Source organism: Podarcis melisellensis (genome assembly GCF_964234715.1).
Source record: "Podarcis melisellensis genome assembly, chromosome: 8".
Lineage (NCBI taxonomy): Eukaryota > Metazoa > Chordata > Lepidosauria > Squamata > Lacertidae > Podarcis > Podarcis melisellensis.
Genome location: NC_138540.1, coordinates 39,408,755 through 39,479,897, shown reverse-complemented (window position 1 = coordinate 39,479,897; position 71,143 = coordinate 39,408,755). Strand labels below are relative to the sequence as shown.

General features: G+C 46.3%; 2 protein-coding genes across 3 annotated transcripts in view; one reads left to right on the top strand and one right to left on the bottom strand.

Moving 5' to 3' along the window:
- Nucleotides 1-10,668, top strand: part of MEAK7 (MTOR associated protein, eak-7 homolog) — a 14,691-nt gene extending 4,023 nt beyond the window's left edge. For both annotated transcript variants that reach the window (XM_081924082.1, XM_081924083.1), the window contains exons 3-8: nt 538-768; nt 1,127-1,271; nt 1,573-2,013; nt 4,110-4,228; nt 5,320-5,499; nt 7,002-10,668. In XM_081924082.1, coding sequence (XP_081780208.1) covers nt 538-768; nt 1,127-1,271; nt 1,573-2,013; nt 4,110-4,228; nt 5,320-5,499; nt 7,002-7,127 — 1,242 coding nt within the window. In that variant the 3' untranslated portion in view covers nt 7,128-10,668. The remainder of the gene's footprint in view (nt 1-537; nt 769-1,126; nt 1,272-1,572; nt 2,014-4,109; nt 4,229-5,319; nt 5,500-7,001) is intronic.
- A 2,158-nt stretch (nt 10,669-12,826) lies between these two features.
- ATP2C2 (ATPase secretory pathway Ca2+ transporting 2) lies at nt 12,827-50,754 on the bottom strand. Its single transcript, XM_081924021.1, has 27 exons — nt 50,553-50,754; nt 41,417-41,527; nt 40,261-40,377; nt 38,993-39,082; nt 38,522-38,557; nt 38,213-38,274; nt 36,069-36,177; nt 35,233-35,382; nt 34,360-34,428; nt 34,171-34,246; nt 33,222-33,288; nt 30,273-30,397; nt 29,566-29,663; nt 28,687-28,788; nt 27,568-27,657; nt 25,392-25,493; nt 23,454-23,610; nt 21,937-22,107; nt 20,647-20,744; nt 20,491-20,541; nt 19,005-19,171; nt 18,002-18,070; nt 17,459-17,575; nt 16,678-16,825; nt 15,388-15,483; nt 14,081-14,222; nt 12,827-13,300 (listed from the first exon to the last, which is right to left on the bottom strand). The coding sequence occupies exons 1-27, from the start codon at nt 50,655-50,657 to the stop codon at nt 13,176-13,178; spliced, it is 2,850 nt and encodes a 949-aa protein (XP_081780147.1). The 5' UTR covers nt 50,658-50,754; the 3' UTR covers nt 12,827-13,175.
- Between the last annotated feature and the right edge of the window lie 20,389 nt (nt 50,755-71,143).

Sequence of the window (71,143 nt, the reverse complement as noted above, 5' to 3'; positions counted from 1 at the left end):
AGTGCTATAGAAATTTAACACGCAAATAATTAAAAAGTATAGTTGCTGCAGCCTGATAATAATAGAATTGTAGAGTTGGAAGGGACCTGGAAGATACCTAATCCGACCCCTTGCAATTCAGGAATATGCAGCTGTCCCATATGGGGATCAAACCTTCGACTTCGGGACACCATGCTTGAACCAACCGAGCTATCCAGAAAGGAGCCTGGGAAACTGCCTTATACCAGATCAAACTGTGGCTCAGAGTGGTGGGTGGGAAGCCTTTTCCCAAGCCAGTTAAGAGCCGATTTCCAGAGGTAGAAATCCGAAATGTGAAAGTATCCCTGGCCTGCTGAATGTGTAACGAGCGGCTGGCTTGTTCTTTTTGCCTGTTGGCCCAACAAAGAGACAAACAGTGAGGGGAGCCAGAGGAGAGGTGGCCCTTCCTTGGCATCAGGATGCATTGCCTTTGATGCAGAGTGAGCTCCTGCCACTTTGGAGACAGCTTGTTCCTTCTGGATGGCTGAACTTCCCTATTGCGTTTCCGTCTATCTCTAGGCCCACGTCAAGGAGGCCCTCCCTGAATCAATGGTCGTCCGGCTGTACAATGGGATGAAGAGCATCCCTTTGTCCGAGAAGTCTCCTGGGTCCAACGGGCAGGTGGGGAAGGAGCAGTTTGTCATTTTCATGTCGGCACTCTTCAAAGGCAACGCCGAGGAAAAGAAAGGCATCGTCATGAAAATGATATCGAACACGGACAGCACCGTGAAGGGAAGTCAGATCATCGAGGTAAGAAGAGAAAAAACCCAGTGTGTTCCATTTGCCTATAAGAGAGAGGAAGAGGGACTGGAGCAGAAATGGGGCAAGGTGATGGATCTGGGAACCAAGACTGGGAAGCCAGGAATCAATACCTAGAAGCCAGGAATTGTCCACAAATTTAGCAAAAGGAAAGGAAGACAGATGCTCAGCCACTGCTGTCTTTCTCCAGTGCCAGATACGGAAGCTGTAGTTATTCGTATCGTACTAGCCCCTGTTAGTATCCTTTTCTAAGTATTAATTTCTGCCCTTGTTAGGAGGTCTGTCCTTTTGTTGTGTACATCTGCCATTTAAGCACTCCACGTAGGAAAAAAAAATTAAACTCTTGAAGTTTGCAGAGGATCTGGTTGGCTCTGTGGTTCACGTCCTGAGCTACAGGAAGATGCTGAAGGGCTGGAACTTGAAGAATGTGCAGAATTCAACCACAGGAATAAAAGCTTTGGCATCTCAGTTAGTGTCGGAGTTGAAATCGGCAGGTGAGTGGCGGAATGTCTGTTTTCGCTTTGGTTTAGCCGTAGGCCCTGGCAGTGGTTGGTGGCCATTGTGAGCTCCATAGGGTTTGTGGCTTGGGAGACAGAGAGGCTCCGAGGGCTGCATTTGGCTCTTGGGCATGAGGTTTCCTGCCTCACAGCTACTAATAGACCTTTCCTCCTCTGTCCGTTAGTCCTAATCCATTTAAAAGCCCTTGGATCTAGTGGTCAGGTTTGGCAGTGGCTCCTTTGGACCCGACCAGGTTTCCTGGTGCTACTTACCTCTAACTTTTGTTTCTTGCTGCAGATGGGAAGAGGCTTGAGGGTGGTCAGGCGCTGGACGCTGTCTGTGACGAAAGCAGCATTGAGGATTGGGTCTTCCGGGTTCCACAGGTCTCCGCTTTCCTCACTGTGGTCGTCCAGCAGGGGCTGCTCATCCTGCACTCCCTCCCGGACCAAGAGCAGGAGACCTTCCCTTTGCTTCCGGAGTGCCAGGGGGTCAGAGGCAGCCGCTTCGTCAGCCTCCTCAACATCCCGTCCATCACCTACATCAACTCTCACCTGCCTTCCGAGCTCCAGCACAAATGGAGGCTCCTCTTTGCCTCCCAGGTTCACGGCGAGAGCTTTACGCAGCTGTGCGGGCACATTGTCAACCAGGGGCCCTGCGTGCTGGTTCTGAAGGACACCGATGGCTACGTCTTTGGTGGTTTTTCGTCGTGTTCCTGGGTGGTTAAACCACAGTTTCAAGGTAAGAATGGCTGTTGACCCAATGTCTTCCAGCCTATAGCTCACATTTCACAAAATCTCAACCCTGCTCCTCTGGCAGGTGCTATGGGGCAAGGCTCTGTGCACATCCTGTTTAAAAACTATTGTCTAAAAAATTCTGTATCTAGACAACCCAAATTCTTTGCCCACAAAAGCAGGATCGTTTGTATAAATTGGGCAAAGTGTGCAATTTACCATATTTCCACGGCTCCTGGAAATCTCATTCTCCCACTATTCTTCAAAGATTTTAGCTGGCTTTCCCTTCGCTGGGCAGGAGGGTTGGTGGTGGTTCCTGCCAGGAGGCTGCCTTCCCTGCTGAGGTTGCCTATCAGGGGCCGTGTTCCAGGGGCAAAACAATGCAAGTAAATTTTACTTTTGCACAGTAGGATGATTCCTCCACAACCATACATGCAAGCAAGAAGCTTTGTTAGACTTCAAGCACACGTTTTTGCTTAGCAGGGCCAGTGAGGGGCATGGCCCATGGAGAGTGGGTGTGGCCTGTTAAGAGTCCCAAGGGCCAGAGAGAGGGACCTGGAGGGCCATATGTTCTCTCTGTGCCTGATGCTCCTCTCCCCTGACTCTCACTCTTTCAAGCCTGTCTTCACTAACAAGAGTCACATGAACTTCTGGGGAAGATGAAACTTTGCACCCAACACCACATTTGCTCAGGGTCTTCTCACTGACTCTCCCAATTTAAGTCCCTATTGGTTTTAGTGAGTTGGAGACCCAAGCAAGTGTGCACAGAATTGCAGACTTCGCAGATTTTTTTTTTTATGTGCATGCTGTCAAAATGACTTGCTACTGTTTCCCCACTAGATGGCGACCCTGCCGTTGCATTTGATTCTGCTGTGATTAGAACTAACTCTCTTTAAGGTGGAGAGTATTCTCAGGACAGATCAAAACGCCTAGGACGTAGAGCAAATGTGTTCTTCCAGGAAAGAGCTGTAGCTTTGCATGTAGGAGGTCAAGGGTTCATTTCCTGACATCTCCAGGCAGGACTGGGAGAGACCCCTGTCAGAAAAACGCAGGCCTCTGGATGCCAGCTGCTGGCAACCACAGATTGGGAGAGTGCTCTTGCTCAGATGGCCTCCTTGTGAGCTTCCCAGAGGCATCTGCTGACCGCTGTTAGGAGAAGATGCTGGACCAGATGGGCCTCTGGCCTGATCTAACAGGTTCTTGTCAGTAAACCTTGGAGAGCCACCAGGGCTGTCTTAAGCATATGTGACGGGGTGCAAAGATCTGTCCGGCGCCCCCCTCAGTTGCCCATTCCTAGGTGCGCAGGAGGGCGGAGCTGGCTGTCCACCTCAGCGTCTCACTGGCTCGGTCACCCCCAAACTCGCGGCGCAGAGCCGCCTGCAGCAGAAGAGCCCACTGCAGCGCTCCAACCAATGTGCAGACTCTTCCCTGAACTCAGCCCTTGGGCCCTGGACTCTTGGCCTGGCACCCCTGAGAGCCTGGCGCCCAGGTGTCCCGCACCCCTAGCACCTATGGGTAAGACGGCCCTGAAAGCCACTGCCACTTAGTGCAGAGGATACTGTGCTAGATGTACTGATAGTCTGACTTGACGTAAGGCAGGCTCTTTTGTTCCAGTGCGTCTCTCCTGCCTCTGCCTCACCAGACCTCCATGCAGGGTGTAAAGAGGGTTATTTAATACTGGCTGCCCTACAGGCGACAGGCAAAAATTAGCAGTAGAAGCGGTGGGGTTACGAGGTGCCTCATCTAATGCAGGGGCCATTAGAATGCCCTCGTCTGCTTCAAATACTTTGGTTCCATGCCAATTGGGGCTTTATGTGTCAGTTTAAGCACCATAATTTGGGCCAGGAAGACAACTGGCAACGAGTGCTGGCATTTCAAAATTTCTTTGTGCATTTAAATAAAAGATCTCAGGTTCAGTCCCTGGTATCTCCAGGCAGGACTGGGAGTATTCTCTGTCTGGAACTCTGGAGAGCTGCTGCTGCCAGTCAGTGTCAACGATACTGAGCTAGATGGACCAAGTGTCTGACTCGGTGTAAGGCAGGTTCCTTGCTGTTCCTTGCTATTTGGTCTGTGCTCCTTCTTCCTTCCACTGTCATTTTACAGGCAACAACGGATGCTTTCTGTTCTCTGTTTCCCCCTCGCTTGAGGTCTTCACTTACACCGGCTACAATGACCACTACATGTACCTGAATCATGGGCAGCAGACAATGCCAAATGGCCTTGTAAGTACAAAACAGTTGCAGGATAAAACCTTGTCTTGTAATACGGCACTTTCAGTCACCCTGGGGAATCTAGTCCTCTTCTGCAGTGTGACTGTGAGGGTCAGTTTTTGCTGGATCACACCACTTGAAGATTGTGGGTTGGGCAGATTGTGTGCTTGATCTGCTTGTCCAGATTTTGTGTGTGTGTGTGTGTGTGTGTGTGCATGTGCGTGGTTGGCCAGATGGCCTTTGCTGAGCATCTGACCAAAAGCCTATATTTATTTAGCTGAGCTTTTATTTTATTTTTTTACAAGGCAGAATACAGAGAACAAGGGAAGCCAGATGATTCCAGAATTACATATTCTTAATATAAAAAATGATGAAATGTAGGCAACCATTAAAAAAAAAAAGCAAGGGATGCATACATTGAAAGGATATAAATACAAAAAAGGTTATTGTAAAAAATAAAAGTTCAGCAGAGGAGAGCCTGTTGGGAGTTTTCTCCCCAAATCCTATTGAATAGGAAGATGTGTTCTTCATTGCTTCTTCAGTATTTTCTTCTTAGGTATTCCCCTTCAGTGTGTAGTTTGACTTTAAAATGGTGTGGTGCTTGATGTAAGGGAAACTGATTTGTACTTGTATTCTGTCTTGCTGTTTCTGTATCAAGTAGCCTATGGCTTTTTCACAGGTGTGATGATGGCTGTTAGCTTAGATCATTTTGGAAGGGGGTTAGATAAATTAATGGAGAAAGCAAAACCTGTAAAGTCATGGTTGCTATCCAGGACCTCCCTGTTCAGAGGTAATGTGCCACCAGTTCTTGAGGACTAGTAGCATGGATGTGCCTTCGTGCCCTGCTTGTGGGATTCTCTGAGGCACCTGATGATTGAGCACTGCAAGAAGCAGGATGTGTGAGCTGCGTAGCGCTTTGGCCTGACCCAGCAAGGCCCATTTTAGATGGGTCGGGTGTGGTTGGGGCCGGCACACCTGCCTCTGGGTGGATTGCCATAGCGTGTCCTTCCAGCCCCACCCAATGCTGATAGGGTCATTCAATTAAGGAGCAGACTCTGCATGCTGCAGTGCGTCGGCCAAACCCCTTTGTTATTCTTTCCTAGGGCATGGGTGGACAACATGAATACTTCGGCCTGTGGATCGACAGCAACTATGGGAGGGGCCACAGCAAAGCCAAGCCCAGATGCACCACGTACAACAGCCCTCAGCTGTCGGCCAAGGAGAACTTCACGTTGGACGCCATGGAGGTTTGGGCGGTGGGAGACCTCCCAGAAAGTGCAGCCGTAAGTGACTGCCGTGACTGTCTCTCTAGCTAAACAATAACCTGTGGGTTAAACCACAGAGCCTAGGACTTGCTGATCAGAAGGTCGGCGGTTCGAATCCCCGTGACGGGGTGAGCTCCCGTTGCTCGGTCCCTGCTCCTGCCAACCTAGCAGTTCGAAAGCACGTCAAAGTGCAAGTAGATAAATAGGCACCGCTCCGGAGGGAAGGTAAACGGCGTTTCTGTGTGCTGCTCTGGTTTGCCAGAAGCAGCTTAGTCATGCTGGCCACATGACCCGGAAGATGTACGACAGCTCCCTCGGCCAATAAAGCGAGATGAGTGCCGCAACCCCAGAGTCGGCCACGACTGGACCTAATGGTCAGGGGTCCCTTTACTTTTACTTTAGCTGAGCAGTGGGTCTGGCCCCCTGAAACTCACACATGAATTCTCTAAGTCAAAACAGCTTGCAAATTTCCATCTCTATCAACACTAAGCGATGTTGCACTGGAGGGTGGGAACCTTCAGGAAGCACCCACTGTCCAGGCACGGCATTGTGCTGTGTAAATGGCACCCAACAGGCTATCAGTGCTAGTCTCCTGTTTGAGGAAAGGAGGTTGAGTGGACAGGCAGCTGTGATGTCTGCAGCCCCCCAACTCCTTTGAGTCACTCAGTCCGCAGACGGGTGATCGGTATTGTGAGGGGATGTGTCATGTCTTCTTGTTTGTGTCATGTCCTCTTGGATAACAAAAGCAGATTTATTGAGGCCACAGTGGGCTGCTGTGCATGGTTGTATTATTTCTTTTTGGCTGGTGGACCAAAAGATGTGTTTCCCCTTAAGGGGGGGGGGATAGCTTCTGGATGCCAGCCCTTTTCTGTGATAGCACCATGCATGTATGAAAAGGCTAAAGGCAAAAGAAAACTTCTGTTCAGTGCTAACACCAGTGACAAGTCTAATCGCCAAACAACAATCAATACAGCAGCAAGAGCCATTGCAGAGACAGGTACACCCACTTCCAAATCAAGACTAGAGTTAATCGTCCGTTAAAAGTTTCGGAGAGGAAAACGGCATTTTCATACTGCTCTCCTGGCACAGAAAAGCTGCTAAGTTTCTTGGCAGCAATACCATGGTGGGTGTGGGTGCATGTGCTGTTTTTTGTGTTTCTTCCCTTCCTTCCCCCAGCAGTGCCCCAAGGGTTCCTCTTAGCGATCAGAGATCACGCTCTGACATGGGTCCCCTTCTGCAGTCATTTCAGGAAGCTCTGTGACCTTACCCAACCTGTTTGACTGGACCTACAAAGTAGGCTGGCAAGTGGGCGGGGGCCGCAGAACCTGTCCTGCTGTTTGCAGAGGGATGGCCGGGGGGCGGGGGGGGGGAGCTGCACAGGGAAGCAATAACAACTTCCTTCTAACACAGACGTGACGTGAAAATGAAAGGGCCCCAGGATGGGTTGACCGTGACCTGTTCCCTTTCTTGAATTCCTATTTTGTTTGGTGTTCCAACCTGCCTTCTGGGTTTTGATTTAGGGCACGGGGCAGAAGAGCATCCTGGACGCAGACCCCGAGGCCCAGGCTTTGCTGGAGATGATCGGGAAGGACCGAAAGAGCGATGGGTTGCGGGATCCGGCCAATGGCGACGGGGGCGACAACTGAGAACAAGGCCTGGAAGCTCTTGCCTGATGCTTTGTGCAGAGCCGTCTCTGATCTCTCTCCAACACCACATGTGAAAACTCGATAACACAAACCGCTCAAGTGTAATGTGTTTTCCTAGAGCTGCATGTTGTCTGGTTAGGAGACAAATCCTTTGCGTAGCGGGATGGTTTGTCTGTGACAGGCAGATGGGGTGATTGCATGCGTTAGGTAGTTCTTAATAATCAAAGGTATTGCTGAATACAAATGAAGACAGGTCCATGCCCCTCACCCTCCTTTGGATCAGTGTTAGCATCCACTATTTAGTCACACATTTCGTCTGTGAGCAGCTCAAGGGAGCTTTCGAGAATCCTGTTGGGAAACAGCTTCCTGAACGAATTTCAGCTTGTTTGCTCAAGAGGGCCTTTGCTAATCATGTTGAAGCATGTTTTGTTGGGGACAGTTGGTTCAACCCAGAGTTGAACATTCACAGACCCTGCTTTAGGAAACTCACATTTTGAATGTTGTAAAGGCAGTAGCCAGAGAACTGAGCACTTGATCGATGCTGCTTTTAGTCTCAGACTGCTGTCCCAGACACCATTCACATAAGTGTATAGGACTGAGAACCAAGTCACATTTCTAGGGTGGTGCAGGCACAGGCCAGTGTTGGGAGTGCAAGCGAAAGACCGCCTCCCTGGTGAATTTCTGGGTGCGTATGACATCACTACACCAGACCCTTTAAGATGCATGAGATTGGGCTGATCCTTGAGCTGCTGGCGGCAAGTTGCAGGTTAACCGGATCAGCACGAATCAATGCTAAATCATGTGGTGAAGCAGTGGGTGCAGCCTGTCAGTTGGGGAACCACTCTGAAGGATGAAACATTGGTTGCAGCCAAACTTAGCAATCTCTGAAACCCAAAGACCCAGTTTTCTTTGCTTTGTATTGTTGAGAAATGATCTCAAGTCCTCAATTTAAGGCCTACTTCAGGATTCAGTCTAGGGAATTATGAAGGGGTGTGAAGACGGGGCTCTACCTTGGATTTTCATGCGACTGTCCGCTTTGCAAATCTGCACCTCTATGCAACACAAACCACACAGCAAATAAGATGATATCATCTGAAACATAAGCTGCAAACTTTAGAGCTACTCAGGACTTCTTATCATGCTCCGAAAAGTAAGTGTGTGTGTGAAAAGGTTGCTTGTCGAGGCTTGGTATTCAAAACAGTTTCCTTAGCTCCCCCCCTCTTTTTTTTTAAGTCTTAAGGTAGTGAACTTTTAAGTAGAAAATTAAGTATGCAAAGCAAGGAATCTAAAACTGACATTCCCTTTGCAAGTGTGAAAAACAAGTATTAGCTTTCACTATAGTTCCACTTGAGCCTCACAGATTACTGAAAGGTGGGGAATAACAATAAAATAAAAGTGGTCTATAGAGGTAAACAGTATGTTGGAAATTGACATATTTGTTGACATATTTGATCACGTTGCAAAGGCATAATTTCCACAATAGCTGGATCTGTTCTGGTCTTCTGAGTGAACAGATCCGGCTTCTGAGTGCATCTTTTATGTATACTATTCTGACTTGGTGACATCATGTTTAAGGTCTGTAACCTTAGAAGGAACTATTTTGTTCCACCAGCTTTGTTGCAATAAATCTACAAGATACATAGGGGTCTTTCTTGTTTGGCAGCTATACTTTGATAGCAAATCCTTCCATGTTGCCTTATAGCCATATAGCCTCAAATCTTGCTACACCCTTACTTGGGAGTCTTGTCTGATTGAATTCAGTGGGGCTTCTACCTAAAAATGCTTAGGGACAGGCCGCAGGTCAGAAATTAAATCATGTTCACAGTCATGTTTCTTTCTGTAGAATAGTGTTTATGAGACAAGGCAATAGAAGCTTGAAATGGAAAATCTGCATGTTAATCTGAAAGAGCTACTTCTGTCCTGATTGATGGTTTATCTGTGTAGATGGATGCTGTGTCTCACTGTTTATCCAACCTATGGTGGCTAGCTATTTATATCCTAGTCTCTTTTTCATAGGGGCGATAGGAAGCTGCCTTATACAGTGTCAAGCTCTGTTCATCCTTCCTGTCCCAGAGCTGCAATTCTCAGAGTCGATAACACTCAGTCTCTCTTCACAGGGAATTCTGCCAATTGTAGACCTGTGAGGGGAATGGGGTGTGTGTCTCCTAAACAACTCTTTGTTTAAGGTGGTATTGCAGGATTAAAAAATGTATGGTGTTTATGTAGCCCAGGTGCCTCTCCTGCTGCTGGAACCAGCCTCCCCTCAAAAGTAGAGAGAAGGAAGATCAGAAGAGAGGCCTGCCGGAGGATGATTTTCACTTGATCCCCTCCTCTGGGAGAGATGGACTTTAGCTGAGAGGTAGAATATGTGTTTTGTAGGCAGAAAGGCTGAAGTATGATCCTAGGCAGCTCCAGCTAGCAGGATCATGTAGGTGCTGATAGAAAACACCCGTCCTCAAGAGAGACCTTTAAAGACCCTGCTCAGTCACAGCTGGCAGTGCCAGGCTAGATGGATCAATTTGTCTGTCTCTGCACACGACAGCTTAATATGTAAGGTTTTTCTAGCAGATATTGAGCAGTGTAAGGCACCAGAGACTAACCTGTGGCCTTCCAGATGTTGAGCTCCCATTAGCACCAGCCAGGATGGTCCAGCCGTCAGGGGGAATCACCAATGCCAACTGGGAGGCCACAGGTTAGCCACCCCTGGGGAAGCAAGCGTGCTGAAGGAGGTCACCAACCTGATCACATTTCCTGGGGTGGGAACATAAAAAGCCTGCTGAATCAGGCCAAGGGCCCATCTAGTTGAGCATCCTGTTCTCCCAAGCAGCTGCCTGTGGGAAACCCTCAAGCAGGGCAGGAGTGCAAGATTCTCTGTCCGCTGCAATTCGCAGCAGCTGGTATTCAGAGACATAGACTGACAGCGAAGGTAGTTACGCCCTTGTCCCTGTGGACCAGGAAGCTGGATGGAGGAGAATCAAGCAAAGCACTGCTCAGCACAAGGGAACTGGACCATAGCAGATGTTTTATAACCCTTTGCAACTCCGTCAGGCATAGAAAACCATGGACAAAGGTGGGTGTGGCCCTGGTTTTTCCTTTTGATCTTGTTCCAGCCAATTGGAAGAATTGTAGATTTTCCATCTTCTTTAGCTGGGATTTTTTTCTTCAGGGTGATGGCTGTGAGCTTGCTTAGAGCACATCCTTTGGTCTTTCCTCTTTTAAAAATATAATGGCGGGTATATATTCACGGAGGGCAAAATTGTGGCGTAGATCAAGCAATAGATAGATGTGTTGCCCAGCTGCATTTCCTACACGTGCTAACACTTGGAATACAGCTTCAAGCAAAGGGAGATGTTCCATGCTGGAAGAAGAGAAACTATCCAGGCCAGAGACCAGCACAGAAGAGTTTGTCCTGTTCATGATGCTATTTCTTTCCCCTTTGTTTTCTTTTTAACACCTTTTGAGTGGTTTTATAATAATGCACGTCCAGTTGCATGTACCAAATTAACTGCAACAAATAAATTGTTCCAGGTCTTTTCTATAACTTTGCAGCTTCTTCGGGTAAGGTTTTTATTTGAGTCTATGTCAGCCACTGGGACTGAGGTTTGTCATCTTTGAATATGGCCCTCAGAACCCTCTGTGAACCAACACCCCTCATTTACCTTGCCATGCCCCCTCTTTGAGTGCTTTTGCCTGTCTGGAATATGTCCTTGAGCTGCCATAATGCCTCTTGCTTGCCTTGGCTGGCTAGAGAGGGGTGAGTGTGTGTCTGTAGAAACCACTGACTCCTGCATCACTGGAATGTCCAAAGGCAAGACTCAGCTAGCTTACTGTGCAAAGTGCTCCACCTACTTTTGCCTCTGACCCCTCCCACCCCGGCATATAGCCCTTGGATGGTTCCCCCACAAGAAGAATGGGCAGGATCCTTGGGAGGAAATGGTCTCACCCACCTATTTCTTGTTCTTAGCCGTTGCCTAGTACCAGGGACCGTTCTTAATGTAGGACAATGTTTGTTGTTTTTAAGCTTTATTGGGTTTCTTTTTCTAAAAGAAACGTTGTGGGGCGTTGGATCAGTCCCCTTTGTGAAAGAGCCACAGGGACATCTTGCTGCATTTTGGAATTGGGGTGGAAATAAATGGCTGAGCATGGTGTGTGTGTGTGTGTGTGTGTGTGTGTTGGGGACCATCCCTATCTGTCTTATCCTGCTTCCCCTTACAGATATCCACCTGCCAGTTGCCTCCCACAATGATCTACTCTAGCAAAAGGTGATTGTGTGGGGAGGAATCAGATGTGCCTTTCAAAGCATCAGATGCTTTCCAGCTATTTAGTTCTTCTGTCTAGGGCCGGTGACCACCTGGGCTGTTGGAATGAGAGAGGGGCCTCTGTCACAGGATAGCCATTCAACTCAACAGCTGAAACAGTACTAACAGTCCATCTTCGCTGGCGTGTCTGTAACATGAACCTGTGTGGCTGGCGTTGACATTTGGGTGGTGCTGTTGTAACGAACAGCAAATGTCTTAATGCTATGGGTTGTTTGGCCATGGAATACAGAGTGCCTAGAGATGGAGCAGACTTTCCTTTGATGGAGGTGTTTAAGCAGAGGCTGGGTGTCTTGTCAGGGATGCTGCATTTGCACGTGGCTAGACATCAGGTGTGGAGAACCTTTGGCTTTCCAGATGTTGCTGAACTACAACTCCCATCAGCCCTAGCAGGCATGGCCAGTGGCCAGGTAGGATAGGTGGTGTATTTCAGCAACATCTGGTGGGCCAAAGAATCCCCACACTTGGGGCGCACTGAGATATGGGTAATATAGCATCAATTTCCCTGATCATTATGCTGTCACCTCTGCCCAATTTTCTTACATTCTCTTAACTCTGTTGTGTTATGAAACTGGCTTTTTGACTGATATAATGGCATGGCATGCTAAAATTCACACCAGTCAGCATGGTGTGGCAGAACAATGAATGCCCCTGGACAGTACTGCAAGTCCCGTATCCTTTAGCACATGCATGCTCCTCTTCCCCCATTATTCCTCCCATGAAGGTAGCAGGAAAAAGTTGCATGCTAGAATACTAACCCAAATTTATTCACTTCCAAGATTTTCTGGGGTTTTGCTTCCAAGATTTCTGGGGGTGTAAACAGTCCCCTCCCCCACCCAAGAATCAAATAACGTGGAAATGAATGGTAAATATGTGCTATGTTCCATTAGTTTCCTGGAAGTGGCTTTTATATCATGCAAAAGCTCAGATATAATGCAGAAATTAACAGTTAGGGAATCATCAGGGAAATGGAATAAGCTGCCATGTCAGTGCAGCGTTGCACTACATAATCTCCCAAGGTATCTTCCAAACTGATTCCTGGGATAGATGTCTCATATGGAACCTTCTTCCCTAGCAGCGAGATTGGAGAAAAAACGAACCCTGGTGTGACTGCAGCCTTCCATCTCAACAAGATTTACCTGATATTATTTGTTTTTCTTCTTATCTACCTCTCCCTCCAAGGAGCTCAGGATTGCAAACATAGGTCCTCTATGCCCCCTCCTCATTTTATCCTCACAACAACCCTGTGAGGTAGGCTAGGCTGGACATGGTGATTGGGCCAAAGCTGCTTGGTGACCTCAAAGGAAATTTGAACCTATGTCTCCCTGCACACACCCACCCAGCTTTCAATCCTAGTCCAACGCTCTCAACGACTACGCCATATTAGCCCCTATAAGGCACATTTTATTAACAAAAGAAGTAATCACAACTTAAATAAATAAAGATGGTGCTGTTCATTTGGTTCTCCTGCTCCATTCTCTGACCCTGCAGAAGACACTCTTGTAAGCTGAGAGATAGCTGGGAGCAACACAAGCTGCCTTTCAAAACTATAACAATGGACTGGATGGTGACATGGAAGAAATCTGATCAGTGGGTGTCAAGGCTGGGATGTAGAGATGGTTGGGAATTTTGAGAGGTGTATAAAAAGATCCACTTGTCCCCTGTGAATTGTCCTAGATTACAGTTCCATTCCAACAGCATTCCACAACAAGGGAAGTCCGAGTTATTTTGGTCACACAGCTTCTAGTTGGATGTCGCTGTCCGTCTTTGATGGGGTGCAGCAATATTTCTCACACACTTTGATCAGTTCAGAGAGGAAGAAAACCGAAGAAGCCAGGGCCGTGAGGAACAGCAAATCTACCAAGGATAGAAAGGGGAAGAAAAAAAGATTCAATCTGTTGGTGATATACAGGCAAGGACCACATTCACATTATACATTTAAACAGTCATAGCTTTCCCCCAAAGAATTCTGGGAGCTGTCATTTATTAAGGTGCTGAGGATTTTTAAGAGGCTCGTATTCCCTTCCCAGAGCTACAATTCCCAAAATTCCCTGGGAGGAAGGGTTGGCTATAGCCGATGCAGGGTCCTCCAGCTGTTAATGGACTCCAACTCCCATCAGCCTCAGCCAGCATTGCCAATGGTCAGGAATGATGGGAGTTGCAGTCCGATAATATGGAGGGCATTACAAGGCTGTTTGGAGTCGGGGCTGGGGGTATCATAGTGCTCCCACTAATGTCTTTTTTTGGTGGTGTGGGTCTAATCGGGGATCAATTGGGCTTGTATTCAGAAGAAACTAGGTTGTTCTGGGAGTTTGGAGGGGTGGGGATAATTTGGTTTCCCAAGCCTCAGAGGGGAGAATTCTGCTCATCATCATGCCATCAAATGAGGTCAGGTGTGAGACATGAAACCTTAGAGTCTGCTACTGGTGGCTCCTTGGCAAGTACAGCTTCAGCTTGTTCCCCCTCAAACCGCCCCCTGCAACTGCCCCCTAACCAGACCTATATATTCCTACTGCTACTGTGTCAACCTTCCAAGCTCCTGAAAAAGATGGGATAATTGTCGGCCACAGCTACGCACTTAAATCTTTTGGAAGAAAAAATCCATTCCTCTTTCAGAGCTTCAGCCATCAGACTTACCTAGTGCTCCTAAATTCTCCGTCTGGAAGATCTTCTGTAGTGGAGGGATGTAAATAACAGCCATTTGACCCAAAATAGACCCCAAGACAGAATACAGGAACATGCGGTTTCGGAAAAGACCAATTTCTAGTATCAGTTTGGTCTGGAGGAGGGAAAAAATGATAATTGGGGTGGGGAAATAGATCCAACTTTACACATCTCTCCTCCATGAATCTAGCCTGTTATTCTCAAAGCAGCTTTTGGGCAAATTCATATGATAGAATCATAGAGTTTGGAAAAAATCTTGAGGGTCAGCTAGCCTAATCTTCTGTCCCAGAGAAGGATCTGCAAATTGGGATGTAACTACAATAACCCTGACAGATGACCATCCAGTTTCTGCTTAAATACTTTCAGCGAGGGAGAACATCCATTGCCCCAATTCAATCCAATGTGATAGGTAGATGTTGATTACAGTAATTGTAATTTGCTGGTTTTACATTGCAGTTTTACATCCCTGTGAATTTTCTTTGTCTCAGTATGGCCACTTTGGGGTTAACTATAGGCTGTCCATTGACAAAACAACAGTTGTATTGATAACACAGACAACCTAGTGTTTATAAGCCAATTCTGCTAGATAGATTAACCTTTGATGTATGGTAATTATACTTCGTCAGTTGCATGAAAGATAAAGTGGATGTAGTCCATGCAAGCTATGCTATAACATTTGGAGGTTTCCCCATCCCAGCTGTAATAAATTGGTTAGTCATTAAGGTTCTACAAGCCTCTTTGTCATTGATATGAAATTAGTACCACCCACTTAAGATGTTGTCTGTGCCCCCACCCCACCCCCAGGGAAGAATGGCAAACCAAGTTGATGGACTATGCTGAAATGGCAAAATTAACTGGAAAGCTCAGGAACCAAGAAGGCAAGAACTTTAAAAAAGAATGGGGGAAATTTATAATTTATTTAGGAGACCACTGTAAGCAGATGAAAACATTAGCAGGATTTTAATCTCACTTGTAAGGTAACAAAGACTATGGACAATTTAGATGGATAAAAAAAAATGTTGATAATGGACTGATATGCAGATGTAAATATTGACATTAGGAGGATGGAGGGGAGTCATGAGAGTCAGAGTAATCTCATTATGTGGATATTTAATTGATTTTGTTATAAGTTTATATCCTTTAAAATCAAATAAAAATCATTTTTTAAGAAAGATGTTGTCTGTCCCTTGGGTTGAGAGGGGGAGTTCCCTTTATTAACACTTTAAGCATAAATAATAGGGCATCTTCTATTTGGGCTTAGCGACCAACACCTCTCTCACCTGGGAACGACATGTCAGGGCGTTGAAGAGGTCAAAGAACACAAAGCAAGTGAAAGTCATTGTTGTGGTCCGTGGCGTTATGCCACTTTCCGGGATCTGAAAAAACGCAAGTGAGAAAACTCAGTCGTAAGAGAGACGAGGGAGGGAGTGTGGCTGTTTGGAGAATGCGCAAAGTCAGCCCTCCCATCTCACAATGAGCCCTTTGTTTGTAAAGTCACAGTCACCTTGAAAGCTGGCCTTTCTTCTTTTTTCGAGGGAAGATTAGAAGGCCCTGCAGTGCCAAGCAGCCTTAAATCTATGTGCGATGATTGATGGGCTACAGGGAAATAATTAGAAGCCAGGCAAAAAAAGAAGAGGAGTGTTCTGTAGCCCAGTCTTACTGCAACCTTATGATTTTGATTTGCAGTGTGTGCTGTTTTCTTACAAGGGTGAAAGACATATGATTGGAAGAGATATCTATAACAGAAGAAAAACCCTGCTGGGTCAGGCCAAAGACCCATCTAGTTTAGCATCCTGTTCTCACAGTGGCCAGCCAGGTAGCTAAGGGAAGCCCCAAAGCATGGTGTGAGCACAACTGCACTCCACCCACCTGTGATTCCCAGCCAGTGGCGTAGCCTGGGTTGTCTGCACCCGGGGCAATGCAAGTAATTTGCGCCCCCTAACCCGTGGATTTGCACCCCCTAACCCCCAGATGTTGCGCCCGGTGCGGCCGGCCCCCCTGCACCCCCCACGCTACGCCACTGTTCCCAGCCACTGGTATTTGGAGGAATCACTGCCTCTGATATTGGAGGTCCTTCAGCCATCATGACTAGTAACCCTTGATAGCCTTGTCTTATCCTCTTTTAAAGGTGGTGAAAACCTTTTCTACTAGTGGCAACTTTTAAAAATGCTTCTTTTGTTATAACCAAATTTATGCACCGCTTGTTTGTAATAAAGTGGCTTACACTAAAGCCGCATGCTGAAATTATCAATTAAAAGCACTTTTTAAAAGAGGTATTTAAACACTTTCAAAAGATAATTAAAATCAACAGTACTCTGCAAAGAGATTTATTCCTAGAGTGGGTTAAAAAGTCCCTCTAACAAAGGGAGCCCTGGGAGGGGAATAGGGAGTGTCCTAACGCTCAACACCTTAAACACTTTAAACAAATTCAGCTCCCAAAATTTGGGGGGGGATGGGGGAACTGTGACTGTTGAAAGTGTTACCATAGTGCTTTAAATGTATGGTGTGAATGTGCCCTTAGTTACTGCTTGTTTGGAGCACAGGTGCAAGTGCCACATCCTCTTTCTCACCTCTTTCCAAAAGACAAACATGGTTCCACTGATTATAACGGTGGCTGACAGGAAGATCTTCAGAATCAGAGACCTGCTGAGAATAGTATCAGTGATGCTCCTTGGAGGTTGCTTGATGGCATCTTTGTCCACCGGTTCAACACCCAAACTGTTTGCCAGGCCCAGAAAAGAAAAAACACAAAAAAACCAAGCCATTGTTTTATTAGCACAGATTCATTAGTTATTTTATTTTTCTGGGAATAAATTTGCAACTTGCACAAGGAAACCACAATGTAAAGTATTCAGTAAACGGCTTGTACTAACCATTCTGTTTCCTCTGGAATCTCAGAGTTCTGTGACTCAAGGACATCAGTTGGGCTACAGCACTGTCAGCCCAGACAGCAAGCTGATTCCCAAAAGCCAGTCCTTACCCACCAAGTCCAAATGTCCACCTCAGAACCCACTCACTGGTCCAAACGGTTTGTCTCTGGTCCAACAACATTGCCTGATCTCCAGCATCCTTTTCCTGATTGGAACCAAGCTACTTTCTAACACACAGACACAAACCAAATTTTGGCCCTACCACTAGACCTCCAAGGTTTCTTGGTCCAGGGCAGCAGAGAAGCCAGTGCTATCAGAGACAGAGTCTCCAATGTTGGATCTCCTTCTCCTGATGTCAGAGCTGTCAGAGAGGTAAATCTGCAGTGAGGTGCTCTCCCAAGAACCTTAAGTATTTTAGAAGAGAATTGCAAAGGCTTCCAGTGTGAATCCTGCCCCCCCCCCAATCTTCCTGTGTCCTCACCTTTGTGCTGGGGGCCCATCCATTATGATATTGATCCACAGGATTTGCATAGCGTTGAGCGGGTTTGGCAAATTGAAGACTGTTGACAGAGCGATCAAACTCAGTGCTGAGATACTCCTGCCGTGAACACAAAGAGTGAGTGAGTTAAGTCTTCATGGATATTCTGTGGCCCCGATGGTGGTTGATTCTTATGTGGTTTAAGCAGTGGCGGAGGAAGCCACTTGGGCACCCAGGGCGGTGTGTGGTGCCCATAGGGGCAGGACGCTCTGTGGGGCCTCCAAGGAGTCTGCCTGCCTCCTCCCACTCACCCGCCCTACAGCTGAGGGGGAGGCGGCGGGCGGACCATTTGGGGCAGCATGGAGCCTGCGGGCTCCCAAGCCACCATGTCACTCCAGGAGGGACACGTGGCTCGGACATGCTACAGGCTCTGCAGTGAGTGCCACCTGGCATTTTGTCACCCTCCTCAGTGATGACACCTGGGGCGGTCCGCACCCACTGAATCCCCCTTCCTCTACTCCTGGGTTTAAGTTAAGAACGACTTACGTGCTGAGCTGAAACCGAACAAAATTTTTAATGTTGTAAAAGATGCCCTTCCCTTCCTCGATTGCACTCCTGTTGAGGAAAAAGGAATGGTGTGTAAACTGATATCCATTTATGGGACAACCAAGCTCTGGATTTTGGGGGAAGCAGGAACTGCCAGTGCTGCTGAAAGTGCTCATCCACACTTTGTTTCTAAGCACAGCCAGGTCCATGGTTTCAAGCTCTATGTCTCAGCAACTTTTTCTCCTTGCTGCTTTCCCCAGGAAAACCTGCTCTTTAACACTGAATTGGAAGAAACAGCAATTTGGGGTTTCTATGGACTGCCATTTGTTCTGATTCAGAGGTAAAGAGAAAGTGCCAGAGGGTCGTGGTGGTAGTGCTTGGACAGGGAGCTTTAAAGTGTTGACCTGTGCCTGTGTTGACACAGCACAAAAGGGAGTCTGGATTAGCCCTAAGTGCAGAACAACCAGTGAGGCAAAGATGAATTGGCACCACGTATTTCACAGCAGGGGCAATGACGTCATTTCCTGAAATGCTGGTGGGAAGATAAAGAGGAGGGAGCCAAGCTAACCTCTCTTGAGAAAGAAACCCACAATATGGGAGCAGCCACAGAAAAGACTCTCACTCTTTGAACCACCAACCATGCTTTTGATATTGATGGTCATTCTAGGGGTCCTACCAGCATGTGCGCATAGCCCTCATCTTGCCACCACCCAGCCCCTCCATCCAGCCAAATGACAACAATAGCAGGTCCAGGACGGAGGCTGATTGTGCTCTGTGCTGTATGTCATGTTTTATCATGCTGATTCTGTTTTCAGGTTAGAATGCTGTTGCTTGTGGTTTTGTTGCTAATGGTTTGCGCTCTTCTTCCAGAGAACTTATTTTAGGAGGTGTCTCATAAATATAGTGAATGAATAAATCAGCTTCCCCTGCTAAAACGAATATAGAAGCCAGAGCAAGATGAGAGATGCCAGGATGTCCGATGTGCCTCTTAAGAGCCACCTACATGATGGTTGAGAAGTCGTCATCGACAAGGATCATGTTTGCTGCCTCCTTGCTGACATCTGTGCCCGCCTGCCCCATTGCAACCCCAATATCAGCAGATTTCAGAGCCACTGCATCATTCACTCCATCTCCCGTCATCCCCACGATGGCGCCGGTCTGTTGCAAAGCCTGTGAGAGTGGCAAATGGATACAAAATTCAGCACATATCTATGTGGTATGATCTTGGCCTCTCCAGAATATAAAATGTCAAACGCAGTATTTTTCTAACTTTCAATAAAGAAAAAAAAGTAAATTGAAAACAAAAACAAAATGCAATACACAGGAAGACAATCTGGAGAGATTAGCCATTTAAAATTTGGGCTTTCAGCAGCAGTGGGAATTAACAATTCTAGCTGAAAGGATAAATGGGGATTGGTTAAGAAACAAGCTTTTATTAGGTATTATTTTGCTCATGCAATCAGCTTTAATTTAAGGATGCATCTTCATGCAAATGTGATCAGCAGGATCAAACGCAACCAATAATATGAAGAAGTGTTGAATGTTGCCAGGAAAAATTCCAGACCAGCCAATCAGGGCACACATATTTTTTTTATGCTGCCTGTAATAGTCCCAGGCCAGCCAATCAGGGTACTTACAGAGGCTCACTTAAATGAAGACATGCCTACACCTGATTACCACTTTCATGATCTTTACAATACATGACCAAAGTGACAAATCAGCAAATCACCCAACCCTCGAAGATTACAGCAAGTGGGAAGTGACTGTGCTTGGCTAGACAATTGTACCACGGTCAACCAACAGGAGCAGCAACCACAAAAACAGACAGAAAGGCAGGGCTCATTTCTCCCCTTTGTGAGACAAAGGGATGTGGAAGAGTAGGGGGAAATGCACAGATAGTTTCAGGAAACATTGAATGCATTTCCACTGGCTATTTTTTTTTTTAAGCAACTAATAAGTTTAATAAATAATAATGATGTACTTCACTGCCTAGTGCAGCCTTTTCCCTGCCAGTTGTTCTTCCGGTGTTACTGGGCTACATCTCCCCTTAGCTCCAGCCAGTGTGGCCGTTGTCGGGGATGATGGGGATTGTAGTCCAAAGCATCCAGAGGGCGCTGGATTGGGGGAAGCCTGGCCTAAACCAATGGATCCAGAAACTGGACTTTTCCGGCTGTATTTTGTGGTGGTTATTGCTAGAAGATGTAGCTCTGAGCACTGAAAGGCAAGGAAGATACACCTTGATTTGCAATTGCTGCTTCAGTTCCCCTTTATAGAAATTGATTCCCCGACTCCCTTATCTACGGCAAAGAACCAGCAGAGAATGATTCCCAGAATGAGTTGCAGGAAAAGAGAAGCTGTAGAAGGAAAATGGTAATTTGAACAGAAGTGGGCAAATCAGAAGCAAAGTAGTGACCACCATGGTGCAGAAATCAGAACTAGCTTCTCCGGTAAAGGGACAGACTTGTGGCTTGTTTGGGGTCAGCAGATACCTTTATGATTTTAAGTTTGTGTTTTGGACTTGTTCGGAAGAAGATGGAAACCTGGATGATGAAGAGAGAGAGAGAAAGCAGATCTATGTGAGACGGCTGGGGTTTTAAGAATGAGCACACACCATGTGTTTTGGAACCCCTTCAAAGCGTCATTACATTTCTGACGGTTGATGATAGTGCTGATTCTGTGGTGTTCTCCAGTTCCTCCCCAGACATAGCTTTCATTTTCCCATTGCAGAGGCCGATATTTCGTCCTATGAAGGAAAGGGAAAGGATATGGCTGACCATCCCAATTGAGGCAGATACAGCATTTGACAAGGGATTTCTGGTAACACTGACAGAAACATTCCACCAAAGTCTATTTCTAGGTCACCAAGTTGTCACCTAGCCTTGCCCCTGGAGCATCTTGAACAGCCAAAGGCAAATCCAGCCTCGTGGGAGCATAGGCAGATATCTGAGATACAAAAAAAAGTGTACAGCAAGAAGGGAAATGGGAAATAGAGATAATCAGCTGCGATGTTCAGTGCGATACAATGAATTGTGCTTCAGTGTAAGCAGAACATAAGAAAAGGCCTGCTGGGTCAATAGCCCATTGGGTCCAGTACCCTGTTCTCACAGTGGATGACAAGATGCCTTTTGAAGTCTGCAAACAGAACCTGAGTGTAACAGCATCCACAATACTTGAGCTCACCAGCGACTGGTATTTAGAAGCTCATTGCCTCTGACAGTGGAGGAAGAACATAGCCATTGAGACTAGCTGGCACTGGTAGTGTTATCCTCCATGAATTCTCCTTTAAAGCCATCTCAGTTGGTGGCTACCACTACTTTCTGCAGGAGCAATTTCGATCAATTAACTACATGCTGTCTAGATAAGGCCTTCCTTTTGCCTTCGGCTTCATTGAATGGCCCTGGGTTCTGGTATTATAAAAGTAAAGGGACCCCTGACCGTTAGGTCCAGTCGCGGACAACTCCGGGGTTGTGGTGCTCATCTCACTTTATTGGCTGAGGGAGCTGGTGTACAGCTTCCGGGTCATGTGGCCAGCATGACTAAGCCGCTTCTGGTGAACCAGAGCAGTGCATGGAAACGCTGTTTACCTTCCCACCAGAACGCTACCTATTTATCTACTTGCACTTTGACATGCTTTCAAATTGCTAGGTTGGCAGGAGCAGGGACCGAGCAACAGGAGCTCACCCCATTGTGGGGATTTGAACTGCCGACCTTCTGATCGGCAAGCCCAAGGCTCAGCGGTTTAGATCACAGCACCACCCGGGTCCCTGCTGGTATTATAAGAGAGGGCAAAAGAAAACAACCAACTCCCCACTAGCTGCTTTCTCTCCTTTGTGCACAATTTTATACACTTCTTTCACGTCTCCCTCCTTTACTTGTCCTTTCTCTAAAGCCCAAAGCCTTAGTTGCAAGAAGTTGGCATGGTTTATCTTGCTCACCAATAGCGAGGGCTGTTTCCAAGGCATCTCCAGTTATCATTTTCACCGAAACACCCGACTCAATGAGGACTCGAACAGCTTCCTTCACTCCATGCCTTGGAGGGTCGATGATTCCCACAAGACCTAAAAATGTCAGCCTGCCCAGTTCTGGACCAGAAGCCAGGGCAAGCACTAGGAGGGAGCGGAGAAAGTGACAACAGACCAGGTTATTTCACGCTGCCATTCAGAAAGGGAAAGGGGCATAGCTCAGAGGTAGAGAAACTGCAGAAGGTCCAAGGTTCTCTCCCCAACATCCCCAGGTAGGGCTTAGAGTGACTCATGACGGACAGCGCCAGTCTGTGTAGAAGATGATACTGAGCTAGATGGACCAATGGTCTGACTCTGTATATGAAAGCTCCAGATGTGGTTGGACTACAACATGCGTCAGCCTCAGCCAAAATGGTCAATGGCCATGGATGATGAGCATGCAGGCCAACAATATCTGGAAGGCATCAGGTTGGATACGCCTAAGCTAAAAGAACACAAGCATGAAAATACCCCAAGTCAAGAAGTGCTTGGTTCTTATAAGCCCAAGTGAGAGGGGTTTGTGTGTTCCCCCAGTGTTTCTGGAATGGGCAGAAGCTACACAGCAGCATAAGGTAGGAAGGCATAGTGTAGCAGTACAGGCTCCAGGTGGCAATGTGGTTGGGCTGTGGCAGAAAATGGTCCAACCTCCAGCAACTCTGTGTGAGGCTGCAAATGTCCCAGATGGCTTAGGTCCAGACTATCTGAAGAAGAAGGGGACAACAGAGGACGAGATGGTTGGACAGTATTCTCGAAGCTACAAACATGAGTCTGACCAAACTATGGGAGGCAGTGGAAGACAGGACTGCCTGGCGTGCTCTGGTCCATGGGGTCACGAAGAGTCGGACATCACTAAACGACTAAACAACAACAATCTGAAGGACAGAATTCTCCCATACAGACCTGCCTGGACTCTGAGATCTTAAGCAGAGGCCCTTCTCTCAGTCCTGCCACCCTCACAGGCATGGGAACGTGGGAGAGGGCCTTCTCAGTGGCTGGTCTCAGGCTTGGAATGCCGTTCCTAAAGAAGCTTGGCCAGGTCCCACCTTGTCCTTCTGCCTTTGGGGAACTGACTGCTTTTAAGGAAATAGCTCCTAGTACTATGGTTCCACCCACATTGTTCAATTGCTTTTTAACCATGACATGTTCTTAGCTATGTGTGTTTTATCTGTATTTAATTTTTGTGATCTGCCTTGAGACCCAGAAGAATTTAAGGATGATACTGATGGCTCTTGAAGACGCACGGTTGGTCAGTGTCAACCGTTCTGAGCCAGAGGGGCCAAGGGTCTGACATGGCATATGGCAGCTTCCTCTGTCCTTCAGCATTCAGGTGCCTGGTGTTTGTGTGTGTGGAATAACAAGCTGAAAGGGATGCAGTCCAGATGCCCAGCTTGTCAACCCACACAAGACTCAAGCAAGCATAGGGGTGGGATGAGGTACAGCCATGAACTGACCCCTCAGGCCAAGTGATCCCATGTGCTTCTCTTCCTGAACATAGACGGACTTCTGCTGCGGTGTCATTGGGAGGGAGATGCCACCACTGTTATACATGGTGCAATGCTGCATCACTTCTTCAAAGGCCCCCTTCATGAAGTAGACTTCTTCTTGCCCCTATGAAACGAGGAAAAGAACAATTGAGGAAGGGCCATAGCCTAGTGGTAGAGCATCTTCTTTGCATGCAGAAAGTCCTGAGATCTGTCCTCAACACCCTCAGGTTGGGACAGAGAGAGAGAGAGAGAGAGAGAGAGAGAGAGAGAGAGAGAGCGAGTGCACAACATCTCTCATCACAACAAATATCCGTGTGTTGTGTTTTGCCTAGTTCTACCACAGTGGTAGGGATGCGGGTGGCGCTGTTGGGTTAAACCACAGAGCCTAGGACTTGCTGATCAGAAGGTCGGCGGTTCGAATCCCCATGATGGGGTGAGCTCCCGTTGCTCGGTCCCTGCTCCTGCCAACCTAGCAGTTCGAATGCACGTCAAAGTGCAAGTAGATAAATAGGTACCTCTCCAATGGGAAGGTAAACGGCGTTTCCGTGTGCTGCTCTGGCTCACCAGAAGCAGCTTAGTCCTGCTGGCCACATGACCCAGAAGCTGTACGCCAACTCTCTTGGCCAATAAAGCGAGATCAGCGCCGCAACCCCAGAGTCGGTCACGACTGGACCTAATGGTCAGGGGTCCCTTTACTTTTATCACAGTAGAACCTCTGGTTACGTACTTAATTCATTCATTCCAGAGGTCCGTTCTTAGCCTGAAACTGTTCTTAACCTGAAGCACCACTTTAGCTAATGGGGCCGCCCACTGCTGCCGCACTACCGCTGCACGATTTCTGTTCTCATCCTGAAGCAAAGTTCTTAACCCAAGGTACTATTTCTGGGTTAGCGGAGTCTGTAACCTGAAGTGTATGTAACCCGAGGTACCACTGCATTTTCTAGATCTACATATTCCCCTTTCAGAGCTACAATCTGCCGAGTGGTTTAACAATCAATCCCTTTTAACAAGGAACTCTGGCAATCTTAGCTCTGTGAGGGGTATTTTAACAGCTCTCAGCACCCTTAATGTGCTACAACTCCCAGAATTCTTTGTATCATAGTGCTTTAAATGCCTGGTGTGAATCTGGTCTGTTGCACCTATTGTAAAAATGTCTATGGAGTTTTTTAGAGTGACATAACACACAGAAAAATGGGACACAGGTGGCGCTGTGGGTTAAAGCCTCAGCGCCTAGGACTTGCTGATCGAAAGGTCGGCGGTTCGAATCCCTGCTGCGGGGTGCGCTCCCGCTGCTCGGTCCCAGCGCCTGCCAACCTAGCAGTTCGAAAGCACCTCCGGGTGCAAGTAGATAAATAGGGACCGCTTACCAGCGGGAAGGTAAACGGCGTTTCCGTGTGCAGCTCTGGCTCGCCAGAGCAGCGATGTCACACTGGCCATGTAACCCGGAAGTGTCTCCGGACAACGCTGGCCCCTGGCCTCTTAAGTGAGATGGGCGCACAACCCCAGAGTCTGTCAAGACTGGCCCGTACGGGCAGGGGTACCTTTACCTTTACCTTTAACACACAGAAAAACAGACAGGTTGATGATTTCCAACCATCAACACCACACCATGTGTAATTAGAATGCTGGACTTGGATGGAAGAGACACGCAGGTTCAAATGCACTCTCAGCCTTATGATGTTCATAGGGTAATCCTGGGACAGGTACTCCAATTTCTCTGAGTCTAAGCACCTTCACAGGCTTCTTGTGAGAGTAAAACTGGGATGAGTGAATGAGGGAGAGAGAGTGGGATAAAAATGTAATGTGTACTGACTGATTGCAACTTGATTCCAGTGGCATATCATTATTCTTTTTCTTTTTAAAAAAATAATCACAGATAATGAAAAACAAGTTGCTTGCTTTTACCTGGGTTTTCAGAGCACATTTGACTGCCATCCATTTCTGCTCTGAGCTAAATGGGATCTCCTTCTTCCTTATATAGATGTCTTTTATATCACTCAGTTCCATCTAAAAAGGGGTGGGGAGAGAGAGAGGACCAGGGCTTTAGCACTTAATAATTCTATACATACATGAGCGGTAGAGCTCAAAAGGGATGACTACCATTCAATTTGAAATCTGACAGGTTTTCATATGCTGAATGTTAATGACAAAATGCTTGTTGAAACCCTGAAGGGCTGGCTGCTGCCAGTCAGTGCAGACAATACTGAGCTAGATGGGTGCAATGGTTTTACTTGGTTTAAGGCAGTATCTTGGGCTTCCAAGTTCTGATGATATTGCTCAGGCAATATTTAAATACAGCTGCATGCTTCCCATTTGCCACATGGTAAGAAGTTCTCAGGACATTATGACCTGTTTTACCACTTTCCTTTCCAGAGAGGGGTCAGTGGAAGCTTTTGGTGATCTTGCAATATTTGCTTTATTACAAATGAACAGGGGATGGCAAACATTTGACCCTCAACAACAGCTGTGTTCTACTTCCACTGTTGGAGGCATCAACCCCAGGTTCTGGGAGTCATAAGTGGAGAAAGCTGCTGTTGAGCTCAGTCCCTGCTTGCAGGATTCCCATACAAATCTGGTTGGCCCAGACTGAGCCAAGGGCCAGATAGAGGGGCTTGGGGCAACCTCCCCCATGGGACGGAGGTATCCTCTCCATCTGTTCCCTTCAAAACACTCTAGAGGGATCTCCAGCTTACAAGAGACCATTTCCTAACCCATTGATTGAACCATCACTCAGAGGTGTAGCTAGGGGAGGCGGGGGGCACTGGGCGCCACACCGTGGGGGTGGCACCGTGGGGCCTGCAGGGTGCCCGAGTCATGTGTCTGTCCTGGGAGTGACGCAGTGGCTTGGGTGCCTACAGGCTCTGCGCTGCCCGAAACAGCAGAGTGGGGTTTGCATCTGCCTGCCGCCTCCCCCTCAGCCCCCTACAGCTGAGGGGGAGGCGGAAGCGAGGCTCCATGCAGTACACCCTGCCCCAGCTTGCTCCATCCCATGGGCGGTTCACCCCACTCCTGGGAGCAGGGCATGCACGCCACCCCAGGTGCCTGAGCAGCTAGCTACACCACTGCCACCACCCAAGCATCCCAGGCTATCAGTCACTCTTCCACTTAACAAAGGAGTGTCCCTAAGGATACCAGCTTGCCCAATGCAACACCTATATCAAGGAGAGGAAGGGAAACCATTTTTACTGTGCGACATGGTCCAAGAAGGTGGGTAGAATACTGTATTTTTCTGTCTATAAGACGGCCCCATGTATAAGACGCCCCCCTATTTTGGGGGATGCAGGTGGTGCAGTGATCTAAACCACAGAGCCTAGGGCTTGCCGATCAGAAGGTTGGCAATTTGAATCCCCGCGACGGGGTGAGCTCCCATTGCTCGGTCCCAGCTCCTGCCAACCTAGCAGTTTGAAAGCACATAAAAGTGCAAGTAAATAGGTACCGCTCCAGAAGGAAGGTAAACGGCGTTTCCATGCACTGCTCTGGTTCGCCAAAAGCAGCTTAGTCATGCTGGCCACATGACCCGGAAAAACTGTCTGAGGACATACGTCGGCTCCCTCGGCCAGTAAAGCGAGATGAGCGCTGGAACCCCAGAGTCGTCCGTGACTAGATGTAATTGTCAGGGGTCCCTTTACCTTTTATTTTGGGGGACTCAGATTGAATAAAATGGGGGGAGATGGCTGAGAGTATAAGATGCCCCCTAATTTTTGACATTTTTTTTAAGGAAAAAAACCTAGTCTTATACACGGAAAAATACAGTAAATATTTTCCACTGGGCACATTTCCTTACACTTATTGAGTTTTGAGGATCACTGCCAAGATCACTAAATCAGGTTGCTCTCTGCCTGCCTTGGGTTTATAATACTATAATTCTGCTTCAATTCTGCTGTTGATAAATGGGCAGATCAGCTGAATGCTAAATTCTCTCTCTCATTTTTGGCAACCATGGTGAGATACCTTACCGGATCAGTTGAAGACTAAATCCTACCTTCATTTTTTGGCAACCTTGCTAAGCCATTACAAATTAAACAGAGCCAATTAAATCTAAAACTTAATAAGCACCCGGGGCTTGCAACAGCCACCCTACCTTCATTGCCAGGGCTATCAGAGCACCTTCAGTCGGCTGCCCCATCACAGTCGTCTTCCTGATGATTGCATTGTTGGCAACACAGCCAGCCTGAAAGAGATTTGCTTCTTTGTGACATTTGTTGGGGAAATGAATCAAATGACTGTTATGCTTAAGCCCTGGGCTCAGAGATTGCTCAGCTGCAAGTGTGATGAGTTTGGGGGGGCTGGGTTGAGTAGGCTGCATGCAGAGACACTTCTAACCTCTGGCTCCAGCAAGTGTTGTAAGGCAGGCCTGGGTGATGGGCCATTAAGGGAACAAAGGAAGTGGATCTGTGTGAGATGGTAATGGGTGCCTCCCCCATTCGTGGGTAGTTAGAAAGACAAACACAGAGTTGAGAGCAGAGAGTTTGGAGTGATGTGAGCTAGAAGAAAAGCTGGAGAGAGGGAAAGAGAGATTCTGTTAGAATCTAAGACACTGGCTATGGGAGGAAGCAAGGCCCTCTTGGGGTGTTAATGCTGTGAACCCCTCCAGCATACACTCAGCTTGTATATATGTATAAATAATCCACATATAATAAAGACACCCCGGTCTCCACTATGCCTCATTTCAAAAGAAACACAAACCCTGGATAAACACCTGGAACTCCCACAATCTCTCATCGTTCAGAGATTGGGGTGGCGTGCAACACAAGCAAGGATTGGTTTGAAGTCTGTGGTGCCATCTTTTGGCCAGGGTAGAAAACCTTTGGACCCTTGGCTTAAATTCCAAAGTCCTCTGCAAGTGATCAGGTTAGACATCTGCCAAGAGTGATCTGCCTGTTCCGTATCAGCTCAGTGGGTAGGGAGTGAAAGGGGAGTCAGAAAGAGAGAGAGAGAGAGAGAGAGAGAGAGAGAGAGAGAGAGAGAGAAGGGGTGGTCCTACCTAGTTTGACTCCCACCTACCACTGGTTCAGCCTCACTGCTTGTCAATATGCACCCTCCACCCCAGATATTGCTGAGGCACAATTGCCCTTAGCAGTCAAAAGGTTGCCCACCCCTGTTCCATCAACACCGTAAGTCCTTTCACATTGGTTGTTTAGCCCATCATGTCTACTCTGCTCCTCCTACGAAATAATAATAATCCTGGCAAATAACTTACCTCCACTAATTTCCCCACAGAGATGTTTGAAAATTCTTTGATGATTTCTCTGGAGGGTAAGAGACACACATCTCCTTCTCTGTTGTACCCAACTCCGCTCACCTGGAAGAACAGAAGACACCTGCAGAGGAGACCCAACTCTATGGCCATCTGACATTATTTAATGTCGGAAAGAGGAGGGTACATTTGGAGACACGGATATCTTAAGGAAAGCGGGCAGAAATACTGGCATTTATGGATTGAAGTTAATTGGCAAAGTGAATCAGTAGCCCACTGGAAGTGAAATTATGGGTTTATGAGTGATAATAAGGGAGAGGGTTTTTTCTTCCAGTTTTTGGCTCCCCATCCATGGAATACTTTCCTTATCAAGGCCCGTCTGGTACTGACATTAACATCCTTTGGGTGCCATATTAAGGCATGATTGTTCCCTCAAGCATTTGAGAGTAGATTATTATGATGATGATGCTTATTGCTCTTTCTGTGTGCTTTATTATTAAGCTTGATGGTTGTTTTAAATTATGTATTCCAGTTACTAGAGATGTTTTGAATTAGGCAACAAATAAATCAGATTAATATTCATTTTATTTATTTTATATTCTGCCTCTCTGCTGATGCAGGACCCAAGACATTTCACAGCATAAATCACAGGCAACTGAAAACACATGACAAATGAAAGTATTTTCTTAAAAAAAGCAACCAAAAACAAATAAGTAACCCTACTTAAAACAGCACTGAAACCATTTAAAAGCACATCACTACCCTTGTCATCTTATAAAAAGACAACCTCAGAGTGCTATCAACCAAGGAGGCTTATAGGTTCAGAGTTGTCTTGTATTACAACTGACAACTTTGTCCAAACCGCACATTCGCTGACTGTACCTCTGCCTTGAATCCATCTGAGGTGACGAGCTGAGTGACAGTCATTTCATTGGCTGTCAAGGTCCCGGTCTTATCAGAGCAGATAACATTGCAACAGCCTGAGGAGAAGAGAGGATTTGTCAGAACAGAGGTTGTGCTCACAGGCATGCATGTGTGCGTGCTGCTAAGGATTCACATGTGCTGGATAAGAACCTAAGAAGAGACTTGCTGGATTAGACCAAAGGCCAATCTACTCCAATAGCAGATGACCATGGGAAGACTGCAAGCAGGATCTGAGTGCCACAACACCCCCTGCACCCGTGATTCCCTGAAAACTGGAATCTAGAGCATATACTGCTTCCAACAGTGGAGGTAGAACCACCATGCTTAGTAGCCATTGGTAGCCTTATCCTCCATGAAATTATCTAATGCTCTTCCAAAGCCATCCAAACTGATGGCCACCACTGCCCTTTATGGGAATGAATTCCACAGTTTAACTATGTGCTGTCTGCAGAAGTATTTTCTTTTCCAAGTATTCCAACATTCAGCTGCATTAGAATACCCAAAGTTGTAGTATTATGAGAGAGTGAGGGAAATGCCTCCCTGACATTAAATGAACGGGTGGAAACAACAACAGTGAAATCAGCCACAGAGTTAGCAAATCCAGTTTGGGAAGGCTCTACACCTACCCACCCCATGACCCGCCTTCATGCGCACAGTGCTCTTACCTAGAGTTTCTACAATTGGCAGCTTCTTCACAATGACTCGTTTCTTGGCCATCCTCAAGACGCCCAGGACTAAGGTCACCGTGACCACGATGGGGAGGCCCTCTGGGATTGCAGCCACCGCTAAGCTGCACACACAGAATCATTTACCACTGGTGTTACACACCACCATCCTCACTAACTCCTGTAAGGAAGTATATGCAAGCATCAACTTGCTCCAGGGCCCTGATGCTGAAACACATTAAGACCTGCCTTTTCATGGGCCCTGGATGCCTCTTTCAGCACTTGAGCTTCAGGCTCAATTGCAGGAAGGACAGTAAAGCATCTGCAGAAGGCTCCACTTCCAGTCCCTGGCATCTCCAAGGAAGGCTGGGAGAGGCCCCGTCTGAAACCCTGGAGGGCCACTGCCAGTCAGTGTGGACAGTACACTGAGCTCAATGGAGCAATCATCTGACTCTACGTGGAAGGCTGCTTCCTTTGTCCCTATGCCCAGTGGAGCTTTGCAGACGTCCATCGGAGGCTGGGCTGTTTGCAGTCTGGTGCCAGCTTTGCAGAATACAGAATGCAAAGCCTCATTTGGGCTTAACCAACTGGTCCAATTTCTTTGTATGCTGACTCTGACGTACTCTCTCTTTTTTCTGTCCGAAATCTCTGGCCAATCCATTGTATTGTATGACTCTGAGCTTTTTTATATATAACAGAGGAAGGATATGTTTTCCACCATAGGGGTCGGGGACCTTTCCCCTGCCCCACCCAAGGGCCACATTCGTTTGGGAGAAAATAGTCAGAACTTTATATCAGTGGGACATGCACAACCCCCCCCTCTCTCTTTCTCTCACACTCACTCAGTGCACTTTGATTTGCCTGCTATGGCAATTGTGAACAGAGCAAGTGAGACATCAGTCAGTCAGTGCAGAGAATGAGGTGTGACCTCCAAAAAGCACCAAGGTCTGAATTCCTGGGTCTAGCCAGTCAGATTTGGCTCACAAGCTCGAGGTTCCCCATTCCTGGTCTAGTATGAAAATACTTTTCTGCCTGCCATCAAAACACAGAAGTGTAGAGGCCAGATGGTCTGTTGGTGGAGAGCTCTGCAGCCTGTGTGCCACCACTGACAAAGCCCTGATCTATGCTTCAGGCGCAAATATCGCTGAACAAGAGAATACAGAGCAAGGCAACATTCATAGCCCTTAAGGGACAGAGGGACTGTGCAGGAAAAGACGACAACTCTGGCTGTTACTTTTATTCAACAGCGTCTGCCCTCCATTGACACTTGCATGCCTTTTTTCTATACCTAGCCTAAACCTTTTCCCTTCCAAGTCCTCAACCATTTCTCTTTATCTGTAGCGACTTTGCCACACATTGCTTTTATCGTGCCGCTGGGCAGTAATATGAACATTACAATCCACTGGTGCCAAGGGATCCCTTTTCCAGATACGTGAACAGATGGCACATGTCATTTGATAAGAAGGCGGCCTGCCATGCAAACTATAAGGATGTACAATGCCAGCCTTTAAACAACAAGGGAGATATGGCCAGCAAGGTTAATATTTGTACAGAGAGAAGCAAATGTTTCATGGCAGGTATATTGGTGGGGAAGGGTGGGGATGCTGTGTCCACCCATCCCATCATCAGCACATGCCCAAGTGCTTATGAAGCTCACCAGCTGCAGGTATTAAACTCTTGGGTTCTGGTGCTACCATTTGTCCTGCTTGAAGAGCTATCTCTCCACTGCAGCTGACAAAAATGATTGCACCAGATTCTGATAGTTCAATCACCCTGTTGGGGAGTTTCCAAAGCATTATGTGGAATGGATTTTTTTATTTTTTTTTAGGGCAGTGGCAGTGGCGAAGTTGCATGCTCCGACACCAGGGGTGGAGAACAGGCAGGGGCGTGCTGGCGCACATCCCGGGGGCGTGACCGTATCCCAGGGGTGTGGTGCACGTCCTGGGGGCATGGCACACTGCCCGTGGGGGCCTGGTGCCTGGCGCAGTGGAAGGGTGCGCAGCATGTGTCAGGGGGTGTGTGTGGCCATGATGGTACCCCCGTCCCCAATGGGGCTAGGGGCAGTGCACTACCCTGCCCCCCTTTCCTCCGCCAGTGGGCAGTGGGGAGATTTGCTGTTCAGAGTTTGAGGCTTCCTCCATGCAGATCAGGGGCCTTCCTGCTGGCCTACAGTCCCTCAACACCCTTGTTCAGAGGCCTGAGCAGCTAGAAGATGGGCTCCTTGGGTTTCTAGACTGGCTGTCTTATGGGGCTGGCCTGTCCATGTGACAGATTGAAGCAGCCACCTCAGGCGGCAGAATTTAAGGGGTAGGGAATGGGGCAATGCCCCCTCCACAGTTTGAGTCCTCACATGTTCTCCTAAACACCTGGAGAGGGCTCTGATTACAAACTAATCTCTTTCCAGAATCCACCACTGTTTGTACAATCTAATCAAACGTAATCAAAAGTCATTTAAATAAAAAAGAAATATAGTGTGTCTGTCTGTCTGTCTGTCTGTCTGTCTGTCCGTCTATCTATCTATCACAGTGTTTGGGGACCTTTTTCAGCTGAAGGGCCAAATTCCATTCTGGGCAACTTTCCGTGGGCCATATGCAAGGGACAAGCAGGGCCAGAAGGAAATGCAGGTGGAGAAATGAATGTAATTTCTAGGGTAGTTTCTACACTCATCCCTCTCTATCCTCCAGCCAGAGAAGCAAGAGGCCTACTTCAAGGGCACATTCCAGCCAGGCATCAACTCTCAAGGCGGGTGTGAAGCAGGGCCAAGGAGGGATCATTGAGCCAGATAGCGAAGCCTGCAGAGCCACAATTGACCCCCAGATCCTAAGGTTTCCCACCCCTGTTCAATCTAGAGATAGGCAGGAAATATACACACAGAATGTTTTTGATCAGCATGTTTGCATTCTACTCTGTTCTTCTACTGTGACAATAAAATGTCCTTCCAGCTCTTACCTCACTCCAATGGTGAACATGCCAAGAAGATGCTTCCCCTGCAGCCAGCCAATCAGCATAAGTAAACCTTGCAGGAGAGGGGAGAGGAAAGAACAGAAGCTATCTTGATGGCACCACAGGCATGTCCAGGTACATACGTGAACATGAAAATACTCAAAGTATGCACAAGGAGAAGGGTACAAACTAAGTTCAATGTGGTGTAGTGGTTAGAGAAGGGTTTCCCAAACTTGGGTCTCCAGCTGTTTTAGGACTACAGTTCCCATAATCCCTGACCACTGGTCATGCTAGATGGGAGTTGTAGTCCAAAAACAGCTGGAGACCAAAGTTTGGAAAACCCTGGGTTAGTGTGTTTGGGACCTCAGGTCAGTCACATTTGCTCAGCCTAACTCTAGGCTTCTACTGTACAAATCTGTACTCTACAAATGGGTGAAACTGTCCATTTTGTTTTTTCTCATTTTTTCAGCCTTAATTTTGGTTCTCCACATTTCTGCACCAGTTTGGGGCTTCTTTGTTTCTAAAGTCCTCAGCACTGTGGCGCAAATCTCTCTTCACGTACACATTTTAAAATGCAATTTTGCCTAAGGTACGGTATGTATTTTTGCAAGCAATTTCACCCAAATAATAATTTAAAAACCATGTTATTTCACCATCATATGGATAATTTGCCCTCGAACCTGCATTTTTGTACACATGACTTGGCTAGAGTACTGCACTGCAAAATTCAGAGAGCTGTGAATTTTGGAGGACAGCTGTATTTCAGTTCGCATGTTGCACAGATTAAGTAACTTTGCCTTGAAATCTGATCTGAGCCAAATTTCTTCCCTGTCCCTGCTACACACATAGCGAGTCTCTCCCAAAATGATGGTCCCTTCTGATAAGCAGGAGCTAGTTCTTAAAACAGGTAGTAGGTCATTAAGGTGGGGGGGATAAAGTATTTCGCAAAACTCACCAATGATGCCAAATGAAATGAGAGTAAGCTGTTTCCCCAGTTTGTCCATGTTTTTCTGTAGTGGAGTCTTGGGGGTCTTGATGCATTAATTGACAGCAAAGGGAAGAAAGAAAAACCCTCTTGAAATAGAACCCTCTGGATGTTCCCCTACTAAGAACTTGGTCCACTTTCCCCCGGACCCCTTCTCACCTCTTCTTCTTGCATCATTTTGAATACTTCCCCAAACTGTGAGTTTTCACCTGTTCCAATGACAATGCCCTGAACAAGCAGAAGAATGCAAAGAATAAGTTTCCTTTTTCCTTAGATTTTGATGGTATTCCCCAGAGTTGAAAAACTTTCCCCTGAATGACAGCTGGAGACACAACGACCTGGTTTGTACATAATGCCAAGCCATGATTTATGTTAACCACAGTCAATAAACCATAGTTAAAGCTTGGTTTACTACACACACACACACACACACACACACCCCTCTTTCGCATTACAAGTGATGGAAAGTCAGGAAGATGATCTGTAGCTTTCGAGTGATGATAGCTCCTTAATAGTTAAAGAGGAAGTCTGGGTTAGGAAGTCCCTATTTCCCTCACAGAACTGCTATTTCCCAGAGTTCCTTGCGAAGAGGGCTTGTAGTTCTGTAGGGGTGGGGAACAGGGGATCTCCAAACAACTCTCAGCATCCTTAACAAACTGCAGCTCCTCTTTGTGTGAAGCCACGATTGTTTAAAGTGGTATCATATCGCTTTAAATGTATAGTATGAATGTGGCCTTAAACAGCTCCACAAAGCTGATATTAGCCATATAGGTGAACAGCCAATCCCTTATGGGCTACTTTGACAGGTGGGCCAGTATTCTCATGTCACATGACTTCCTTTGTTGTGGGCACGACTTGAATTTGTTATTTTTGTGTGTGCGCCTTTGCAAAGTGCCGGATTGTAACTGCATGGAAAAAATCAGGAGCACACAAGTTTAGATTTGCTGCTGCCAGTGTATACAACAAGCTTATGAATAATTGCCTAATGATGGGCTACTTACAGCTAGAGAAAGGAGATTATTTACCACTCACTTTTCCTTTGCCGTATCGTACTAGAGTTCCCATGAATGCGACATTGGTGAGGGTCATCAGGTCTCCAGCTTCTGCTAAGATGCCATCGCTCTTACTGCAGGGCTCTGCTTCCCCCGTGAAACTGGATTCGTCCACTAAGAGATCTGTAACCTGACAAAACAGCGGATAAATGGACTCCCATGAATTCCATCCCTTTCCTGTTTTGGTGCTACGCTCCCATTCCTCAGACATTAAGGTTTAACTTGGAGATTTGATACAGTTAATTCTGGAACTGGAGCATGTGCAGATTGGCACAGTTTTCAGTTATTTTTGCATATCCACCCCCCCTGCAAGCATCAGTAGAATGCTGCCCCCTGAAAAGCAGTCACGTGATTCCATACTACAAAAACATGGCGCAAAAATTGTCTTGATGTCATCAAACACACAATTACATCTTTTTCATCGAGTTTTCTCAACACACCTAATTACCATCCTTAAGCGGGGGGGGGGGGAGGGCTTTGCCTAGCACAGAGCAAGTACCAGGCGAGATTCTCTGGGGAGAGCATTCTGCAATCTGAGTCCCACCACCAAGAAGGCCGTGTCTCTGGTTGCCAGTTACCGCACCTCCAATGACAGGGTCAAGCAGAGAAGGGCTATGGGAACTGCCCAAAGTGTACGGGCAGGTATGAGTGGAAATAGGTGGGTTTTGTGAGGGTCCATGCACTTATCCTCTGTCAAAGCTTCAGAAGCATAAAAACTGAATCAGGAGATGGCTTGTTGAATTTTACACTGAGTTTTGTAATGGGAGCACACAGTTATGGAATGCACATGGTACTGTTCCATCATCCATCTCTTACCTCTACAAGTCTGACGTCTGCAGGAACCCTGTCTCCCATAGAAAGGCACACAATGTCTCCAGGAACAAGCTCTCGAGCAAGAAGATGCTGCAGTTTCCCCTCTCTCATGCTAGTATCCCCCCACAAAGAGATAAATAGAAAGAAATGGCACCGTATAAGCAAAGCAGAGCTGGCAAAAGGGTTGTGGGGAAGATGCATTGTGGTGGCCAGGGATGTCAGACCACTCCAATGGCAACAGAAGAGGAAGCAGAAATTGCTACCGTTTGTATGTTTGTCTGTAGTCAGAAACGGAAATCAGTCAAGTAAGTTGCTTTTAAGTTCACAAACAACATGTAACTAATGATGTTTTTAAACATTGCTTTGGAGTTGACATTGAAATGAATATAAGTATGTAATGCAACAACTTACATAACTTATGTAACTTATGTTAAATAGTGGACAATGAGACAGATAACATAGTATATTGTGTTGCTGTTTTTAGAAATTGCAAATATGTTTCTATTGTTTTTATAGTTTGCTGAAATGATTTCATTGTGTTTAAAACTTTTTTTTTATCTAGTAGGCCACTTTGATGGCTTTAGGCTATGAAGTGGGTCTACAAATTTATTTAACATCATCAGCAGCATATTATTATTATTATTATTATTATTATTATTATTATTATTATTATTGTAAAGGTACCCCTGCCCGAAGGCCAGTCGTGACCGACTCTAGGGTTGTGCGCTCATCTCACTTAAGAGGCCAAGAGCCGTCGCCGTCTGAAGACACTTCTGGGTCATGTGGCCAGCGTGACGAAGCTGCACTGGTGAGCCAGCACCAGTGCTGCACACGGAAACACCGTTTACCTTCTCGCTATAAACTGGTACCTATTTATCTACTTGCACATAGGGCTGCTTTTGAACTGCTAGGTGGGCAGGAGCTGGGACTGAACGACGGGAGCTCACCCCGCCGTGGGGATTCGAACCGCCAACCTTACGATCGGCAAGTCCTAGGCACTGAGGTTTTACCCACAGTGCCACCATTTAAAAACAATTCCACATACAAAAACAGTTAAAAATAGTTCCAATACAGTTGCAGACTGTTTGGATCTGTTAAAACATTGGATCTGTTAAAACATTTGTTGCTCCACCCACTTTTGCTTTTGGCCCCACCCACCCAAGAAGTTTGCTGAGGCAGCCCCTGGGTTGAAAAAGCTTTCCCTGCCACTGTGACAAAATCACGTTTGGTGACTTGGAGCGCAACATCATACCAAAAGCACTTGCCTTTCTTTCTACAAGGTGTCCCTGGGTGTGGAAGGAACAAGGGGAAGTGGGGGAAATGATCAAAGCGTTCTCTGACCTTGAAAGACAAATAGGCCACCTCTCTGGACATAATAATTAAAATCATAAAAGGTATTACATATTTGCTTTGGCAAGGCTGGGGCAGGTATTTGTCCTTCTGGTGAAGAAGGAAATGAACATCAGTCCCAGAACTGAACATTTCAACACACACAGTTCAGGTCGGTAAAATAAAGCATAAGTGACCAGTAGGTAAATAAAGGATATTTTAATCATTTGTAAATACACGGGTTTACCCTGAGCAAGCGTGTGCACGCACACGGACACACACACACACACACACACACACTCCTCTTAAACCCTGATCTGCTGTTCTATAGTAAAAGGTAAAGGGACCCCTGACCATTAGTTCCAGTCGTGGCCGACTCTGGGGTTGCAGGGCTCATCTCGCTTTATTGGCCGAGGGAGCTGGCTTACAGCTTCCAGGTCATATGGCCAGCATGACTAAGCCGCTTCTGGCGAACCAGAGCAGCACACGGAAATGCTGTTTACCTTCCCGCTGAAGCAGTACCTATTAATCTACTTGCACTTTGACGTGCTTTCGAACTGCTAGGTTGGCAGGAGGCTGTTCTATAGTAGGGAAGGCTAAGCTGCACAGTTGTGAATGGGAAGTGTGAGTATCAGTTCCAGGTTTGTGGGGGGCAGGGAACTAGGGCAGAGGTAGGGGTTCTCCTGCCACCCTTCCAATTGTAACCATCGCCCCTCAAATGCACACAAGCATTTTGTGCCTCCATACATGCACGAAGAAGGCATCTGGCAGGCACTACACCAAAGGTTTAAAGTGTGTGGATGCTTTACGAGGCTTACCAGTTACACTCTGGCGGGACTAACTTGTTGAGTTCCTCCAGAGATTTCTCAGAGCGGTGCTCCTGCGAGAAAAGAAGCACATCGCGGTCAGGGCACGTTTTTTGTCTGAATGGGTGAGAACCCAAAATGGTCAGTTATAATAATAATAAAATAATAATAATAATAATAATAATAATAATAATAATAATAATAATAATTTTTATTTATATCCCGCCCTCCCCAGCCGAAGCCAGGCTCAGGGCGGCTAACAACACTAAAATAGTGCAACATTCTAAAAACATTATAAAAAGTTACCAGAAAAGGTTATACCTGGATGAAGGCCACAGTCACCACGATGATGACAGCCTAAAAGTAAAATAACAATGGGAGTGGATCAACAAAGACAGTATAACGTCACATGCCAGTGGAGACTGGATATTTATTTCAGGCTTACATGGAAACTAGACAAACTGAAAACAAACAAATAAAAATGTGAAACATGAGCAGAATTACTAAGATTTTAAGGGAAATAACTCTCTCTGTGTGCTTAAGAGAAAGAGACTGTGTTTATGAAGGGTGTAAGTTTGGAGGGGGATTGCAGCCCCCCGCAGTCTTCCACGAGGACCCTTTACCCCCAAAAGGTACCCCACCCCTCACCTAGAGAAATCAGTTGATGAGTGGTTCTCTTCACCCCCTAGAAGCCTGACCCCCCTTTCTTCTCCCCATTCAGTATAGTTGAAAATAGTCCCCTAGTTCTGATGTCTCCAAGAATGAGGACTCCAAAGAAAACAGATCACGTACCATTGCAATACTCACGGCATCTTCATATTCTTTAGTGACCACACTTACTAAAGCAGAGGCCAGCAGCAAAAGGATCAGGGGGTTCTTAAACTAAAAGGAAAGAAGAAGGAAAAATTTCCTTGACTGAAGTAGGGTTTGTTTGTTTTTTGCCATTCACAGTGGGAGTAAAGTTGTCACACAATTCATGCCCAGAACTAATAATCTCTGCTTGATCCAGGCAGTTTCACTTTATGCTTGAGTAAGGAACCTCAAGCCTGGGGTGAAATAGGGCTCTCCAATTCTCTCTATCTGGCCCTCAGAACTCTCCACAGGCCACACCCCTCACTGCACTGGCTTTGCACCCTCCTGGAATGCTTTTGACTGACTAGAATGACCCCATTGAACTCAGATGATGCTTCTTCCTTGTCTGTATGAAGAATAGAGGGGGATACATACCTGTGAATAGAATCTAGCCTATTGTACAAAGGTAAACATTTCAATTTTTTTTGCTCCACCCACTTGTGCCACTGGCCCCGCCCACCACTGCTCTGCAGCTCCTGGAAGAGAATGCAGACCTCAGGCTGAAAAGGCTTGTTGTCCCTGCCCTAGAGACACTTTCTGATCACTGGCAGAGCATCAAAGGTGAAGGGCACTGACTTGTGGGTCAGGGAACGGTGCCTGGATGCACGAAACAGCAGCTGGTGGGTGGCTAGGGTAGAGCTCAGTGAATGGGGAGTGTAGCTAAGCTCCATCACTCTCCTGGGCTGGGAGGCCAGCAGGAGGGGGTGCCAGAGCCAAAGACAGGCAGAGCCAACTAATTCCAGCTTTGTCCCCATCTCCTCCCTGTTAAGTTCTTTTATGGCAATACTGAGACTAAAGAGAAGGAGCCCAATAGGCAGCAACCCAGACTGGCTGTAAGTCAGGAGGCAGGCAAGTGGAGGCTGGCTGAAGGCAGGCCAAGACTGGTGGGGCGGTGTCCAGAGTGCCTTAATGGACCAGCCTCCGCTGAACTGCATGCTACATTAATCATGGAAGGTCTTGAAGAAAATGTCAATCAAACGTCTGGGCTGGTTAGATTAGCATCTTGCACTATTTGAAGGGAACTTGAGCAGGAAAATGTCCTCGTAATTGAGTATGTGTATACACACCCATTCCTATGCCAGATGTACATATTTGTTTTAAATTGAACGTTCTTACTCAACATAACCCTGGAGAAAGAGACAGGGTACATACACCCCGCTATCCAATGATCCACAAAACCCTTTGCCACTAGCATTCCTGTTCTTTACCTGGTCTAGATATTTCTTCCACACTGGCTGCGTATTATCTATTACAAATTCATTCCAGCCATGCTTGATCCTTCGGTGCAGCACTGACACTTCAGACAGTCCCTTCTGTATATCGACCTGAAGAGACGACAGAGTGTTTTAAAAAAAAAAAAGCTCCCTTGGGTAATATACAGTATTGGGGAGTGCATGATGGCGGTGGGTGGGGCACCCTCTTTCTCCCTTCTTTCTCTGCCAACCACTTTCTCTCTCTTTCTCTCCAAAGTTTCACACGCAAACACACACCCCTCAGCACTCTTTAGGTTCCCTCAGAGACAAGAGACATATCCAAACACATCTGCTCCATAACTAGGAAGCCCCTTACTGCTGGGAGTTGCTGGGTTCATAATACCAGCATAATCTACCCAGTTAGGGATTTGATTGTGTGGCTAGTAGGGAATGAGAGAGCTAACAAATATCACCTTGAACTCCTTGAAGGACAGGTGAGATATAAATGTAATACTCTACTATATATTTTGGAAAGTGGTTTGTCTGTCCATCCGTCTGTCTGCCTGCTCTGTAGGTTTGTTCGCCTCTCAAAGATGTTGTTGCCAGTTTCAATACGTGGAGGCAGCAGTCATTGTTAAGGTTTGGCTGCTGGCCGCCATTTTGAATCAAGATGGCAGACCGCAACAGGACTTTCCCCATTTTTGGAGTGATGGGTCCAAGCTCACAACTGACACTATATTTGCTGGTTTCTACATATTCCCGGATAGCACTGGGTGCTCCCCACTAGTAAATAACAACAACAACTCCCTTGACTTTTCCAAGTTAATTAATGCCAATTGTAAAAATAAATAAATGGGGCCAATGACTCCCATGCAACCCCCTTCCTGCAGAAACAGTCACCTGTCTCGATGCTCTGATGCAATTGAAACAGCAACGGCTTGTCAGAGGTCTTTTGCTGACACAGTTACCCTGAGCAGTTAAGTATGTTTGCCGACACTCTCTAATGTCATCACAGCTTTTCCAATGGCAGGCAGCATTGTGAAAATATTGTTAATATTAGATCATTTCAGGAACACATGTGAAGACAAGAGACAAGAAGATGACTCTAACCTGCACCTCTTTCTTCTGAAGTGTTTCTCAAAAGTCTCTGTTGTGGTTTTATGGCTCTTACCTGTAACATTTTTGCCAGCTCGTCTGCATGGCGTTTGCAAGCCTCTTTGGGAGAGAGGGCCGTAACCTCTTTCTCTTCTTCCACTGACTTCAGTTCAGATTCTTCTTCAGGCTACATAATGCAAATAAAATGTTGGGTAGTGAAGAAAGAGGAAGAGATGAGACTGTCTACAACCATTTTAAGCAGAAATTTAAGTGGAGGGACGGTGGAAAACGGGCTCAGGCCTGGTTCACACATATGTGCCTTATTGACTGGAACGTCAAGTGATCCCTGGCATGTCTAAGGCTCTTCCTTCCATGCTGCTTGTTGGAAGTGCAACAGCAGGGATCATCCAGTTTGTAACTTAATAGTTAATTCTGTTAGTGTTAAAGGCAACTAGCTAAGAGGCGGGTTGATGGAAGTGTTGCTTAGCAACTTGACAAAGTGCCATGATGTTTGCTGAGGTAGCATGTGCCTCTTTTGGCTCCGAAGGGAGTTTTTCCTCTGTGTATTTGGTTGAATGTCTCCCTGCCATGTATGAGGCTTGAACTAAGAAAGGCAAAACCTCCATTCATTTCGCCTCAAATTACACACTGTTTTTGCTCAGTAATGTGTTATCAGGACTTTTCTCTCTGTGTTCTGCTCATCTTGTTTAAGTGACCATACTAACAGTGGTGGCTCATTGGGACTGGTAAGGCAGGGAGCCCCAAAGTGGGTATAGTAAGAGTCAATGATGGGCATAACAGACTAATTCTGGTTTTGTCGCCATCGTCTGCTTCCCTGCTCAGCTGTACAAGGACAAAACTGAGACTAAGAAGGAGAAAGTTGACAAGCAGTGCCAATCCCTGGGCAGGCAAGCAAGGTAAGAGGGGCAGTGCCCCATTTGCTGTAATGAACCAGCTCACACAGGAACTTATTAAGGGGGAAGAAATAGGGCAAAAGGCACACACAGTGCATCAGAGGGTTTGTTGCCACAGTGATAGAACTCACTGCACCGGGAGCAGGAAACCAGTGGCCCTCTGGATATTGTTGGACTACAACTCCCATCATCCACCACCAATAATCAGGGACGATGGGAATTGTAGTCCAGGAAGACCCGGAGGGTCATAGGTTGCCCACCCTTCTACTGTACTGTTAAGGTACTGTTAAAGGAAAATGTTAAAAAGGAAACAAGGCTTAGCACAGAAGAAAGAAAAACATTTCAAAACCAAGGGGAAGAGGAAGAAAAGAGAAAGTAGGAGGATAGGAACACTAAAACATGACTTTCCACATTGGTTTGAGTGCCACAGTAAAAACTCTTTATAGGAAGGTCTAAAGCAAATAAGTGAAGAAGTTTCCTACTTCTGAATTCCAGTGGTTTATATAGCTGGAAGGGGCGCGTGCGCGCCCAACCCACGGATTGCAAAGCCAGTCTCTTTTCATTGGTTTCCCAATGAAATTTCTGAAATCTTTTGAGATTTCAGAGCACAACCTTATCAACAGGAAATAAAAGACATCCCCGTGGAGGACATAAATGGATTGCTGGGGGTAGGGAGGAAAGCAGCTTTAATCTTGGAAAGCCAGCCAAGTCTCTGCTCCAAGGAGGCTTCTCAGTATCTCTATTTAGTATTTCTGGACTGAAATGGTTTGCTGCCTACCGGGCAATTTTGATTAATATATATATATATATATAATTATTAAAAACATATGAGGAGCTTGCTGGATCAGACCAATGGCCCATCTAGTCCAGCTTCCTGTTGTCTCAATGGCCACTGAGGGGCCTGTGGGAAACCATCAAGCAGGATTTGAGTACAAGAAAACTCTCCCCTCCCGTAGTTTCCAGCAACTGGTATTTAAAAGCATTGCTGCCTCTGACCGTTGAGGCAGAGCACAGCCATCATTGCTAGTAGCCACTTCTAGCATCTCCCCCCCCCCATGAATTTGTCTAATCCTCTTTTAAAGCCATCCAAATTGGTGACTATCACTGCCTCTTGTGGCAGTGAGTTCCACATTTCATGCATTTATGTGAAAAGTTACTTTTAAAAAGTCTGTCCCAAATCTTCCAACATTAGATGTCTAGCATTATGAGATTCTATGCCAAGGAGTAGAAAGTTATAGTTATAGAGCAATTGGTTCTTGTTCCATTGCCACCCATCCTAGGGAAATTGAGGGGTAGTTTATCATGAGCATTAATTTACTAATTGCCCTCTGCACAATGGTCTCAAGATGATGTACAATCAAAACAGCACAACAACGGCAGCCAAGTTAAAAACCACAGAAAACTTACCATCTATCTGTTAACAGCCACAAAATTGTCATTGGCTCAAAATTGGAAAGCTACATTATTCCTGTCTTGGAAAGAATGGCTTGATGGAATTTGGGTTTTGGCCATGAAGAAAATACTTCTTCACACAGCACATAGTTAAACAATGGAACTCACTGCCGTAGGAGGCAGTGATGGCTTCCAAACTTTAAAAGATGGTTGGATAAATTCATGGTAGACAAGGCTATCAAAAACTACTAGCTACAATGGCTAATAAATAAATAATAATAATAATAATAATAATAATAATAATAATAATAATAATAATATACAGTGGTACCTCTGGTTGCGCACGGGATCCGTTTTGGAGCCCCGTTCGCAACATGAGCAGAACGCAACCCGCGTCTGCACATGCACGGGTCACGATTCGCCACTTCTGCGCATGCGTGTGACATCATTTTGAGCGTCTGCGTATGCACGAGTGGCGAAACCCAGAAGTAACCCGTTCCGTTACTTCCGGGTTGCCACAGGATGCAACCTGAAAAGACGTAACCTGAACCAAGCGTAACAAGAGGTATGACTGTACTGTCTTATACCTGCAGGTCTCAGGGCAGCTAAAACATAAAATCACAGTATGTTCTCCCTTCTCTGTGCCTCTCAGTACCCGTTGCTGGGAACTGTACCAGGGCAGAGTGCTGCTGTGCTCATGTTCAGCTTGCTGGTTTCGCACCAGCTTCTGGTTGGCCACTGTGAGAAGAGGATGCTGGACCAGATGGGCCACTGGCCTGATCCTGCAGGCTGTTTTTATACAGCTGTCCAGCAGCCTCTGGCAAGCCACAGGTTACCCATCCCTGCTCTAATCTTCTGAGAAGGAAACAGGATTACTGCCCTGCAATTTGGCGATTCAAGGCAGGCACTGCCCTTAAACCTCTTCTGAAGTGGTTCCAGGATAAGTGGCTTAGTTATTGTTGATGGCAAAGCAAGCCAAGCAGACAGAAGAGCAACCTAATAACACCAGGAAACAGAGGCAGGGAAGCTGGCAAGTTTGCATTAAAATCCTGGGTCCTGATGCCCTTTTCCAGACTTTGCCCTTTTTTTGTTTGTTTGTAAGAAAGACAAGTTAAACATAGTAAAAAGAAAACAACCATGACGCTTAGCACAGGTACGCCTGGAGGAAATAAAATAATTAGTTTACCCTAGCAAAGTTGGCAGGCATGGTAGGCACTGACTGTTTCTTATGAAACAAGAGATGTTTGAAAATGAAGTCAGGAGAACAGCTGTGTTTATTCTAGCCTGCCATGAGCCTCCCATGCAAGCAGAAAAAGTAGGCGCAGTGTGCAGGAATCAGGATTCTGGAGGATCTCAGGAACTTTGGCTTGTTTGTCTTGAAAGCAAGTCTCTAGTCCTCATAGTTTGGATATTTATGGGCGTTTCCTTGAGGGATTCTCAGGACCAATGGAGATGCTTACAACTTTGATTCATCTTTGGGTGGGAAACAGTGATTTCCATTGCTCCTCTCCCTTCCCCTTGCTATAGTAGGTAGCCCTGAACATATATTTCTTTCTTTCTTTCATTGCAGAGTGTTATCAAAAAGAAAAAGAGGGAATATCAATTTTTGCTCCCTCTCAAAACTTTTGAGGGGAGGGTGATAGACAACTTTTGTTCTGAGCTCTTGTCCTGACCCAGAAGGCTCCACCTCCAGAGCTGCATGCCAAAATACCTGATTTAAGCAACTGTGAAGCCTATGAAAAAACAGAACAACATATTCCAAATCTGCACCTGAATTTCTATTCAGTTTATGTAAAACAAAATGAAAGAACACAGAGAACTGGGGTTTACAAACAATCATACAATAACATCTAGAAAGAAGCCCTCCTAAAATTTTAAGGATACAACATAGTATATGGCCATGGCTGTCACAAACCTATATCTGAAGTATTATAGAGAAAAATGATTTTAGAAAATGGCATGGACTAGTAACTTTGTGAGAATGCATACCAAAAGCAAGAAAATGAACGCAACATGCCCGTCCACATACTTTTAGAGATTATGCATCATTAATTCAGCACATATTTGGTACATTGTTTGCCCAAGCTCTGCTGTTTTTCAGCACTCTCAGCCTTTTTCTCACGGTGACCAACCATGGAAAGCCCACAAGCAGGATCTAAGTGCCACAGCAACTCTCCCCCACCTGCAATTCTCAGCAGTTGGCGCCCAGAGACATACTGTCACCAGCTATGGAGATAGAAAAAAGCCATTGTGGCTAGTAGCCATTGACTGCTTTATCCTTTTGACTGAGTGAGCACACAGGCTGGTCTCATCCTAACAATTTACGAAGAATGCCAACACTTCTTTACCATCTTCACTTTGTTTCCACAGCCTGTGAGTTAGGTCCCTATTCCCATTTTACAGATGGCAAGACTGAGGCTGTGTGTGTGTGTTTTAGAGAGAAACACTCCTGAGACTGCATCATGTGGGCTTGTAAATACAAGCCTCCCAAGTTCTGTTCCAGCAGTTAGTGGCCACTGACTGGACTTTTCATCTCATCAATGGGGCCAGGTGACGAGCCTGGACATTCCCAAGGCAGATAGAAACCTAGAGGGATCCTGGGAGCTTGACATAAGGGTCAAATTTGATGTGACATGAAATGCATCTTTTCATCTAGTGTGCAGATCTTTTTTAAAAAATGCAAACCGCACATTTTCTGTGTAGGTGATCATTAACAGGATCAGGGCAGGCATGGAATAGAATGGGGATTTGACCATTTCCTCCTGTGCTGTGCTTCGGGTGGGGTGGGGTGGGGTGGATATATCATCTGAATCTGTTGTTTGTTTTGGGAGGGAATCTTTCACTGAACTGCAGAGGGGAAAAGATTTAAATCCCGCCATTCTGGCTCCAAACCAGTCAGCGGTTCCCCCAGCTGATGCAATTTGCGTTCAAAGAAATCCTGCACGATAGATGCACAGATACATTTAACATCCCATGCAGCCCCAAGAGAGAGTTATTTTTTAAAAAAACAAAAACATGATGGTTTGGCAAGGGGAAGCTTTTAATTTCTGGTACCTGTCTCAGGTGGCACACTGTCCGTATTTTGTTGTTAGCACGACTGCACATGCCTTGGGTGAGCAGTTCCCAAACTGGTTTCCCAAAGACCACTTGAAAATTGCTGAGGGTCTTGGTGGACCTGCTTAATTATTTTTCTGCCCGTTGTAACAAATCTAATGGGCTGTACTGGATGCTGCAGGATTCTTAATTGCCTTTTTATTGCTCCTTTTACTTCTTGGATTGCATTTTATAACATTATGATTTGCATTCCACGGAATTTAAATCGTGGCGCAATGAAATACAGCCTAAGAAATTAAAAGAGCAATAAGAAGACAAAAATCAATAGGGATGTCTAATTCCATGGTGGATCATTGGGGAGCTGGGGGCTGCTGCTTGTGCATTGTTTTGTTGTGTTTTCTTGGCGGCTCTGCTTGCTTTGCACTTCTTGTCAATAGTCGCTTTGAGTCCTTTAAGTAGGCATCCCCAAACTCGGCCCTCCAGACGCTTTGGGACTACAATTCCCATCATCCCTGACCACTGGTCCTGTTAGCTAGGGATGATGGGAGTTGCAGTCCCAAAACATCTGGAAGGCTGAGTTTGGGGATGCCTGCCTTTAAGTGACCCCAGCTATGAGGTATTAGGTAAAGGTAAAGGACCCCTGGATGATTAAGTCCAGTCAAAGGCGACTATGGGGTTGTAGTGCTCATCTTGCTTTCAGGCTGAGGGAGCCGTTATTTGTCCATAGACAGTTTTTTGGGTCATATGGCCAGCATGACTAAACCGCTACTGGCGCACAGAGGACCGTGACAAGTGCCAGAGTGCACAGAAACACCGTTTACCTTCCTGTCACAGCGGTACCTATTTATCTACTTGCACTGGCATGCTTTCAAACTGCTAGGTTGGCAAGAGCTGATACACAGCAACGGGAGCTCACCCTGTCGCGGGGATTCAAACCACCGACCTTCTGATCAGCAAGCCCAAGAGGCTCGGTGGTTTAGACCACAGCGCCACCCACGTCCCTGATGAGATATTAAAATCATTCTGTTTGGTGCTTAGTGGGGGAGGACGCTATCTACAGCCCTCCTTCTCTGGAGCATGTGTGTGTGTATACAAGAGAGTTCCGGTATGTGGCAGTGAATTTCCTGCATTTGGCTGGAGTTGGAATAGATGACCCTTGAGATGCTTTTCAATGCTATAGCACTACAATTCTATGAGATGTTGTTTTGGTACTTGCAAACCATTGTAAGCCCCATAGAAGATCTTTAGAATGGCAAGTATAGTGTAAATCAGGGATGGGGACACATTTGCAACCTGAGGTTCACATTCCCTTCTGTCCATGTGCAGGTAGTGGGTGTGGCCAAATACAAAAGTGGCTGGAGCAACAGATGTAAATGTTGCCTTGGTAACAGTAGGCTATGTTCTATGCACCCTCTCATGCCCCTCCTTGTTTTCCATCCAGGCAAGCAAGAGGCGTTCTCAGAGTTCAAGGACACTTTCCAGCCAGGCAAAAACATTCAAGGATGGCGCAAAGCAAGGCCGGTGGGGGATGTTGCCTGGTGGAAGAGGGTGAGGCTATTGCGCTGGGAAAGAATGCTGCCTCTAACTGGGGGGTTCTTGGGCATTCTGAAATACAGCTTGCCTCTTCAGCAAACTCAGAGGGTTGCCTCTTCAGCAGGATGTTAAACTTCTGGCACAGCCTTCTTGCAATTCTAAAAATGCTACAGGGATTTTAGGAAGAGCTCTGAGGACCAGCTAGAGAGGAATTTGGCCTGAAGTTTAATATGGGGGGCCTGAGGTTCCCCATACTTTGTATATATCTTCCAAAGAAATGGATTCCCCAGTTAAAATAATAAGGGGAATAGTAGATTCCTTCAATTTTCAGCACCCTTCTTCTCCCAGGTTCCTAGACTTTCAATAACTGAGCCGAGGGAGGAAGAGTTCCAATGCTAGCACAACACTCCTGTTCCAAGTGTCCCTTCAACTGCCTGCTGCGATAGAAAATACGGGTGAAGGTATTTGTTCTGTAAAAGCTGTTCTGTAAAAGATCCACTGGGAGATTAAGCATTCTTAAGAAGCATAAACTGTTACTACTAGCACACCCTCCTGCGCGATCCAGGCCAGGTCAGGCTATTGCAAGGGAAAGGAATACAATGAACTGCAGCTGGGAGAGGGGAGGCTGAGATCAGGGATTAACCCTTCATTGAAGAATTGAGCAGAAGTGCAGAATCTTCAAGCACCCTTGGCTCTTATCTGTAAAGTGTCTGGTGGGAGGCAGATTGATCAGGCTGAACATACATTTAAAGCACACCACTTCGCCCAAAGAATCTTGGGAACTGTAGTATACGCTACACAGGGGAACAGTTCCCAGCACTCTTAGTAAATCACAGTTCTCAGAGTTCTTTTTGGGGGAGAGATCATATGCTTTCAATGAGTGGTGTGTATGTGGCCAAATGTTGTAATGTAGCAGGTAAGAGACTGAGTTGAGAATTGGGAAGTGTCCAGTTCGAATCTCACCTTGGCCATGAACTCCCAAGGAGGCCTTAAGGCAAATCTCTCTCTCCCCTGACCCACCCTTTCCGATTTCTCAGTCCCAATCCCCCCACCTGCAATATAGGTCGAGATAATAAATACTGATTTACATTGCAGCACACTTTGCTGATCAATTCCCATTGATTCCAGTTAGCAAATGCTGTCTTGCAGGGTTGGCGTGTGGAGGGCATCTAGGTCATGTGTGTGAAGCACCTTAAACACATGAAAGTGCTATGCAAGAGTTAAATAAATAAGTGCTTGTTTAAAAAGATATGACTGACGTTTTGCACAATGCAAGAAAGCAGGAAAGGAAGGCAGGAATAGCCACCCCTTGAGCTATGTCTGCAAGGAAACTTGGAAAGAAGCATTTTTCAAGGTGGATAAAGGTCTCTGAGCACAAATCCTATGGCACAGGTGTGCATTTGACCATGGCCATTAATGTCAGTGGGTCTACTCTGAGCATAATACAACCCTTGAAATTGGATACAACCTTTTCTCCCCCACACCCCAGCCTCTGTTTTTATCCTCTTTTTAAGCCACCTGGAAACTGATTTTTGTATTGGGCAACTATTATCACTCAATAAATAATAAGCATGTATAGACACCTCTGGCTATGTGAAAAATGGGAAAGAGCTGTAGCTCAGTGGTGGAGCATCTGCTTTGCATGCAGAAGGTCCCAGGTTCAATCCCTGACATCTTCATGTAGGGCTTGGAGAGATCCCTGCCTAAAATCCTGGAGAGCTGCTGCAAGTCAGTGCTGACAGTACTGAGCTATTTGAACCCATCGGTCTGGCTCTGTACAGAGCAGCTTGCTCTGTAAGATGGGGAGCAGTGTCCTCAGTGACCACCAAAGTGTGACCAGCAAAGTACAGTGGTACCTCGGGTTAAGTACTTAATTTGTTCCAGAGGTTCTTAACCTGAACCACCACTTTAGCTAATGGGGCCTCCTACTGCCGCTGTGCCGCTGGAGCACAATTTCTGTTCTTATCCTGAAGCAAAGTTCTTAACCTGAAGCACTATTTCTGGGTTAGCGGAGTCTGTAACCTGAAGTGTATGTAACCCGAGGTACCACTGTAAAAAAGGAAAGGAAAGGAAAGGAAAAGGAAAAGGAATAAAAGGTTTTTAAGCTTTTTAAAAAAAAGAGAAAAGAGGGGCAAGGGATTCCAAAAGTTAGGACCACCACTTAACAGCACTTGATAACCATTTCGTATCTGGAGAGGCAGCTGCCAGAGTGACAGCCCACCCTCTGCAAGCGGAGCTAGAGGGCTTGTTCGGGAGAGACATTGTTCCAAGGCAGTGACATTCCCGAGCAACAACACACATTCCCCGCCACCACTTTACCTCCTCTTCTGGTTCTTTGCTGCCCACCGGCTGGTATTTCCGGCTCATGCGTAGGGGGGAGGCACCTTTCCGGAAGATTGAGGAGAACAAGTGCTTTGCCCCCATCTTAGCTGGGGCAGACAGCGAAGGAAGGCGGCAGCTAGGAAAGCACCTGCTGCTGTGGCTGGCGCTTTGCTGTGTGTTTCCTGGCCGAGCCTCACATTCCCTCGCAAGCCAAGGATGGAGCCAGGGAAAGCTGATCGGTGGGTGTTACCTGATGCCGACAAGGTGACGCCCCGCCCGCTTGCTCAGAACAGGTGCCTGGGAGAGGCTAAATTCCTGACTTAAGGCCTACTCATAGCAGTCGTAGACCTGGAGGAGTCGGTTGTTAGGTGCTGTAGCCTTCGCCTGTGTCCAGGAAAACACAGCTGGTTTTAAAAAAATAAATGTTTGGATTTAGGAACACAGGAAGCTGCGTTTGGTCTATCTAGCTCAGTATTGTCCACACTGACTGGAAGCAGCTCTCCAGGGAACATTCCTAACCTTACCTGAAGATGCCAGGGATTGAATCTGGGACCTTCTGTATGCAAAGCAGATGCTCTATCATTGAGCTACTGATAACCCAAAAGCTGCTGACAGCCCAAAAGCTGTTCCTCTCAGTTTCTCATTTTTCCAACCTCAAATTCAATTCTCCAGATTTCCACATCAGTTTGCAGTCTATTTTTTTTGGGGGGGGGGAAGTCTTCATGAAAATTCATCTGCATTTGGGTGCAAATGTCTCCTAATATACACACATTTGTGTGCAATTTTGACGAATATTGCCTAATATTTACATTTCCCCCAATCCAATGCATTTTGGTATGTTAGTTTCACTAACACCCATGTTTTAAATGTACACTTTGCCTAGCAGATGCATTTTTGTACATGTCACTTGGCTGGAGAACTACCCTGCAAAATTCAGAGAAGTACAGACTCTGATCAGCAGCCCTGGTTTGGTTCACACATCGTTTAGGGAAATGCGAGTTAGACAAGCTCATATTTTAATGCAAAATGAATCTAATTTCAACCCCCATCCCCTGCACCTGTGCCTGTAGAGATCCACTGAAAGTTAGTGTAGGCAGTTGAGAGCCAGAGTAGGATAGTGGTTACAGCTTCAGACTAGGATGTGGGAGACCAGGGTTCGAATTCTGACTCAGCCATGAAGCTCACTGGATGACCTTGAGCCAGTCACCACCTCTCTGCCTAAGCTACCTCTCAGAGTTATTGTGAGGATTAAATGAGGAGGAGAACTATGTCACCTTGAGCTCCTTGGAGGAAAATGTAGAATATAAAGGCAGTTAATGAATAAGACAGTTTCCTGTTTTGCTTGATGGACGTGCAGGCACCATCACCTACGTTTTCTTAGGTCTGTTGTTGCGCAAGCGGAATGAATATCTGAAGGGATGTCATGCAGTTGATGGAACAGATATGATCGCTATTGTTCTGGAGGGCAGGACTAGAACCAGTAAATCACTACCAGCCACGATGGCTATGTTCTGCCTCCACAGTCAAAAGCAATAAAGCTTCTTAATTCTCATTGCTGGAAACTGCAGGGGAAACCTGTTCTTGTGCTCAGGGTTTCCTACCAGCATCTGGCTGGCTGCTGTGAGAACAGGATGCTGGACTACGTGGGCCATTGGCCTCATCCAGCAGGATCTTTTTGTGCTCTTATGTCAAAGTGATGGGTAGAAATTCCAGGGAAGCAGATTTTGACCGCACAAAGAGGCTCCTCAAGGCTTAGAGCTGTTCAGCAAGGTGACAGACCTCCTAGGGAAGAGGCGCCAGTAGAGGCAGCGAGGGGGATTGTGGAAGAACTTCCACAATAAGGAAGGCTTGGGAAAAAGCCAAAATGTGTGCTTAATTGTAATGCATTTTTTACTTTGGTTCATGCTCTTAAATGTGCTGTGAGCCACTTAAGAGACCTTTTTGCGTTATGAGTGACTAACAATTTTAAAAAGCAATTGTAATGATTTTTAGTCAAATTGATTGACACAGCAAGGTTGCATTCCTAGCTAGAAATCCTAGCAAGATGCCCCAAGAAGTTGTCAGGTTTTCTGAGCTGCACTGGGGGGGAGGGAGTCACTACCCCTCACTTTCCTTTATGCCTTCCCTCTGGGCAGGGAAGAGATAGTATCTGTGGTGAGAGAGTCATTCCATAGAATGATGCGACAGCATAGCTGGCATGCAGCAGAACAGGCTATGGCATATCCTGCCAAAAGGTTTCAGTGGAAAACGTTATCTAGCTTTGATCCAGCCTCTCTTTTTCCTCAGAATAACAGAAAACTGCCTTCATGCCGAGACAGGTGCATTGTCTACACTGACTGGCTGCAGCCCTTCAGGACTTCAAGCAGGGAGTGTCTCCAGGCCCAGCCTGTACATGCCGGGGATTGAACCGGGGACCTTCTGCATGGAAGGCAGATGCTCTACCCCTGAGCTGCAGCCCTTCCTTGGGCAAACAATCTGCTGAGTTGATTGCTTTTCTCAAACAGGAAGCGATGGTGACCCTGGTCAGGGTGTCCTCTTCTGCACTGTGCAGGAAATTCATCACCAGGACAAATGAGGACAGAGACTTCTATGGCATCTGCAGCTGCCAATTTATATGTATAGATGCAAATGTAGAATTGATTGCTGTTATTTAAATATAGTGCTGCTCCCCACAATGGGACAGAGAGTGACCAGGAGACTTGTGTGACTGCTCAGTCTGACATTAGGCAGATGGAGGCTCCAGGGAGGTTTATAACCAGGGTGATGGTGGGTGCATTCAGTCATGGGGGATATTACACTCGTTTTCCTGATTAGAATTCTAGCACTTCTGTCCTGATTTCTATCATTCTTTTCACACTGCAGTACCTGCTGCATAGTAGAACTGTGGCTTTGGGGCAAATATACCTTCAAGTGTGCTAAATTTCATTCACACAACAACATACATCAACAACATACACCTGCATGTATTTGTTCCCCCATTAAAACAGCAGGAAAGAACTGTATGCCAGGATACCACCCCAAATTTCATCACCTTATTATGATGATCTCCTGGGTTAATGGAGTTGCAAACAAATTTACACACGGAAGCAACTAACACAGAACTGAGCATTTAGCTTCCACTACATCCTGCAAGATTTCTGGCTTTGATGTTGTGTGAATGCTCAGATATAAGCATTCAGAGGTAGTGAAATGGTGGGGAAACACAATAAACTGCCATGTGAATGCAGTCCTAGTGTATCAACATCTAATACTCAGAATTACTGTGCAGGTGAACCTAGAAGCTACATTTTAACCAACCTTATTTTGATCTTTTAACCATTTTCCAAGTCTTCTTCTAATCTAATATCCTGTAGTAGCAGTCAACAATGCCATCTTGTGGCTGATTAGGTGTTTGAAGAAATGCTTCCATTTGTCTTATTCGGGGGCTTTACTAAACCCTTAAAAGGCATAGCCTTGCTGGATGAGACCAAACACCCATCTAGTCCAGCATCCTCACAGCAGCCACTCAGGTGCCTATGGAAATCCCACAAGGACGATAGCACCCTCTCCACTTGTGAGCCATAGCAGTTTGTATTCCGATATATTAATGCCTTCATTGATAGGCTCAATTGTCTTTTAAGGCAGTCCAAGTTGTTGGCCATCTTGTGGGAGTGAGTTCCATAGTCTAACTGTGTGCTGTGTGAAGAATTGCTTCCTTTTGTCTGGATGGCCCTGAACTTCACTGGATGGCCCTGAGTTAAAGTACTACGAGAAATGGAGGGGGGGGGAATTCTCTCACATACATTAAATATTTGCACATTTGCACATGCTAATCGATGTTACATCCGCCTCTGAGTTCTGTTGCTGAGCAAGCAGGGGTTAGGAATCTCTGAGGAATGTAAAAAAACAAAAACCCCACCATGGTCCCCTCCCCCTCCCACCCTTTCTTCCTAATGTAACACTAATGTCTCAACAAATGAAACTGACCTGTAGAAAATGTAACTTGAAAAAAAGAGACATTGCACATACTTTTGTAAACCAAGAAATCTTGGTTACATTGTACATTGGAAAAAAAACCCCTGAAGCTTTCCTTTCAGGAATTGCAGGGACAGAACTATCCAAATTGTACAGAAACTTATTCATGTATGCTACTACAGTGGCAAGAATGTTACTTGCCCAAAAATGGAAACACAGCAAAAGAAGAATGGATACAAAAACTTACGGAATATGCAGAAATGGCAAAACTTACTGGAAAAATAATAAATCAAGATAACTAAACTTTTATAAAAGAATGGAAATGGTTTATTGAATATTTACAGATAAACTGTGAACAGATAAGAACACTGGCAGGATTATTGTAATAACCTGCAGTTTCATAAGAGTATATATTTAAAGTAGAAGAATAAATGAACAAATTGAGTTAATATGGATATGCAGAAAATATTAAAAATAAATTCAAGGAACCACAGAAAGAGGGCGAAGGAAGTCAAGTTTTGAAGTGTTAAAATGACTGTTAAATGATTGAAATGTATAAACCTGAAAATTATAAATAAAATAAAAGGAATCTCCTAGAAACACTTGCCTGAGAGAAGAATCCACGTGCAAAGTCAGACAGTCCAGAGGTCAGGGAACCCAGGCGATCGCAGATCCAACAGTCCAGATGGAGAGCAGGAAGCAGCAAGGTGGGACCAGGAACCACAGGCATTGTTTCCTGCCTCTGACCACTGCTGGAAGCTCTGCTGAAGAAGGCTGAAGCCAGCTGGTTCTCATCAGTGCCTTCTCCTCCTGTCCCTGAAGGGCTGAGCAGCTGCAGGTGGAGTAATTCTGCTTTCTCCCCCTTCAGGCTGCTGTTCAGTAGGTGAAGCAGACTCCTGGCCCATGACCATCGATTTGTAAAGATGGAAATTTTGGCTGGATTTCAGAAGAAAAATTCAGAAGAAAATCTCCTGGTGCTGCTCTGGGGTGGCTCAGGTTGAAGTGATGAAAAATTAAACAAACGAATAATATTTTGAGGGTTGTCTGCAGTACGCAGGTAGTTTAGGAGATGGTGTTACAGGGTGGTGTATACAGCAATGAAGAGTTATTAACCCAGGAACCGCCTATTAACAAATACTATATTTTCAAAAACTTTTCCAAATCTTATCGTTGTGCTTTGCCATATTTTAAACCAATGCCTTTGTCATGCCCTACAACACCCTCTTTAATCTCCACGTGGGAGGTGGGGTGCCTCTTGTTTCTAGTGCAAGAGGCAATGGTGGGTGTGAAACATTGAGAATCTAATCCAGATTTCATTAGCTTAAATTTCTAGCCTAGTTCTTGGCTAACAGAACCTCCAACGTCAGCGGCACTCTGAACACTGAGTGTAATATGGAGATGAAGACCTTTGGCTTTGTTCCTGTTGGTTTCTATTTCCCTCACTGCGCAGCAACTGCAGTCACAAGACATTGTTTTGCATTCCACAGTCCAAGTTACTGTTGGATTCCCACGGGAAATGGGAGACTGGATGTGACCTACACTGGTTTCCTGTTTTTCAGTGTTCTCTCGGTTTCTTTGTTAGAGAGACGGTTGCTTCTCTGCTCTCACAGAGGCAAGATGCATGTTTGTATTCTCTCAGCATAGAGTGGAAATAAAGTTAAGAATGTGGCACATACTGCTTATCCTTCTGCTGTGTGGACTACTCTGCTTGGGGTCAAGATAAGACGAGCCTGTATCAGCTTCAGATGGGCCGAAGCTGGTCAAAATCTCACATTTTTCTGCTTGTGGGCTTCACAAAGGCATCTAGCTCTCCACTCTTGGAAACCAGATGCTGGATTAGAGAAGAATCTTTCATCTGGTCCAACAAGCTGCCTTGCACTGAACCATTGACTCAGTATTGTCCACCCACCCACCAAGGATGTCATGGTTTTGTTTTTAGGCTGTGTCGAGGAACACCACCAGAGAAATTTGTCTAATGAAAGACATCGCATTCACAAACAGCCCTTGGCCACCTTGATAGTAAAGTAGGAGCTACGAAACCTCTGTGCACTACCAATTTACAATTTCAACGAAACAAGACTCTAGGAAGCTGTCCAACCGTTGGTCCATTTAGCTCAGAATTGTCCACACCAACAGGCAGGAGTTCTCCAGGGTTTCAACAGGGGTCTCTCTCTCAGCCCTGCCTGAAGATGCCGCTGGGATTAAAGCTGAGACCTTCTGCATGCAAAGAAGATGATTTACCACCGAGCGACAGCCCTTTCCACTGTTCTCTTCCTTTTGATAATTTTCTGGTGCAATTTCTTGAACTAAGCTACGTCTCCTAAGTTCAACTGGTCCAGGCATTTTGTTTTTGCTTCTCGGCAGACCAGTCTCTGCTCCCAGTTCCTTTCATTCAAAGAACATCTGGTGTCCTTGCCAGTTTGGTAGCACCTGGATGACAGGTAAACTAGAAAGAAAATATCCTGGAGGGATTGGGCACTGTGCCTAATTGTCATGTATTACCGTAATGTCAACATTACTGCTGCTCCACTGGGCCGTCCCTCTGGGCCGAGATCATGCAGTTAACACTCACAGAAACATCCACAAAAACACCACGTTCTGTTTCATCACAGTACGCAGTGTAAATGAGGTTGACAAACTATAGCTGATTGCCATTATGTTGATGAGCCAAAGCTTCCCTTTTCTCCTATGCAAACAATGCCTCTAGAAGATGTCTGTCTGTACACTTCAAGCTTATTTGTAGGTCCCTGCAGTCCTCTGAAGATTCTGTCACAACTTTAATTGTTTCTGGGCTTCTCCCAGGAACACTGAAGCTGAATGTGAAATGTCAGCACATGACTATGGCCAGGGCTGGTTTTAGGTTTCATGAAGCCCTAAGTTACTGAAGGTAATGGGGCCCTTTATATGTCCAGCTGTCCTTTGTCACTGTTTTTTGTGTTGAATATATGCCATGTGTGATGGGACGATGAGCTGCTTGTGCGTAAAATGCAAGTCCCTCAGAGTTTGATCAGGTTTTCAAACCTCTGCCTGTGACGGAGCCCCTCCAGCATGGCTGCGTCAATCACTAGTAGAATCCGAAAGTGGCTGCTTTCGGAATCTTTTCCAACATAAAAGCTCTTTAACGGAAACACGTCGTCTGGCCTCTCGGCGTGACAGTTTCCGGCGAGGTGTGGGTGTCCCTATAGGAGGTCCTGAGACCTCCCCACTGTTTTCGCTGGAAGTGTCTCTGAGCCATCCCTCCGACTCACTTTCCCTTGGAGTTCTTGCTCGCCCTCTACTGGTTCCCTCTTCCGCTGCTACTCCTCTCTCAACCTCAGTGAGCCTTTGCGCCCCCGGCGCTTTAGATGGCAGTTCCCTGACATCCACCTCCCCTCCAGGGCCCCCTTCACCCCCTCCCGTCTCCTCCCCTACTGGCGGTGAGGAGGTAAAACCCCTGAAAGAACCTCCCTCATCTTCCGACGTCGCGAACACTTCCCTCCACTTGTTGCTGTTCCTACTCTCTCGGTAATCTTCGTCATCGGAGTCCACTCCCTCTTCCAACTCCGACTCCGCGAACCCTTCCATTTCCTCTTCCTCATCGGTGGTGCCGAAATACTCCCTCCTAAACCTTGCTATCGGCTGAGGTTTCCTCGGGAACCTTTGGTGGAACGTTTCTGTTAAAACCTCGTCATTGACTTCCTCTGCACTTACCCAGGTGTTTTCTGACTCCGGTTCCCCTTCCCACGCCACCAAATACTCCACCTGATTTCCCTTCCACCTGGAATCGAGGATTTCCGCTACATGGTTGCGGCGTTCCCTCTCTTCCAAGGCTGGTCCCCTGACGTACTCCCCTTCACGTCCCCCCCTGTATGGTGACAGTAACGACCTGTGGAACACTGGGTGCAATTTCATGTGGTTGGGTAATCGGAGTTTGAAAGCTACCGGGTTGACCTGCTGAATGACCTCAAAGGGTCCCAATCTTCTGGGCCTCAATTTCTTACAACCCCCTTTGAACGGCAACCCTTGGGTTGACAACCACACTTGATCCCCCACCCTTATGGTTTCACCTTCCCTTCTGTTCTTGTCTGCCTGCTTCTTATATTGTGCCTTAGCCCTTTCTAAGTTGAGCTGGAGCTGATGATGGATCGCTTCCATCTCTTCTACAAAATGTTCAGCCGCTGGGACGCTCCATCTCTCCCCTCCTTCCCCTGGAAATGCCCTGGGGTGACACCCGTAATTAGCCAAAAAGGGACTCATCCCTGTGGACACATTCTCCGCATTATTGTAGGCAAATTCTGCCAACGCCAACTTTTCGACCCAATCGTTCTCTCTGTCATTGACATAACACCTCAGATATTGTTGAAGAATGCCATTTCCTCTTTCCGCCTGCCCGTTGGTTTCAGGGTGCCGGGCAGTTGAAAAATTGACTTCCACGTGCAGCAAGCTCATGAGCTTCCTCCAGAACCTGGAAGTAAATTGTTTGCCGCGATCTGAGATCACCCTCAAGGGAGCCCCGTGCAACCTAAAGATGTGTTCTACAAACAACTTCGCTGTTTCTTCCGCTGTGACTGCATGTGAGCATGCTACAAAGTGGCACATCTTAGTTAACAGGTCTACTACTACCATGATGGCTGTTTTCCCCTTGGACTTTGGCAGATCCGTCATAAAATCTATTGATATCGCTTCCCAAGGCCGTTCTGGTGTGGGTAATGGTTCTAATAACCCTGCCGGCGCCCTTCTTTCCCCTTTGGCTCGCTGACATTGGTCACACCCTCTTACATACTCCCTTACATCTTCCCTCACCTTAGGCCACCAAAATTCCCTGGTAACCAACCACATGGTCTTGTGTTGTCCAAAATGTCCCGCCGTGGGGCTATCATGCAACTGCTTGAGTACTCTCCCCCTCAATTCACCTTCGGGTATATACAGTGCCCCTTTGTAATACAATGCCCCATTTCTTTCCTCAAAACCTCCGGGACTCTCGCCCTCCCCCCTGAGACCTCTGAGCTTATCCTGGGCATATTCATCATTTTCCGTTTCCTCTACCAGTTCTCGTTGCCCCACCAGCGCCGCCCCACACACCCAGCGGTCCTCAGGGATGACATGTCTCTCTTCGATCACCCCCTCCCCTTCCCAATACTCTGGTTTGCGTGAGAGCGCGTCCGCCCTGACGTTTTCTGGGCCTGGCACATAACAAATTTCAAAGTTGAATTTGGAGAATTCCTGTGCCCATCTCACTTGTCGTTGGTTGAGCACTCGAGCTGTTCTCCAATACTCTAAATTCTTGTGGTCGGTGCACACTTGCACCTTGTGTTGTGCCCCAATTAATAAATGTCTCCACCTCCGGAATGCTTCGTGAATGGCAAGTAGTTCCCTGTCATACACCGTGTAATTCCTCTCGGATTTATTCAGCTTCCGCGAGAAGAAGGCACACGGTCTCCACTCCGACGCACTCCTCCCCGGTTGAAGAAGGACCGCCCCTACCGCCCGGTCGGATGCATCGGTTTCCACTCTCATGGGTTTTCGTAAATCCACATGCAGAAGTTGTTCTTCCGAGGCGAAAGCCCTTTTCAGTTCTTCAAAGGCTCGATCCGCCTCTACCGTCCAAACAAATTTCTTCTTGCTGCTGAGGCAGTCGGTGATGGGCGCCGTCAAGTGGGCAAAGTTCTTGATGAACTTCCGATAAAAGTTCCCAAACCCCAAGAATCTTTGCACGTCCTTCTTGGTCTTCGGTGTCTTCCATTCCAGTACCGCTTGGACCTTGCCTGGATCCATGGCCAATCCCTTGTCTGACAAGCGGTACCCCAGGAATTCCACCTCCTTGGTATGAAACTGGCACTTCTCCAGTTTCACCCACAGCTGGTTGGCTTGCAGCCTGCCCAACACTTCTCGAACGTCCCTCACATGCTGTTCCTCATCTTCCGAATACACCAACACGTCGTCTAAAAAGGCCACACAATTCTTGTAGAGCAAAGGTCCCAGAACGTGGTTTATAAAAGCTTGAAAACACGCGGAGCCCCCTTGTAGACCGAAGGGCATAACGAGGTATTCAAAGGCTCCCAAAGGGGTAAACATGGTGGTCTTCCATTCATCTCCCTTCCTTATGCGTATCAGATTGTACGCCCCCCACAGGTCCAGCTTTGTAAAAATCTTTCCCTTCCTTACTCTGGTCAAAATGTCATCAATTCGGGGCATAGGGAAAGCCAGGGGCTCCGACACTGCATTGAGGGCCCTAAAGTCACACACCAGTCTCGGTTTGTCTGTGTTCTTTTTGTCCACAAAAAACACTGGGCTGCCCCCCACCGCTCGGGACTCTCTGATGAAACCTCGCTTCAGGTTTTTGTCAATGAACTCCCTCAGCTCCTGCATCTCCCTGTCTGACATGGCGTACAGCTTGCCTACTGGGAGTTGGGCCCCAGGGAGTAGGTTGATTTGACAGTCAAAGGGTCTATGCGGTGGCAGTTTGTCTGCTTCCCTTTCGCTGAATACGTTGCTCAGATCTGCGTATTGCGGGGGCACCTTCCCTTTGTCCATTACTTCCATCCCGGCTAGGGTGACTCTGTCTCCTCCCGAAACCTTCCCCTCCTTGCAGTGTTCTAGGCAATGCGCTGACCCAAAGGAGACCACCCTCTGATGCCAGCCCACTAGTGGATCGTGTAGCGCCAGCCAGCTCATCCCCAAAATGATGGGCGCTCCTCCCAGGATGGCCACATTAAACGCTATCTGTTCGGTGTGCCTTGCCACCCTCATTATCATCGGGACAGTCTGTTGGCTAACTTCTCCCCCCAACAGCTCTCTGCCGTCAATCGTAGTCACCTGCAAGGGGTTACTTAAAGGGATGGTCTGTATCTGATGCTCAGCTGCAAACTCCTTACTCATGAAATTACAGGAGCTGCCTGAATCCAAAAGCGCCTTGATCTTTAGTGGGTGTCCGTTTGGCAGTTCTAGTAACACCTCTATCACTAAAGCGGGTCTGGGAGGTTCCGGCGTGGGCACTTTCACTGCTCTTTGGCCTGGCTGCTGTGCCCCGACGGTGGCAGCCAGGCGTTGGCTTTTACTTGCTCCTTGCCTTCCTCTTCCTTTCCCCCAACAGCTCCTGCCATCCCTTGCCATTCCTTTCTTTGTGGGCAGACTCTGGCAAAGTGCCCTGGCTGTTGGCAGAGATAACATCTCTTGGCGCTCTTTCCCTCCTTCTTCCGCCCTTCACTGGGATTTGAAACTGCGCGCGCCCGCGCTGTTCCAACTTCCATCGGCTCTGCCGGCGGGAAAGGTGGCTCTGGAATGTCTGGAATGCGGAACTCCCTCCAACGGTCTCCTTTCCCTTCCCGCTTTTCCAAAGCCCTCGCCTCCTGGCGCGCTCCTATGGACAGCGCAGATTTGGTTAACTGATCCATAGACTCCGCCCTGGGCCCCCGGGAAAGCTCATCTTTGACGGTTGAAGAAAGCCCCTCTTCGAAAAGCATTTGGATGGGCTCCGCCGATAGGTCCCACCCCAATTTATGAATCAGCATAGTAAATTCAGTCCAGTACTCACGGACAGATCTGCTTCCTTGCTGGCAAGCCATTAACTGCCTTCGCACCACCCCCTGCTCAATATCGCTGGAAAACATCAGGTCCATGGCACGAAAAAACTTCCTCGTGTCCTTTAGGATCTCATTATTCGCTGCCATCAGGGGTCTAACCCAATCTTTCGCCCCGGATTCGAGATGGCCAATCACAAAAGCCACTCGCGATTCCTCGTCGGGGAAGTCATCAAACTGCAAGTTTAGAGCGTATTGCATCTCTGTTCTAAAGGCATGATAGTTCCTGGGATCCCCCCCGAATTTCTGCACCAATCCTGGTACCTTTCTGGCGAGCGGGGTGGTTTTCTCCTTTCCCTTTTCTGCATCCTGAGCCCTCCTCTCCTCAAGCCTCGCCGTTTGCAGCGCCAACTGGATCTCCAACGCCCTGTACCTTTCTTCCAGGCTTGGACCCCCTCCAGCTGCTCCTGCTCCTCCGGTTCCGGCTGGGTTGCTCATGATGCTTCTCCCTGCACAAGCTGGCTTTCGGTGACTTTCGGATTGCTGTGATGGGACGATGAGCTGCTTGTGCGTAAAATGCAAGTCCCTCAGAGTTTGATCAGGTTTTCAAACCTCTGCCTGTGACGGAGCCCCTCCAGCATGGCTGCGTCAATCACTAGTAGAATCCGAAAGTGGCTGCTTTCGGAATCTTTTCCAACATAAAAGCTCTTTAACGGAAACACGTCGTCTGGCCTCTCGGCGTGACAGTTTCCGGCGAGGTGTGGGTGTCCCTATAGGAGGTCCTGAGACCTCCCCACTGTTTTCGCTGGAAGTGTCTCTGAGCCATCCCTCCGACTCACTTTCCCTTGGAGTTCTTGCTCGCCCTCTACTGGTTCCCTCTTCCGCTGCTACTCCTCTCTCAACCTCAGTGAGCCTTTGCGCCCCCGGCGCTTTAGATGGCAGTTCCCTGACACCATGCAACCAGTCCATGCAGAATGTAGGCACCCTATATATAGAAATGAGCAAAGCAGTGCAGTGGCGTAGCGTGGGGGTGCAGGGGGGGCCGTCCGCACCGGGCACAACATCTGGGGGTTAGGGGGCGCAAATCCACAGGTTAGGGGGCACAAATTACTTGCCTTGCCCCGGGTGCTGACAACCCACGCTACGCCACTGAAGCAGTGATATTTTAGGGAGCAGGCTAGCAGGCAGGGCCCATTATTTACATCATAGGAGTCTACACAACACAAAATATTGTTGCTGTATGTAGGTTTTATTTTATTTGTTTTTTATCTTATATTTTGGAAATGGACATCCAGGTTTTTTCCCTTTAATTTTTGTGGGGGCCTCCAAGAGACTGGGGCCCTAAGTTATAGCTTTTTTAGCTTATATGTAAATCCGGCACTGACTATGGCATACACACACACACACACACACACACACACGTGTTTATGGAAGACAATCTTACTTGACTACGAGTGATTGCCAAAGAATAAGATTATATATATATATTGCAACTTTACTTAGACACACACACACACACACACACACACACATTCAGACCCCTTGAAAGTTAACATTAAAGAGGAAGCAAATTTCTTTCTGGTGCTTTACAGCCATAATAACTGATCCATAGATCCCTTTCCTTTGACCTTGATTGCAAGTGCTAAAGGTTGGTGGAAGGTCTGTTACCTGCTTTCTGGTCTGCCTGAAATGCCCTTGGATTATGTGTCCTAATTTGCAAAAAAGAAAAAAAAAGTCAAACATGTTTTCAAATCTATTGCTTTTGACTTTATGAAACAAAAAGTGCCACTAGGTGGCAATCTGTGGCTGTCCTATTGGCAGAAGGTAAAACATTACGTTTTTAGCTGCAGCAATTTCTGACATACAGTATTGAATAGGGAATAGGAATCTGAAAAATGGCTAAAAATATGACCGCAGGATACGGTGCTGAAAAATAACAAAAAATGTAGCCCAGCAGCTAGGATCCCAAAAATCAGCTCAGTAAGTGACCTGCAAGTCAGGATTCTGAAAAAAGACCAGAAACATGAGTCAGGATTTTGTTCATTTAAAAAGTCCAGAAACTGTAAAACTAACCAGCAGATCTGTACAAAAATGTTGTTAGGAATAGATAATCAATATTTTTGTTTTAAAGGTGAGGAATATTGAGACTGAACGACAAAAAATAGCACATGACTAAGGCAGACATTTTTTTAAAAAACACTTTCAACTTTTCTTGTTATCATGTGTATATATCTTCAGAAACCTTGAAAGTTAACCTTAAAAAGGAAGTTTCTTTCTGTTGGTGTACAGCCCTAATAACTGATCCATAAAATGAATGGCACCCCAGTTCAGCCAGGCTCCATAGATCCCTTCCCTTTGAACCCAATTACAAGTGCTAAAGGGCAGCAGAAGGTCTGTCACCTGCTTTTCTGGTCTGCCTGAAATGTCCTTTGATTATGTGTCCATTGCAAAGAAATGTCAAAGGTGCTTTCAAATATATTGCTTTTGACTCCAGGAAATAAAGGTGCCACTAGGTGGCATTCTGTGGCCGCCCTATTGGCAGAGGGTAAAACATATGTTTTCAATTGCAGCAATTTCTGACATATGGTGGGGGGGAATCTCATCTGAAATGTAAGAAAAGCCTCACTAGATCAGGCCAACTGTCCACCTAGCCTGACGTTCAGGAAGGACACAGGGCCATCCTAAAAAATATAACCCAAATAACTGAGTCTAGGATTATCTGCATTTGGGGCATTCTTACTTTTGACATGCACTAAGACTAACTCCCTTGCTTTTCTTCCAGGTTTGGGGTGGGGGTACTTATGCATCGCCTGGTAACTTTCAGATATCAGAAGTTTGTGAAGCATAGGAGATGCTTACCATAACCACCCACCTGACTATTGCCTTAATTCAATATTGGACGACCTCCAGAAAAATGATATAAAATGGTTTCTTTATGTTATTTAAGCTATAGGAAAGAAATACAGTGTTCTGTTAGACTAATTCCTTTTTTGGGGGGTCAATTTTTAATGGTCTTATAGCCAATTAAAAATTAACAGCACAATTATATGCATATCCACTCAGAAGTCTCGATGAGGTTTACTCCCAGGAAAGCGTGCAAGGAATTGCCCTAAAAATATTGTAAAATTTCGCCCTGTGTAAAGTAAAATGGAGGATCCTAGACTAATTGGCTCAACTTGTAGAATTCCCCCCACTTGCTCCCGCATTACAGTATGATCAGCTACAAGCTTGGTAAATCAGAGAAAGCAGCCCTTGTAAACAACCTTTGATCAGCCGCTTCTATAATATAATTACCGACTTTTATTTATAGCTGTGATTGTACTGTGTGATGGGTCGTCGCCAGTCTGGGAACCAATTTGAAACTATGTTCCAAGTGAAAATTAATTTGTTTGCCTGGAAATAAATTGCCGACATAATTCTGGAGATGATCAGACGTAATGCAACTTTTAAAATCATCTGTTTAAAGTTTGTGTTCACTTGCATAGGGAGCCAGGTTTTCACACAAAAGTCACAAGCCTGCTTTCATCTCCTTATTAGTTCCCCAGTGTAGTGACATATTAAACAGGTTTGTAAGTACTTGATAATTTATTGGGGGGGGGGGAGTGCATTAAAAAACCACATTCAGCTGATCAAAGCACCAAATATTGAAATGTAAAAACGATGGACTCAGGATAAATAGGCAAGGGGTGGGGTGGGGGACAACAGCAAAACCATGTTTATTTGGAACACCATTTCTAGATACTAAAAGAAAATGTCTAGGTCAATGTAGTCATTCCCAAATTAATATAGGACTTATTCAGAGTGGTGTGGGGTTTGGGGGCTGCAACCTTTCATTTATACAGTAATCATGCAAAACTAATGATTTATACAAGGCCATCCACATTTCATTTCATTTCATTTCATTTCATTCCAATCCACTCTATTAGCTGTCCTACAATTCTCTCCCAATGCTGCCAGGAGGGGTGCTCTTGTACTACAAAAAAGCAACACTCCTAGAATATTTGAGGCATACAAAGTTAGAGGATTTCAGCAGGACGTTATGGGTATGCATGGTCAGAAACGAAGCAGTTTGTCCACCCTGATACTTCTTTTCCAACTGCAAGCAGTTTTCAAAACAAGAGCATATACAGTGGTACCTCGGGTTACAGACGCTTCAGGTTACATACGCTTCAGGTTACAGACTCTGCTAACCCAGAAATAGTACCTCGGGTTAAGAACTTTGCTTCAGGATGAGAACAGAAATCATGCTCCGGCGGTGTAGCGGCAGCGGGAGGCCCCATTAGCTAAAGTGGTGCTTCAGGTTAAGAACAGTTTCAGGTTAAGAACGGACCTCTGGAACGAATTCAGTACTTAACCCAAGGTACCACTGTACAACAATCATGCATGCAGAATAAAAAGGATGACTGGAGGGCCTCAGAGTTTAGAGCTCCTTGCGCTCTGACCTCTTCATCAACCTAGATGCTGAGAGCCAGCTCCAAGGGCCTTCTGGTGGTTCCCTCACTCCCATCATCCCTGACCATCATGGACCATACTAACTGTGGCTGAGGCAAGCTGTCAGTCCAACAACACCCAAAAGCCCACAGGGTCCCTACCCTACCATGAAGTATGCTATGCTGAGTGTGTGCATCTTCTAAAAACAAGGGCAGCCAATGCTGTAGTAGCCTCCAGATTTTGTTGGACTCCCACTCCCATCAGCACCAGTCAGTATGGCCTGTGTTTGGGGCAGTGCAACATTGGCTACCACAATGCAGTTTTTCTCCACAGCCACTGAAGTGTCCGAAGCTTGTTCAACTCAGAGCAGTCTCATTGACATGAATGGACGACGAACTTAGGTTCATTCATTCCAGTGGGTCTTTTCTGAGTGGTATTTGGTTGAATAGAATCCATAATTTTTCACAGGTGAATCTATGCTCAGTTTATCTGTTAAAACCCAACTGCTTCATTGACAAATATCTATTTAATCAGCTGACAGTCGTATTAAGAACAGCATGATGATGCAAAAGGACTACAGCTACTGCCTTGTAAACACACACACACACACACACACACACACATCCACCCACCAAGGGACTGGTCTGAACTTTTTATAGAGCCTTTAATATTCATTTCCCCCCTTGGCAGACATCCTATTGCTAATCAGAATGGGCAAAAAAGGTTATATCGCCTAAGGCAGTCGGTGTTATGCAGAAGCACTGCATAAAGATTTGATGAACAAGCAGAAGAATTTCCTTCAAGGAAACAAAATTGGTACAACACAAGGGGCACAGATGCTAAGCTATTGTGAAGATCCCATTCCTTCGAAGTGGGTTGAAGATAGATAAGAAAAATAACTTCTGGGGAGAAGCTTACACTCAATGTTCTTAGGAGGGTTTCAGTATGTTTAAAAGCTGTTTTGGCCAATTAATCACCTGTGTTTTAGTTCTCAATTAAATTTGGTGATTTAAGGGTACAAATAGCTATCTGCCTGAAGAATTCCTTTGTTCTTACATGATGCCAATGGGTGTCAAAGCAGGCATCATTTTAGAAGAGGCATTCCCTCCTCATGTGTGAGAAAAGGGAGAGTGCATCTTGCCCTCTACAGTTCTTATAAGCACCAAAATTATTCTATAAGGAGTATAAGTACTACTACTATTTAGTTGCTTTATGGATATAGGGTTGTGCCCAATGTTAGTTACTGAAATTAAAAGATAGCCATGCTCATTTAAGTAGAACTTGGTTGGAGACAACCTATGATCTGAAGGCACATGGGACTACTACTTTGCAGAAGCTAAGCAAGTCTGACTTTGGTCACCCCCGGATGGGTGGCCTTCACTGTTTTGGGTTCCATGATGGAAGAAATGAGGTAAACAAAAAGATCAAAACACCTTCTTGGACCACTTAGCTTCAACCTACAGGCTGTACGTTCCACATTGCTGTCATTCATAGACAAACATGGGCACAAGCCCATGAGATGCCCCATGCTGTTTTTTCTTTCTTTTCAGGAGTGGATACAGGGAGTTTGCCAATCTTTCTCAAAAACATCAGGAGAGCCTTGTTTACTGTGAAAATTTGACTCTAGCTATGTGTTGGTTCAGATGTTGCGCCAAATTGGTGTCCATTAACCATGGTTTAGCCTCCAAACAAGGTCTGTGTTCCACATGTACCAACTATAATGCATGTTGCTTCCCTCTTTCCCGGCCTTCTTTGAGAAACCCTGGATGTTATCTTAAACAATAGTCTGAGGGTAGAGAAAGATCCCAAGCTATGGGACCAGATGTAACAGCAAAATCACAGTTTACCCAAATTGTGGCTTGCAGACCACCATCAACCCATGGTTTCAGGTACTGGTTGAGGCAGCCAATTGCAAACCATAGAATCATAGAGCTGAAAGGGACCCTGGGAATCATATAGTCCAACCTCCTGTAATGCAGGAATCTCAGCTAAAGCATCAATGACAAATAGCCATCCAACCTCTGCTTAACAGCTCCTGCACACATTCCAGTTTGCCTATATCCTTCTTAAATTGTGGTGCCCAGAATGGGACACGGTATTCAAGGTGGTGTCTGACCGAGGCAGAGTAGAGCAGTACCTTGATCTGGACACTATACTTTTGTTGACACAGCCTAGAACAGGCTTCCTCAACCTCAGCCCTCCAGATGTTTTGGGACTACAATTCCCATCATCCCTGACCACTGGTCCTGCTAGCTAGGGATCATGGGAGTTGTAGGCCCAAAACACCTGGAGGGCCAAGGTTGAGGAAGCCTGGCCTAGAATATCATTAGCTTTTTTGCTGCTGCATCACACCATCGACTCATGTTAAGCTTGTGGTCTACCAAGACCCCTAGATCTTTCCTCATATACTACTGACAAGCCAGGTGTCCCATCTGGTTCTTCTTTGTGCAGCTGGTTCTTCTTGCCTAGGTGTCATATATTACATTTGTCTCCATTGAATTTCATTCAGTTAGTTTGGCCCCAGTTCTCCAATCTGCTAAAGTCATCTTGAATCCTGATTCTATCTTCTGAGGCATTGGCTACGCCTTCCAGTTTGGTGTCATCTGTAAATTGGATTAACATCCCTTCAATAACTTCATCCAAGTTGTTTATAAAGATGTTGAATAACAACGGGCCCAGGACAGAACCCTGCGGTACCCCACTTGTCACTTTTTTCTCAGGATGGTGAGGAACCATTAGTGAGCACTCTTTGTCAACCAGCTACACATCCACTTAACATCCAGTCCATGTTTTACTAGCTTCTCTGCAAGAATATCATGGGAGACTTTGTCAAAAGCCTAACTAACTAAAATCTGGATACGCTACATCCATAGTTTGTTGGATTGTGTTGTTTGTTGGATTGTGTTGGTTCAGCCATTAGGACAAACCATGAGTTGGTGTTGCAAACCATGCCTTGAAGTTGAGTCTGAATTGTTTCTCTGGCTCCCACCCTCTTAAGAAGATAGTGCTCATAAACTTTTGAACACTCGTGCATAATTTTTCCTCTTTTTTTGTTTTCTTCTAGAAATCACAGTGACCAGCCAGCCTGTAGATAACTCAGGTTTCATGTGCTTAAAATAACAACAACAGAAGGAAGAGTCTTTGATTTCCTAGGAAAGCTAAGATTCTGGCTCAGCATCTTTTCAGCCCCGTTAACTTTTGAATGGATTCTTTTCATAACTCGGGATCTCCAAAAGTAGGTTTTTAAATGGCAGTTAAAAATTGCATGTGGCGTTCCCCGATGCAATCGAGCTTGACAGCCGTGCCATCAAAACTAAAAATAAATGACTTCACATCCAAATAATAAGTAATAACAATGTTAGCCTGCATAGGAATTGCAGGAGCAGATTCAAATACAATATTAATTTTAGGGATATGAGTGACTAGGGAGAGACAGAAGGAAAGAAACAACCCCTTCATATAGTCAGATTCTCATCTTATCCCCCAGGCAACGGGCTGCCTTTCACCTCCGCGGTGCAGCAATTATGTGGCATAATGACTGCACTGCAAATAAGCAGGGAGATTTTATTAAACCAAATGAGCAAATCATCTGCGTCTTATTGCGGTTTGATTGACAGTGACAAGTGTCGAGCAGACACGGATGTGAATATGATAAAGCAGCTCGCCGGAAAGCTCTTGATAATGTTACTCTTGATAAAGTTGCTTCGGCAAACCTTGCTGAGTAAATAAAAGGGAAAGAAATAGGATGCATATTAATTCTCGTCATTTGCCACACGAAGCAGGACGGGGAGGGGACGGGGAGGGAGGGGACGGGCGGCGGTGGATCTTGCGGAAGGTTCGGCACTTTGGCATTTCATCTGAATTCCAAAATTGCATTCATGAGTCACACAGACTTTACAATAATATATTAATATTAAAAGTAAAGGTCATTTCACATAACAGTTAAGCTGCCTGAGCCCCAACTGCTCCATCAGTAACAGGCTCGTGGGGGAAGGTGGAGATGAAAACAAGGGGGAATGATCAGAATAAGGAATGTGGGAAGGGCAGGGAGGGGTGCGACTCTGCAGGAGCCATTAGGCAGAGTAAGATGGTGGCCTGGGGAGGTGGAGTGGGCAGGCAGTAACTGCAAGGTGTTGGAGCTTGGAGGACCGCCTGCCCTGTGCCCCCTAAGATCTCAGGAAAACACTGGCACATCACCAGTGTCAAAATAAGATTCAGCCGCCAGCCAAATCGGCTCCCATATGGGAAACTGGGGGTGCTTTCAAGCAGCAAAATGTCTTGGGCCAGCTCTGGAAGGAACATGGTATGAAGTTGGAGTGCCAGGTCTAAACACCCCAGCTAGAAGATGAAAGTTTGTGTTCTCAGTGTGTGGTATGGGATGGATGGAGGTTGCTTTTTTCCATTCCGAGCCCAGCTTTAAGAGGAATTAAATTAACAAGCAGAAAAGCAAACTGGCAACATGTTGTGATATCAGCAGGTGTTAGGAACCAAGTGGAATCAATTTGGTAGGTATTCAGAGTGGATCCCAACAAACCCATCCTACACTGAACCCCTTTAGGTAAACTAGTTCCACCAGGCTACCTGCCAACAAACGGGGATCGAAAACAAATAAAGTTAATGGTGGTAATACGTGGTTGAATCCAGTCTAAAACTGCCCACATCTTTTGTACCAGTAACAGGGATCAACATCTGGAGGCCTTTGGG

What these genes read in the sequence shown, in the direction of transcription:
- ATP2C2 (XM_081924021.1), bottom strand. Translation starts at nt 50,657, where the DNA reads ATGGGGGCAAAGCACTTGTTCTCCTCAATCTTCCGGAAAGGTGCCTCC. An exon ending in GTCCCGCCAGAGTGTAACTG is followed by an intron (nt 36,178 to 38,212) that starts GTAAGCCTCGTA and finishes GGGGGATACTAG; the next exon opens with CATGAGAGAGGGGAAACTGC. An exon ending in GGAGAATTTAGGAGCACTAG is followed by an intron (nt 13,301 to 14,080) that starts GTAAGTCTGATG and finishes TATCCTTGGTAG; the next exon opens with ATTTGCTGTTCCTCACGGCC.